This window comes from Chelonoidis abingdonii, chromosome 3 (assembly GCF_003597395.2).
Source record: "Chelonoidis abingdonii isolate Lonesome George chromosome 3, CheloAbing_2.0, whole genome shotgun sequence".
In the NCBI taxonomy this organism is placed as follows: Eukaryota; Metazoa; Chordata; order Testudines; family Testudinidae; genus Chelonoidis; species Chelonoidis abingdonii.
This window is the reverse complement of record NC_133771.1, coordinates 108,905,102-108,969,755: the sequence shown is the minus strand read 5'-3', so window position 1 is coordinate 108,969,755 and position 64,654 is coordinate 108,905,102. Positions and strand designations below refer to the sequence as shown.

The 64,654-nt window shown below is 44.7% G+C and overlaps 1 protein-coding gene and 1 long non-coding RNA gene across 3 annotated transcripts; both read left to right on the top strand.

The window, feature by feature from the left end:
• Window positions 1-6,486: 6,486 nt before the first annotated feature.
• Window positions 6,487-36,482, top strand: IL20RA (interleukin 20 receptor subunit alpha). 2 transcript variants are annotated; one of them, XM_032770048.2, is made up of 7 exons: window positions 6,487-6,694; window positions 23,489-23,615; window positions 25,994-26,172; window positions 26,965-27,140; window positions 30,010-30,154; window positions 32,246-32,385; window positions 34,857-36,482. In XM_032770048.2, the coding sequence occupies exons 1-7, from the start codon at window positions 6,610-6,612 to the stop codon at window positions 35,796-35,798; spliced, it is 1,794 nt and encodes a 597-aa protein (XP_032625939.1). In that variant the 5' UTR covers window positions 6,487-6,609; the 3' UTR covers window positions 35,799-36,482. The 2 variants fall into 2 exon arrangements, with proteins under 2 accessions (XP_032625939.1, XP_032625931.1); XM_032770040.2 differs by having other exon boundaries at window positions 23,486-23,615.
• A 25,133-nt stretch (window positions 36,483-61,615) lies between these two features.
• Window positions 61,616-62,904, top strand: LOC142046485 (uncharacterized). The gene is made up of 3 exons (XR_012655431.1): window positions 61,616-61,805; window positions 62,365-62,502; window positions 62,758-62,904. It is a non-coding gene; the product is annotated as an uncharacterized LOC142046485 (long non-coding RNA).
• The last annotated feature ends 1,750 nt before the right edge of the window (window positions 62,905-64,654 follow it).

Below are 64,654 nucleotides of genomic sequence, written 5' to 3'. Positions count from 1 at the left end.
TCTTTTCCAAGATGAAAAGTCCCAGTCTTATTAATCTCTTCTTATATGGAAGTGGTTCCATACCCCTAATCATTTTTGTTGCCTTTTTCTGAATGTTTTCAGGGTTTTTGAGATGAGGTGACTACATCTGCACACAATATTCAAGATGCGGATGTACAATGGATTTATACAGAGGCAATATGATATTTTCTGTCTTATTATCTATCCCTTTCTTTATGGTTCCCAACATTCTGACAGCTTTTTTGATTGTTGCTGCACACTGAGTGGATGTTTTTAGAGAACTAACCACAATGACTCTAGTATCTCTCTCTTGAGTGGTAACAGCTAATTTAGACCCCATCATTGATCCCTGACCCTCTTGGCTAATAGCCACTGATGAATGTATCCTCCATATAAAACAGCAGCAAACATAATGGAAGAAAAATGAAAGGAGTGTCAAATGCAATAGGGAAGTCTGCTTTAATATTCTAAAAAGCTACCTTAATTTCTTCTGCCTCCTGGGAGTAATTGCAAAACATATGTCTCAAGGGGCACTTCTAATAGGGAAGATTGTGTTTTCCCCCTTTCTCTAAGGCAGGGGTGGCAACCTACAGCCCATGGGCCAGATCCGGCTCGCTGCTTCATTTCATCCGGCCTGTGGCACGAGCGACAACTCATCTCACTGCAGCGGGAAGCTGGGGTTACCAGGCTATTAAAAGTCTGGTCAACTCCGGACAGTTCCGGAAGTGACCGGCATGTCCCTCCAGCCCCTAGGAGCAGGGGTGGTCAGGGAAGCGCCAAATGCTTCCCCCACCCCCAGTGACAGATCCGCAGCTCTCATTGCCCAGGAACCATGGCTAATGGGAGCTGTGGAGGCAGTGCCTGCAGGCGCAGGCAGTGTGCACCATGCAAAACTCCCTGGCCAGGGGCTGGATATGTTGGCCACTTCTGGGAGCAGCATGGAACCAGGGCAGGCAGAGAGCCTACCTTAGCTCCGCTGTGCAACCGACTGGGAGCTGCCTGAGGTAAGTACTGCCCAGCAGGAGCCCACACCCCAAACACCGTGCCCCAGGTCAGAACCCCCTCCCGCACTCTAACTCCCTCCCAGACACTGCACCTCACCTGTATCCCAACTACCTGCCCCAGCCCTGAGCCTCTTCCCACACTCCAAACCCCTTGCCCCCAGCCCGGAGCCCCCCCTGCACCCCAAAACCCTCATCCCCAGCCCAGAGCTCACACCCCCTCCCACAGCCAGAGCCCTCCCCGCCCTTCCACACCCCAACCCCCTGCCCCAGCCCAGTGCCCCTTGCCACACCTCAACTCCTCATTTCTGGTCCCAACCCAGAGCCTAGGGAAAGCCCCAAGCTCCACACCGCTCCCCCCTCCCCCCTCATGGGGATGTGTGTGGCCCATAACTGATTTTTTCTGTGCATCAGTGGCCCCAGATAGAAAAAAGGTTCCTCGCCCCAGCTCTAAGGCATGTGGCATTGACCATTGTCAGAAGCAGAGACCATTTTTCTGTGCTGGTAGGGCAGCTCCTATGTTCTTATGCTAAACTGGAAGTCGGAGTGCACAAAGTTTGACAGATCTCCATTTGATTGTGTGCATATGCACCACACTATATAGAAAGGAGAGAATAAATGAAAGAAAATTCACAAATGAAATTGCTTTTTATAGGTGTTTTCATCACAATTGTCCTCTCATTTGGGGCTGTGCAGTCATAAGTAATTTTACAGCAATGGAATTTTCAGCCTTTGAGAAGGGACACATAGTAAGAACACCCAGAGCAAGAGAGGAGACTATTTATTTTGCAGTCACACACATGACCAGCTGTGTGATTTGTATGCGCACCAAGATGCAGACTCCTGGATAGGGGATTCTCAAATGGCAGTGAGTTTCTTCACAGTCCAAATTTTCTGCTCGAGGCAAGATTACAGAGTTTGGCCCTTAAAAAGTGTGAGACCCCAGTGTGTGTGCTTGTGTCACTTATGTCCAAGGCAAGTTCCAGATTAACCTTATTCTAAGTGTAACCCTACTTCCCGTCTGAGTTGGCAGCAACAAGGGCCGGGTTCAGTATCTAGGGGTTCTGTTTCAATAATGCAATGCAAAACCGGCTCGAGCCCCCACCCAGTGACCCGGGACAATTACATATCACCCCTGGGCACCTCTAAGAGGCAATACTTCCCCTCTCACAAGCACAGAGTCTGAGTGTAGCAAAATTCTTTTAATAAGGGAGGGAAACAATGCACCATTATGTTGGGGAAATACCACCAACAGGATTCATAACACAAACCATGAACAAAAGACCCATCCCCAAGCAAGTTTGGCAGTATCCTTTTTCCCTCAGGGTCTTAAGTCCAACACCCCAAAAGATCACCCCAAAGTCGCAAAAGTCCAACAACCCAAAAAGTCTCTGTCCCTGGTCAGTGCAGCCCCAGAGTTCAAAAGTTTATCTGTAGAGTTTTACCACCCCCCACAGCTTGGGTGGAAATGCGGGGGGGAGGAGAAAGGGACATGGAGAGTGTTAAAGGATACCTTACGTGGTCTGAGGCCGACTGCCCCGTCTCTCCGTGGGGTTTTGCTGCAGCCTTCACAATGAGCTGCTCCACTCCACCAGCTACCCTGTGAGCCCCTCCAGCCAGGGCCAACTCCAGGCCCCAGCACGCCAAGCACATGCTTGGGGCGGCATGCGACAGGGGGCGCTCTGCCGGTTGCCGGGAGGGCAGCAGGAGGCTCCAGTGGACCTCCAGCAGGTGTCCCTGTGGAGGGTTTGCTGGTCCCGCGGCTCTGGTGGAGCATCCGCAGGCACCCCTGCGGGAGGTCCACTGGAGCTGCGGGACCAGAAAGCGGCAGAGCACCCCCCGCGGCGTGCCGCCATGCTTGGAGCGGCGAAATGGCTAGAGCCGGCCCCGCCTCCAGCCATCCCACGAACTGCTCCACTCTGCCCCACTTCACTCCACTCACCGTCCTGTGGGCCGCTTCAGCCATCCCACAAACTGCTCAGATCCACTCCGCTCACCATCCCGTGGGCTGTTACAACCATCCCACAAACTGCTCCGCTCTACCAGCCACATAGCAATGTATCTTCAGGCTCCCCCACTAGTTAATACAGCTCTTTAGTAATTTCTGCTTGTAGTAGGGGAGCCCCAGTGCTGGTGCACCATTGGCCTAAAGTGAATTCAGCACAGCAGCCTGTAACTAAACTCTTAATAGAATCAAAATTAGCTCTGCTATTCAACAGTGGAGAGAGGAGGCAGTACAATTTGTATTCTGTTCCTCAAAGGGGGCCCATACCATCAGGTACAAATACCTGCCCCCAACCTCTCTCCATTCACTGGGTTTTGGAACCAATGTCCCTTGTATAGCAAGTGCTACTTAGTTGATGGTGAGTCCCTCTGTCACAAAACAGTTCCACTGGCCTTGATTCACATAATCAGGGTAACAACACTTTATTCTTCCTGCCCCAATAACAGAGAAACTGGGGATCCCATAGCAGCCAAAGTGACCATCTGGGTGGCTGTCGGCTCATGCTAGGCAGCGTGGGTGTGCCTATGCAAAGAAGACCAGCCCCTGAAGTTCTTTTCCACAACTCACCACAATTCACAACCAGCTGTCAGGGTAGAGATCATCCTGACTCTGCTTACATAAGTAGCACAGCCTATTATTAAAGTTGCCTGACACTTCCAATTAAAAGATTCTGTTTTCAGTTCTTTACAACGTAGCCAAATATTAACTGTTTGGGTTGAAATTTTCCTTGCTGGGTGTCTGCCTGAGATGGAACCTTTTTTTGGATTTTAGCCAAAATGCTCGGGCATTCCCAAGAACAAAGCCAGCGGAAAATATTTTGGTTTAGCCATTTTTTAAAAAAATTCTAGCAATCTTTTCTTTGACTAGCTCTAGTGCAGGGGTTCTCAAACTGGGAGTCACGACCCCTCTGGGGGTCATGAGTTTATTACATGGGGGACCATGAGCTGTTAGCCTCCATCCCAAACCCCACTTTGCCTCCAGTATTTATAACGGTGTTAAATATATAAAAAAGTGTTTTCAATTTATAGGGGGGAGTCGCACTCAGAGTCTTGCTATGTGAAAGGGGTCATCAGTACAAAATTTGAGAACCACTGTTCTAGTGTCCTCCTGATTTGGAGAATGGACTTAAATTGTGGTAAGGGGGTATCCTTTTGCCATACATGTGAAAATCTGCTCAAATCTGGCCAAGTTCTAAGCCCTGAAAAGCTGCAGTTTGCACATGCTCAGTAAAGATTTCTTAGATTTTAACAACTAAATTCCCTGAAGACTCCGTCCACTCTGGCCATGCTCCAGCAAGGGCTCAGCGGGATTTTCCCTGCAATTGCAGCTCTGGGCTGCTGTGAGCCATGCCCACTCCAGGTCCAGGAATCTGAATTGTGAGCAGGAAGCATGTCTCCCATGCTTTCAATGACATTGCCCCCCCCCCCCCCCCACGTATATGCTGTGCCCAGAAATTGAGAGGTGGAAGCTGCCTGATTTAAATGCAAAGAAGACAAGAACCAGATTTGCAAGGGAGAGAAATACAGATTGAGACATGTGAAAGCCTGGGGGAGGAGGAGAAGGAACTGAGACTGAGAGTTGGGGTGGGAGTCTGGGACTGGCTGGGCAAGGAGACTAGAAAGAGACAGCAGCAGTGGAAGAATCAGATTCAACAGGAAGTTTAGGGAGAGAGATTGGGACTGAGAGCCCATGAGGAATGTGGGTGGGAGAGCAACGGGAGGTTCAGTTTGGGGAAAGAGGTAGATTGGTAGAGCCCTGTGCATCCAATCCACAAAAATTGTCTGTGGATATCCACATCCGTGGATGCTTGCATATATCCAAGGATTTGCAGGGCTCTACTACCATGGCTGGGCTGAGGCTCCCCCTGCCGGAGCTCAGGTCGGGGAGAGCCACGCAGGGAGCTGTGGGGAATCCAAACAGAGTCACAGACTCTCCACCTGCCCTCGGCCAGCAGGGAGCCTGGCGGCAGGGACATGGCCAGGGGCTGCTTTCAGCCACCACCCGGCCATGCACTGCAGGCAGGTGGAGGGACTCAGGCTCCCCACAGCTGCCAGCGTGGCTCTCCTTGACCTAACTCCGGATATCTGCGGATATAAAGCAGATACCCGCGGATTTGCAGAGCTCTATAGATTGGATGGCACACTGGCAGTGGGGAACTGGGTATGGCTGGGCCAGGAGACTGGGACTGGAAGTGGGGGGAGACTGGGATGGGGAGTCTAGCATTTGCCAAGAAAGGAGACTGGGACTGTGATGAAAAACCTAAGGAGTGGAGACTAGGACCGGCTAAGTGAGGAAAATGTGCCTGGAATGACTAGCAAGGGATGGGGAAGAGACAGGTTAGAGGGAATGGGCAAAAGAGTCTGTGCCCATTAGACCACACTCCTCTCCAGAACCTGGAATAGAACCAACATTCCTGGCTCTACAAAACCCACTGGCAACGTGTCCCGTCCCGCTCTAATGTTGGTACCAATAGAGGATGACAATATACTGCCTTCAGTTACTCCATTAGCTCAAGTGGCAATAGTCTGTACAGTGGATCTAATGCATCCAACCCTTCCGATGACCCATGTGATGGATCAATATGGTGCTATATGATGGAATTTTTGTTTTTTCAGATTGCTTTAAAAAAAAACTAGGAAATTACACACACACAAAAACTATGTTAAGAGACCATTATTAAGGTTACATAGTTGGTGGAACTGGGGGTGCTACCACACTCCCGGTCTTGAAGTGGATTCGATCTACAGGGTTTACAGTTTGGTTCAACGTCTCTGACCACCCCCACTATAAACATTGTTCCAGCACCCCATAAGGTTGTAAAGTCAAACACTCAAAAGTTAGGAAAGGCCAGAATTAAGGTTGCCTGTGGTCAAAAAATAAAAAATAGAGAATGGCTGTATAAATATAGGCTATTGTAATTGATAAATGTAGGCTATCATAATGGATATGCATAAGGGACTGACCTGAGGTTGCACAGGGTTAGTGTTTGATTTTACAACCTTACTAAGATTCTTTTAAAATAGTTGTTGTGTGTGTCACGAAAGTTTACCTTGTTTCCTCTTATTAAACAGCACCGATTATTGTGAGACCCCCTATTAAACCCCCCCATCAGGCCTCTGATGCATTTTACGGAACAGCCCCACGGGCTCTGAGTTGCGCTTTATGAAACAACCCCAGCATTGCACTTTATCCAGCAGCCCCACCTCACCAGCCTCATTCAAAGGTCCAAATTCCACCGTCTCTACGGGCTGCACGCGGTTGCCCCCCCACCCAGCTGCTGGCTGCCGGCCCGCGCTAGTCCCTCCTGCGCCCTGCTGGGGGCTGTCCAGCCCTTCCCTGCCAGCCCTTCTCCCGCGCGGGGGGGGCAGCGAGCCGGAGGGTGTCGCACAGCGCCTCGCCTGGCCCGCGGAGCACAGAGCGGCGGCTCCGCCCCAGTCACCGAGGGTTTACTCCTCTCTACCTGCACGCAGCAGCCGCAGCAGGAGCGCGGCCGGAGCGGGTGGGACCCAGTTGTTGTCGGGGGACCTGCAGCCTGCGCTCGCTGCTCAGGCGGACAGAGGCTCCCCGCGCAGCCCGGAGATGTGAGACCTTCCCGCCCGCCCCATGTGCGCCCCCAGGTCCTGGTGGCGGGCGGGAGCACCCTGGCTTCTCATGCTGCACCTGCTCCTGCCTTCTCCGGGGGCGCCAGGTAGGCTGGAGCCGCTCTTTCCCTCCGCTTTCTGCCCCAGCTCCCTAGGCACGTGCAGCCCGAGGCCTGGGTGTGCACCTCTCTCCGGCGGGTCTTGAACGTGCTCCCTCTAGGTTTAAGCTTTTGGAGGGTTTTGTCCCCTGGGTTCCAATTGCAGCTAAGCACGTTTTCGTGGAGTGGCTCTCCAGAACCATCTAATTTGTGGCCCCGCGAGACAGCCCATATTATTATATTAATTATTAGATGGGTGTCCTTATTGGAAATCCCCAGATCCAAGGGCTTGATCTTGCAAACACTTGGTGGTCTGAGTAGCTTTGCTCACGGGAAGCACTTGAGCCAAATGGGACAGCTCACAAAAGTGAACTTGCTTGCTAGGTGTTCACAGAAGTAGACCCTGTGGTCCCAATCCTGCAGCTAGAACTGTGCAGCAGCAGAGGTCTGTCCATCTGGAGTCAGCAGCAGCATCTGGACCTGTGTGTGCAAGTTGCAGCTTGCTTTCTGTAATGGACATCAGTGGGTCACTGAATCCAAAGACCCTGAACTTGAGGCTTGGGGATTCAACCCTGGGAGTCTGAGAGTGTTTGGAATGATGGTTTTGATGCTGCCCATTATACCTATGAACTTCCTGTTTGAAGTTCATATCCAGGCTTTTATTTCAAACTCTTGTTTGACAATAATAAAGGGGGGGGGGATGACTATGTAACAAAAGTGCAGATAGGTACTCACCTAAGCCTCTGTTATCTAAAAATAATCATTGGCATAAAGCATAATTTTTTTTTTTTAGTTTTACAAAAAATTGAGTGCCACTAAACCAACAAATAAAGGGACACTGACAATTTAAATATCATATGTAAACAAATTTCCATACTAGTGTTACTAATAACGCTGCAGACTAAATGTGAAGATTTTTAAAATATAACACTGAGCACTTCTCTGGGCTCTTTGTTTACCTTACCTTTAGCATACCTTTCTTATGAGACAATAAAATAATTTTCTCTTTTGTTAGTTTCACTTTCAGGTTCTTTAGCCTGCAGGATTTCAAATACTACAGGGGATAGTAGTATTTTAAAAGAACTGTTTTCACTGGATTTTTTTTTTAATTTATTGGTTTCAGATTTGATTAAAAGCGTATGTTTACCAAACGTAAATTTTGAGCCAAAGGTAAGTTCATGGAGCCCCTTTGAAATATTATTTAGATGGGGTGGTGCTGAAAATATTCCAAGTACTTGCCAATCACAGAAGAAGACAGTCCCAAAGAGCATTTACGCTGAAGCCCAAGAGAGAGATGAAGGGAAGGGAGACACCATATAGACAAACTGGTCAGGTCAGTGATCATTACACACCATATTAGTTCCCTGTTTTGCTTTAAATATAAACTATCCTCAACCCTTTCTTCCCCAAACCATTGTCGGTTCCTGACTTGGCTCTCCTCTACAAATCATTATTGTGTTGTTATAGAAAACAAACAAACAGTAAAACCCTGCCTAACCTATGCCAGAACTCTCCTGGATCCTCCCTCAACACAGCAACCCCAGCCTCTCACCCTGAACCGTTCCCATATCTCCCAGCTGAGAATCACCCTTCTTTTGCCCAAGTCAAAAGGAACCACAGTGAAGGAAGCAGTGAAAAACACTTTGATAGAAAATACCTACATGCAGAATTGTTTCTAAGAGTACTTGTGACTTTAGTTTTTCTATTTGCAAGTGATGTCACCTAAGGTATGCCTTGGAGGTGATTCCCAGCATGCACTGGCAGATTTGAGCTAGCATGCTAAAAATAGCAGTATGGAAGTCGCAGCTCTGATGACAGCTTGAGCTGGCCACCAGAGCCCAGACCAGCATGAGTCAGGCAGGCTTGGACTCAGGCAACTAGTCCGAGCCACCACCGGTGTAGCAATATCCACACTGCTATTTTTAGCATCCTAGTTCAATCAGAACTAATGCAAGTCTGTCTACTCGCAATGGGAATCACACCTCTCAGCTGCTTTGTAGACATACTCTTAATGCCAAGTCCTGTAGTGCATGCTCAGTCCTTATTCAGACTGAGGTCAGTGCCTGTGTAAGGATAGCAGGATTGGGCCCTTAGACTGCACAGTGCTGAGGATCTATGAGAGCCTGATCCTCATCTCGCATTGGTGTACATCAAGAGTAATTCCCGTGAAGTCAGTGAGCTAAATGCTGTGAAGAGGAGATTGGGTCTATGCTACTTAGCATCTTACAGGAATCTTTTTGCACCTATAAGATAAAATAGCTCAAAGCATTCTAGATATTAGGCCTGGAAGTGACACCTTGGAAACTTAGTTCATTTTGCTCGTTTCACTATTGCCAGTCTCCACAACACTAAGGCCCAGATGCTCCGAGGCATTTAGGCACCTAATTCCCATTGATTTCCTTGGAAGTTAAGCACCTTTGAGGATCTGGGTCTAAACCCGTAAGGGCTTGATTCTTCTACCATTTCAATCCATGACCAAACTCCTGTTGGTTCCAAGAGAAACAGAATTGCCCATAAGTGTGTTTATCCTGGATGCTTTTGAGTACCTGTAGTGATGGTGTCTGATGCCTCTTTTCACAACCTATTTTGTTATAGAATCATAGAACTGGAAGGGACTTCGCGAGGCCGTCTAGTCCAGTTCCCTGCATCTGTGGTTTTGAAATTCTTTTTAAATAGGAGTTCACAGTGTGCATTCTATTTGACATAGCCCATTTCCTTTTGGGCAATTAATTATCTGTACTTCATCAACTTTAATCCATTAACCCTGACATTTCAGTAAGTGGGATGCAGGTTCCTCACCAATTTAAATTCATCCAGAGATCTACTTGTCTTCTAGAGACAAGCAGAGAGAGCCCTTGTTGATTTGGCTCTTCTTAACTGTGGCTTTAATTACCATGCATTGTTTTGATGGGGTTATGGCAGCAGGGATAACTTCCAGTTATTCATGAGATTAGGGCAGTGATGCTGTCAATATGAATCAGAAATCCCCAGTATTCAGGAGAGTAGGGAATATTGCTTCTGGTCAAAAGCCGGCGCAAAGATCCTGGAATAATTCTTTTATAAAATTGGCATAGAATTGCTTTTTTGATTGATAGAAAATTGTTTTTGCTTTTTATTGTTTTGAGGAAGATTTAAAAAAAAAAGGTGAAAAGAGTTTTGTTGGTTTTGAGGAATGGCTCCTCGGTGTTCTCCTCCGTCAGAACAGGAGATGAGGACAGCCACTGGCTGAGAGCATGTTGCCCCAAAGTCTCATCCTCATTTGCTTTAGGCATGCCCTCAAATGTCCCATTTCCAGTCAACCACATGAAGGAATAACAGAGAAGCTATGCATTTAGCTGTGGGGGTAGAGCCATAGCCTCAGTCCTCCCTTACACTCTGGCAGCACAAGACAACTGGAAAGCTATTTTAATTGGTTTCTCTTGGCACTATGCTTCTGTAAAGGAATCCCCATGTGGTGCAGAGCTAGCTGAGCTACTCCATCCTCTCAGTAGAGGGATTGTGACCAGAGCACCTTTCTTGCTGCAGAGAGCCTCTGCTGCCAGACCTGAATAGATGGACATAATATAGTCCTAAAGCTACTTGAGTTGTCCTGAGGGCCTAGCCTGGAACTGGAACAGGCCAGGATTGTTGTTAGAGGCTTAGAATCATAGACTATTAAGGCTGGAAGAGACCTTAGGAGGTCATCTAGTCCAACCCCCTGCTCAAAGCAGGACCAATCCCCAGACACACTTTTGCCCCGGATCCCTAAATGGCCCCCTCAAGGATTGAGTTCACAACGCTGGGTTTAGCAGGCCACTCCTCAAACCACTGAGCTATCCCCCACAGGGTTCAAAGAAAACTTTGCAACCGAGTTACACAAACTCAGTTCTGGCATGGTCCAAGAGCTGTCCCATAATCCCTCTACTTTGGATTTTCTGTTGTTTGGCAACCTGTACAACAGTGGGGCAGCAGCATTCAACCTTAATCTCGATTTTTAACTTTCAAATTCACTGATCACCTAATGTTTTGGGGTTGTTGAGTTTTGTTTTGTTGTTGTTTGTTGGTTTGGTCTGGTTTTTAGTGCATGGTTCATACACTACTTGGATTGTGCTGTGGTATTTTAGACATCTCTGAAATGTTAGACATCCCAGTTCTGAAATCCCATTATCTGATATTCTGGGCATGATCTGACAATTATCGGGATGTGTGTTAAAGAGAGAAATCCCATATGGAATACATCTTAATGAAGGCATTTTGGTGGAAGGTTGGAAGAGATATTTGTAAATCAATCTTTAATCTCCTGTTAAAAATCTGTTCTCTGGAAAGAAAGGAGAAGTTAGGACCTTTTCTCCCACTCATTGATTTCACTGTTGAATCGGCAAAAAAGTCAGGTGAATTTAGTAAGTTCTTCTTGACTATGTGTGAGCACTCAGCTCTTTTTATGAACAGGTCTGTAAATGCTCCCTACCAACATCTTCCCCACCCTCCTCCACTCCAGAAAAACCCGCAATCCATAATCTCTTCATTATAGGAAACACAAATTAGAAGAGTTATATCTTCAAAGTGCAAGTGCTCTGTATATTTATTAGTGCTTAAATAGCACTGTAATTGTGGTTTGGGAATACCAGACGATACCTTCAGAGGTGCCTTCTCAAAATTCCTTCTAATGTTTTGTTTGTAATTAAGACTCCCAGAGGTCTATGGGCTGCCAAATCTGATTTTATTTTTTTTGTGGTTAATCTGCTGCTTTGTTGCTATCAGGACAGGTTTTCCATGCTTTGGAAAGTAACCAGAGTCCATTAGTGCCAAGAAGCAACCCTAGCCATCTCATTAAGTAAACTTGAGGATATGTATTCCTTTTACACTCACTGGAGCGTTGAAATACACAAAATAGCACTTTGTAATAAGGAGCTGTTGTCTGAGAAATAGAGAAGAGCAAGAGGTTGAAGGAGCAGAATATTTATTAGCTAACCTAATACAGTGTCAAACAGAGAATCTCCAATTTAAGGCATGCAACATTTATCTAAAAAACAAGCCATTATATAAACTTTTGGATATACACTGTTTGTCTTTGCAATCCATTGATAAAAATGGAGTTAACTTCAAAATAGGTGTAAATCACCTGGGGGCATGGATCAGTGGGTCTTAATGGGTCGAGAGAAAACATTGGCTACTGTAAATTGTGAAAGAATGGCTTGTTTGATTTAGATATATTACTCAAGGTGGAAATATTATGTTGATGACTTAATGTTATAAGTGAGATTTTTCGTGGGAAAACTCAGTACATTCTAGATTACAGCTTTACAGATTACAGTATCAGAAATGTGACCCCTTTCTGGACATGTAATATTGTGTATTACTCTTAAGTGTACATAGTGCATATATGCAGCAGGGTTGAATTATGGCTGCCATGGAAACATTCATACCCCCTGTATATCAGGGAAAGGAACTCTGAACCAGCTCTCGATCAGCCAATACACAGTGGAACCCTGGGGCGGGTCTGGCATGACTGTTTGGTCTGTAATTACATGGTATTCTCAGGCTTTGTGCAGTGGGTTGTGGAGGATGGTGAGTTTCATTCAGAAAGAAGAAGAAAAGAAGACCTGGGTTCAAGGAGTAAAGAGGTGTAGGCATAAAGGGAACTAAGAAAGAAATGATCTCTGAATACAATCAAGCTGTTCTTTGTTACCTTCTAATCTATATATTTCTCATATGAAACTGTTTCAGGTCATGGTGTGATTCATGCTTTTGACTCTGATTTCCAGAACTAGACACACAAACTACTCTGTTAATTTGAAATAGAAGTAGCTGAGCATAGAAGGCATAGAAACAAAAACTAGCAGTTGGATGTGAAATAAATAAGAAAGCTGGATTTGTTTTGCAGCTTCACATGTCAACATTCAATTTTAGTTGCTAACTTTATTCTCCCTGGAGTATTGCTGTCTAACGTGATTACTTTTCTTAATTCCAAGCCAAGCATGATCAGGTGGCATTCCTCAAGTATTTTTTTTTCTTTAGTGGTTTCAGTTGTGTTTGTTTTTATGATTGTGACTTGTGAGGAACTTCATTTTTATTGTTCCTCTGCAAGAGACTATTGAAAACTTACAAACTATGTCATTGCTATTGGAGATTTTGTTACTTCTGGGGAATATCTCCCAATAATATATGACCAATGATTCAGAGAGAGAAAAACACCTGTCTTAAGTAAACATGGGAGTCCAAAACAAAGCTCCAGATCCAGACCAAATTGAAGAAGCTCAGATTTGTATCTGGATTTTACACTTCGGTGTATACATGTCTAGATTTAAATAAGCCTTTGTTTAAAGATTCTTGGTTAGAAATATATAGGTCAGATTCTGTGTTGAACTAGATGCTCCAGCAATGTAAAGGGGCCTTATCCAATCTGCCTGGCCTGAACAAAGGACTTCCCAACTGCTAGAATAGCTCTACCGCAACCCTCCTCCCAGCCCTTAGAGTTGGGGGCATGGCCAGAGCACACTGGACTCCTGTTACTCTCTGCTACCCGCAGATCCTGAGGCTACTCTGACTGGGGCCACAGGCAAGCCCTTGGATGAGCTTTGACTATAAGAAGCACAGAGATGACATAAAGCCTATTTGCCCCCTCTGGCTGCCACCTCAGTTCCCAGACTGAGCACAGGAATGGCGTAAGAGAGATCAGACTGGTAGAGTGTTACTTTACTGGGTATATAGAACCTTGGATTCGCTTATGGAGATCTCTGCATTTGAGCCTGAGTACTCCGTAAAAATAGACATCAAGGAATGGATATCTGAGCATTTAGATGAAAGGAGATAATTTTTTCTATTAGATTCTCAGGGGATTCCAAGAACTGTCAGACACTGTGAAAGTAGTACGTGTTCTTGCCTGTGGTTTGCATAAGACTGAACTGTTCTTGTCTTTCGCTGTCTTTTCTGAAAGTACAGCAGTATCCTGTTTTTGTAGTGTATAACGTTTGAACTGATGATGTACAGGATGTAGATCAGAAACATTTAAAAGCAGCTAAGCTCTAGGAAGGCAGAGGCACGTGTTGTTGCTCATGGAGGTTTGGACATAAACAGGGGTGGCAAGTTATATGGGCCCGTGGTGCCCATGTTCCAGCAATATTCAGGGCATGGGGGCCTGGCTCCACCAGTGTTCGGGGCCGGGTCTCTCCCCTGGCCCCACCTATCAGCCCCACACACCTTCCCCAAGCGTCCCTGCCTGTGCCCTGGGCAGTGGGTGGCTGCCCCCTGCAGCTCTGTGCTATGCTATGCTCTGCTGGTTCCTGCCATCAACTGCCCCCACAGGGTCCTAGCGCCCCCCAACGACTAGTGCCAGAGCAGGCTGACCCTGACCCTGCCCTTCCACCTTGGATGGACAGACCCTTCTCTTTCTGGCGAGACCCTCCACCAGCACAGGGGTGGGGGCCCAGCCCGCAGTCCCCGGTCCTGTCCCACGCTGGGCAAGGGGCAGCCTCATCCCCAGTGAGGCTACAGTGAGGGGCAGCATCCGGGGAGGAGGCACACATGGGATGGCAGCCCCCCTGGCACCCACCACAGGGGAGGCGAGGGGGCTTCCTGGACCTGATAGGGGCCCTAGGAGCACATGTAGTGACAGTGGTGCGAGATGAGTGTGCTGCTGGGGGGAGAGAGGGGGTCCTTCTCTTGGAACTCACTGCTGCCGGTGGGGAAAGTCCTCCTCTCTGGCCCCAACCCCAGGGCAGCCTGCCTGCACCCCAAGCTCCTCATCCCCAACCCTGCCACACCCCAGAGCCCGCTCTCCCAGGCAGAACCCGCACACCCCAACCCTCTGCCCTAGCCCTGAGCCCTTCCTACACCCCTAACCCCTCATCACCAGCCCCACCCCAGAGTCCACACATTTTTACATTATTTTAAAAAATATATATTGGCTTACAAAGCAGGTGTTGAGGGGGCGGGACTTGGACCTGTTCTGTGCACCACCAAAAATTATACAAACCTGCCACCCTTGGACGTAAAAAGGTAGCAGACCAAAGTGGGGATGAAGCTATTCAACTGTCCAAATTTAATTAAACCTTGGATAGCTTTATAGACAAGACTTGGCAGTATTTCAGGTTTCACCATCCAAGAATCATAGCCTTTTACTGATCATAGCAAGTACAGTAGTTATAGGGTTCCCTCTAGAAAGTAATTGAAATATGTGTACCCTGCCCTCACACCACCCCTGGTCAGTGTAAAACATTATCTCTTTGGTCCTACTGTATATATTTTATTAAAGGTATTTTTTTGCTGCTCATTACTCTAGTATCTATTTGTAACAGAAGCAGATGGTTAGGCTAAATACCTCCCCATTTATGATTCCATGTCCAGCAACAGTCACTAAAAACTGTGGGCTAATTAAAAACAGCAGCAGATTATAAAAATAAAAATGATCGGTAGCTTTTCCAGAAGTAAAGCACTTTTAATATACAGGAAGACTGATAAAAACAATGCTTCAGCTGTAAATAGATGGATGGTTATTGCTATATAAAGCAGCAGGGACAGAAGCAAATAGTCTCAGATCACCCTGGTCTCCTCCCTGCCGCAGAATGAAATGAATGTTTGGACACCTCAACAATTATTTTTTTCCTGTGTGTTGTCAGAGAGCAGTTGCTCAACCTGAGACTCCAGTACTCCTTTCCTTGAGGCTTATGTAGCAACCCAGGTTCTTCTCACGCAATTACCTTTCACCACACCAGGGAGCAAGGCTAGTTCAGACACATTGAAAAACCTGAGGCACCAGAGAGGCCTTGGATTTGGGGGTGATGGGACCAAGTTTGCCAAATGTGATTGGGTCACATGCTTCTTGTGTCTGGAAGCTTGAATATTGGGCACAAGGAGCAGAAAGGAGTTGTGTGCATATCAAACAGCGAAAAGCACCCCAATGGCATGAACTTAAGGATAATGCTTTCAAGTCTACTGGGATACTTCCAGCTGGCCCCTAATTTCATGTGAGAGATCACAACATAGCATGGTTGTTGAGCTCATCATCTGGGAATAAACTGTAGTGCTCTTCTGAGATAGGCAGGGAGATAGTCCCAACACCTTCCTAATTCTCTGGAAATGACACAGGGTAGGGGTTCCTCTTGCACTACCTGCTATTTGGCTGCTGGAGTGGAGGGAATTGATGGATGTTCATCTCGTATATGATCCCTGCAGACACTGATTTGGGAGTGCTCTGCTCTGCTGGGCTGGATCAGAGGGACGGAGTTGCTGTCTCCCAGAATAGTATCCTGCCATTTGCAAGCCTAGCTATAGGTTGAAGATAGATGTTCAAGGAGATTGTTTTGCAGCCTTTCAAGCTGGCGTATCAGACTGATCTGATAGTTTTGCTGCCTGCAATAGGTCAGGAGATGGAGAAGCCTTAGTTAGGCTTATGGGCCATTTTTGTCTCACCTTTGGAATTCTAAACTAGAGAGGAGTATTGAACTGACACCTTGGAAGTACAATGAGCCCTGGAGAAAATAGGAGTGGGGCAAGGTTTCACACACCATCCAGAAGCTTGATCCTAGTTCTAGGAAATGGTGGAGACTCAGGCGTAGGAACGTAACTCGATAAATTAACTCTAATTTCACAGGAGCAAAAACTCTAGTCCAGACAAAGCTTTGTTAATAGGTCAAGTAATATCAGAAACACCCTTCAGGTAATAAATACAAAGTTATCAATTTTAACTGGACCATTGTTGCTTAATGGATAATAGCCCTCTGTCGTGTGAGCATCATAACCATTCTTTGCTGAGGACATGTGCAAAAAGAGGCTTATTCTAATGCCCCAGGTGTATAATTTAGGAGCTGGTCCAGCACATCTATGTTCAAAAATCAGATTATAGCTTTCATGACTCCTCTTCTAACTCTGTGCTCACTAAAAGTGCAAAACACAGGCTAATTCCTGAAACACACCTTAGTTCAAGCCTTGAGAATTTTGAAAAATATTCCGAGCTCAGATAGGTTTTATATGAGGCTTTCTATTTCCTGGCTAAATCTGTTTTGGTAGCAGATTGCGGTGTCCTATCCTGAGGCACTGGAAGCTCGTGTTTGTGGATGTTGTTAGTAGTGATAAAGCAGCAATGCTAAGTGTAGTTGAGAGAGGTGTGAAAAATATTCATTAAGGGTTAGTTGGGGTTATTTTTTCACATTTTGTTATAAATTTAAACCTATTTCTGAAAAACTGCTGGTATATAAGATTTTTTAAAGGAATGGGCCATTTTTATTTATCTTTAGGCAAAAATGGTTTTGCTTTTAAAACATACAGAAATTCAGTTTTAGCTGTTTCCATTGCAAAAAGTCATTTTTGTCAACATTCGATGTGAAACGGCTCAAATCTGAAAAGAGAGTTGTATTCAATACCATACAAACACACTTTACATTTCACAACAACTAGTCTGAGGCCAGTACTGACTTTCCATCACTTGAATTCAAAATAAAGCAATAGAGACTGACCATAACAACTTTCCCCTTAATTATCAAGTGTGCCTCAAGCAAATGACTTTGCAAGCAGCCTAGGGTTTGGTTGAACCAGCCCTGCCAGTGAGTTGGAGCAAACATGACAAGTGCAGTGACAAACACTCAGCTTGTTTCACCCTGTTAGCAAAGTTAGCCAAAAAGAATAGTCATGCCTGGGTTCCAAGATGTCTGCCTCCACCACCGCCGCCTCAGGAGCCTCCCAGCAACCCTTCCAGGGGGCTGGGTGCATTGACTTCTTCTCTCCTCTGGCCTGTGAATGATCCCACACTGCCCTGGAGTCTCTCAGCGGCCCCTCAACTAATGCTCCTTTTTCCCAGCGTGTGTCTCCATATCTTCTAGTTGTGCTAGAAGTACAAAAGGGGTGTGTGTGGAAGTAGAGCAAGAACTGACAGGGATTTGAAGGGGATTTCAATGCAAACAGTCTCTTCTGTGAGCAAGAGTCAGGCTAGTTGTTACCCTAATAACGCAAGACTTGTAGAAGCGAGGATTGTGTGAGGCGAATGGGAAAGATCTGTGTGAGAAGTTGTTGCAACCTTGCGTTAGATATGGAATGTAGACTGTAGTCTAAATAGAAGTGAGAAAAATAAGATATCAAGATGACCTATGTATAAACAAAATGCAGCTGTTGCTTATTATTGTATGTAACAAAAGGTATAAATGCTTGCTGTAATTGCTTACCTGGAGAGAGACCTGTTTAGCTCTCTTCCTCGATGCAATTGCTAGAGATAATAAAGTATCTGATTTGCTCCACCCAACCAGAGAGTGAGAACTCTGTTTTTCTCCGACATAGGGGCGTAAGGGGACGAGAGCTGAGGAAGCATTGTTCTAAGGGGCCACAAGGACTCCTCGTTTTTGCTGATACAGACTCACAGGGCTACCACTCTGAAACCTGTCACCAGAAATATAATGGAGCAAATAATTAAGCAATCAGTTTGTAAACACCTAGAAGATAATAAGGTGATAAATAACAGCATGGATTTGTCAAGAACAAATTGTGTCGAACCAACCTAATAGCTTTCTTTCACAGGGTAACAAGCCTTGTGGACAGAGGGGGAGCAAAAGATGTGGAATATCTTGAGTTTACTAAGGCTTTAGATGCTGTCTCACATGACCTTCTCATAAACAAACTAGGGAAATGTAACTTAGATGGACCTACTATAAGGCATGTGCATAACTGTTTGGAAAACCTTTCCCAGAGAGTAGTTATCATTGGTTCACAGTCAAGCTGGAAGGGCATATAGAGAGGGGTCCTGCAAGGATCAGTTGTGGGTCCAGTTCTGTTCAATATCTTCATCACTAATTTAGATAATGGCATACAGAGTATACTCATAAAGTTTGCAGATGATACCAAACTGGGAGGGGTTGCAAGTGCTTTGGAGAAAAGGATTAAAATTCAGACTGATCTTGGACAAACTGGAGAAATGGTCTGAAGCAAATAGGAAGAAACTCAATAAGGACAAATGCAAAGTACTCCACTTAGGAAGGAACAATCAGTTGCACACATACAAAATGAGAAATGACTGCCTAGAAAGGAGTACTGCGAAAAGAGATCTAGGGGTCATAGTGGACCACAAGCTAAATATGAGTCAACAGTGAAACACTTGCCAAAAAAAAACCCACCATCATTCTGGGATGTATTAGTTAGCAGGAGTGTTGTAAGCAACACACAAGTAATTCTTCCGCTCTACTCTGTGCTGATTAGGCCTCAACTGAAGTATTGTGTCTAGTGCAGGGCGCCACATTTCAGGTTGGATGGCTCACACATCAGCAATAATAAATCTGTAATAGGAACTTTATCAATCCTCTTGATGAGGCAAATGCCCAGATAAAATCCCATAGTCTCTCATAACTGTCTTGGCTTTGCAGCACTAACAGGAACAAAAGGCACTAAACGCTTGCTATTTTTCACTAAAATAAAAAGGCATGACTCTAACTAGGCGCAAGGATCTAATCCAGGGGTCGGCAACCTTTCAGAAGTGGTGTGCCGAGTCTTCATTTATTCACTCTAATTTAAGGTTTTGCGTGCCGGTAATACATTTTAACATTTTTAGAAGATCTCTCTCTATAAGTCTATAAACTATGTTGTATTTAAAGTAAACAAGTTTTTTTCAATTTTTAAGAAGATTCATTTAAAATTAAATTAAAATGCAGATTTTATCAGTTTAGTGCAGTTGTTCTTAACCTGGGGTGCACGCACCCCCTGGGGCAGGGCCAGTGCAAGGAAATTTTGCACCCTAGGTGAAACTTCCACCTTGCCCCTCCCCCTCCCTGCACATCGGCTCATTGAGGGGCAAATCCCAATGAGCCTTTATAGACTCCAGGGGCTGCTCCTCAGACCAGGTTCCCCCCTCCCTGCCCCCTGAACTCTCCTGGAGGGTGCACAGCTCCCCCCGTGCAAGTCCTCCCCACCCTGGTGGCCCCCGTCCCAAGTCCACTCACTGGCTTGGGCCGCTGCAGCAGCTTGGCAGGGAGGAGCTGCCTTCCGGAGGCACTGGAGAGCCAGAGCATCCCGCTTGCAGCAGCAGCGAGCCCCAGCCATGGAGGAGCCAGCATGGTGCAGAGGGGCAGCAGTGATGAACCTCCAAAAAGTTCAGAAAGGCAAATGAAATTCCGATGCTTGACTTCCATAGGTTTTGGTATCACCTGTATCTGCAGCAAGAACTGATTCCCTCTATCTGGTGCAATTCAATGAGACTTTATTGGCATGACAAGTATACAAGTGTTGGCAAAATATGCTATTTAAAAGACTAGCTGACCCCTTGGGATATGTCAAACTTGTTTACAACCCACCTAGGATAGGTCTTAACACCATGTTTGGAGTTTGATCCCCGGTGTCTGTCTGTCAGTGGCATCCATTCATGATCCGGTGGCAGGTTGATTCACAGTCTGATGCCTTATGTCTACAGTCTTTCTTCTGGAGTCAGGCACAGTTTTTCTTCATAGCTTTTTAGTGAGAAATCTCTTCTGACTCCTGACTCCGGGTTATTTGAGAAAATCCCTTTCTTGTGCTTCCTCATATTTTGAGCATTGGAGTGAAAAGTGCCTCTGTCTCTCAATCTGACCTTTGTTACATAGGTTGCACAATCGCTCTTTTGTAAGGTTGCTTCCCAATTTTCAGCTCTAGTTTGTGGTCACTTGTTCTGTTTTTGCTGAGAGTTTGCCTTAGCTTTATACATGTCACCACAGTGAGGTAGTCTGCTTGTGTGATGGTCTTTAGCAGGCTAGTTTATTGCTGGTTTTGGGTTTTTTTCTTTGCAGTGATATGTATATTGGCGTTTTAGACAAGGCTGATGAGAATAGGGGGAAGCCAGTACAAATTACCGGGGCCCGGAAGTCCAGAGAGGGGCCCAGGGCCCGGCTTTTCCAGCCCTGTTTAGCTGGTCCACGCTTGCTGGTCCGCCCGCAAATTTTTTTCACTGGGGCCCGAACCCGCTCTTGGCAGCCCTGGTTTTAGATGCAGATCCCACATATTAATCATTCTTTCCAGTCTTCTGTCACTTGCTGCTCTTCCCCGTTCCTCTTCCTCATAGCTGGATCCTCTCTATCTCCCTCTCCCCACCCTGCTGGGCTCCCTCTGCTCCAGAGCTGCAGCCTGATGCAAAGCCCACCTGCCTGCCCACGAGATGCAGGTAGAAGGCAGCTCCAGCTGAGCATGGGCTGGTGCAGGTTGATGACTTGGTGCCTCCCACCCTCAGTAACCAGACATTAGGTGTCCAGTCAGTACATCTAACCACATGCCTCCAGGTCCCCTGTTCGACTGGACTTTCTGGTGAAAAACTAGGCACCTGGCAACACTAATGTGGCCCTGAGAGGGAGCAGAGAGGCTTCTTGGGCACAGAAATTACTAGGGAGGCAGACTTGGAAAGAGAGAGCTAGGAACTAGGAAACTGCCTGCTGTTGGTTTGTTTCTACTGCATTAAGGGTACCTGGCTTTTGTGTACATTTTTTGTAAATATACAAGATTGCACCAAAGAAATACATAATTCATATCATTAATTTCTCCACCTAACTGCAACAATCTTGTAAGGCCCCAAATATTGGCTTACCGCTCAGGCCAAAGGGGGCAACATTGATCAAAAAGTTTATGGAGGATATTTATAAGGTGAAGTTAAGCATACAGGCACATACCAGTGTTTTGACTGTATATTACCTTTCAAAAATGATTATATATATTTTGAAGACTGGAAAATTCAGAGTTAAGATTATATTTCCACCCTAAATCAGAAAGTCTCTTTCAAATAAAAGCAGTAACCTTAACTCTCCCCAGTAGAATTGCAACAATATTATATTCTCAGATTTATTTTTAGAAAGTATTTCCTACTTTTGTTTTTACAGTTTGGCCTTAGGAAATCCTAAGGTGAGAGAAGTCAATTAAGGGAGCAGTGGTGACATTGATTTGATTTATAAACCAGTGCCACAAGTGTAATTAAGTGTTACACATCTGGAGAATAAATATTTAAATGATACTGAAATAAACTTCAAATAATTCTTTAAGGCCATTTAAGGCAGTAACAAGGTCAGGTTTCACCACAAGGACTAACCCTTCTGTTAGGTTCCTGTTGTTCATTACATTATAATGTTTTACTTCCTCATTCCTCTGGTTCTTTGTTCAGCTAAAGAGGAACTACATCTCTAAAGGATGGGTTTAGGGGGCCTTGAAAAGTCCAGAGTGGCCACAGATTCCCTTTTTTAATTCCCTTTTGTGCTCTCATAGCCTCATACTTACGATAAGAAATAATGCAAAGAAGACAGTTGGGCTGTTGTCCAACTTCAGAAAAATCAGTCCTGATCCTAAGTGTTGCTGAGTGCCTTCAGCTTCCAGTGATGTCAAACAATGCTCCTGGCAGGAGGCACATGGGACTGAGTTGTAAGTAAAGGGTGCACGGTTTGACCCTGGTTATGGTATCCTCATTAAGGCCCCAATTCAGCAAGGAATGTAAGCATGTGAGATTTCCCATTGACATGGAAATATGCTATGTTAGGCACTTACTTCAGTATTTTGCTGAACTGAGGCCCATATTAGACCAAAACTAAATTCCTTGTTTAATCCTTTATTTCAAGAACTGTCTCAATGAATAGTAATTTAGCTGAGTAACACTCCCGTAGCTAACATAGGGTTGGATTCTGATCCCATTTATGTCTGGGTGAATACAGTGACGTCAATGAAGATATACAGATTTACACCTGTGTAAGTAAGATCAGAATCTCAGGCTGTGTCTACACTACGCAGCTTTTAGCGACATGGCTGTGTAGCTGCTGTTTGAGCTCTTCTGCCGACAAAAATATTCCACCCTGATGAGCGAGCAGCAGCAACTTTATCAGCTGGGCAACCCCAGGGCAAAACTTTTGTTGGGTGGGGGCGGGGGAGGTAAAACACCTGAAGTTTTGCGGATGAAGTTCCAGTGTAAACAAAGTGTCAGCGAGTAATGTTAAAGGTAATAACGTGACAAAATGATTACTTACAGCAACTGTACACTAGAAGCCTACTATTCTGGTTCATGCTTGTCTCAGTAGTAGTAGTGGTAATAATAAGAGACCATAGTCTGCAGCAATATTATAATAAGGGTATGCAGCAGCGTCACTCAAAACAATGTTCTTTAACCAAGAAAAGCTGTTATTACATAGGAGCTCTCCACACAGGCTTCACGTAGAATAGTTTTGTTTCACAAAAGCAAACAATTAGAGAGGGAAGGTGGGTGAGATAATGTCTTTTATTGGACCAGCCTCTGTTGACAAGAGAGACGAGCTTTTGAGTTACACAGAGCTCTTAAAAACACTTACTGAGTTGTAAGTAAAGGGTGCACGGTTTGGCCCTGGTTATTTTGGGAAATAGCTGACTGCAAATAAAAAAAAAAACTCTCTAACCTGTATTTTTCAGTGAGCCAGAATGAGTTGTAACCCATATTTTTAAAAAGGCTCCAGGGGGGTTAAAATGGCTCCAGAGGATTACAGAAGAGTAAGCCTTCCTGACAAATAGGTGGAAATTATTGCTTCGGGGTTTAAGCCATCTCCTAACTATTAGAGATTAGAGTGAGACCTAATAGGAGGGACAGGTTATCCCACATGTGCATACTCTGTGGTTCTTACACTTTCCTTTGAATGTCTGGTGCTGTCCACTATCAGAGACAGGATACTGGACTAGGTGGACCTCTTGTGTGATCCAGTAGGGCAATTCCTATGAGACAACTCAGAAAATAATCCAGATTTCATGACCAATACAGCTCTGCTTTTTGGCAGGAAAAAAAAAATGTTGCACATTTTAGGGTTACTAAATAAATTTGCTTTGAAGCAAATGTCTTCTGTGATTCTTAGTGTGTTGTACCTTTTTAATATTCTTTTCCAGCAGAACTGTACTGTTCTTTGCCCAGTCCTAGAAATGTCCATTTTGAATCTAAAAACCTGAAGAATATCCTGCATTGGTCACCACCAGAAGAACTGGGAGAGGGAGTACTCTATAAGGTGAAGTATTTGATGTAAGTTTGCCCACTGTCTCTTTTCCCATTCTAGTAGCTTATATAAAGGCACCTTTATGCAAAGGCAAGGATGGAAAACTAATTTTGAGAATGAATCAGGGCTTGGAGATGTAAATAAAAGTAAATAGTTGAAACTATTTATTTTGTTATTACTTAGTATAGGCTCAGTTGAAGGAAGTGTGAGGACAGAATATGTGAAGGTATAAAATAAGAGCTTATGGGAGCATTGCAGAGATATGAGACGAAGAGATGAAGGGACATTGTGCCACAGAGAGGCTGGATCCAAATCATAGAGAAACTGTGTAAATTGTTAACACTTGTGCATGGGATATGGTAGTTGATGGAAGGTAGAATGTGCCCGTTCTTTGGAATTTTCTAAGAGTCCAAATTTGATCTCATATACACTTGGAAATTAGGAGGTAACTCTATTGAAATTAATGGAATTATGCTAGGGTAAAATCAATATATGTGAGAGCAGAATCAGGCCTTTATCTGTGAAGGATAATATCTGACTCAGAATGACTAAGAATGTGGCTTAGAGCCACAGTCTGGTTACGCTTACCCACATTAAGAAGCACCATTACCACTTGTGTAGTAAGATACTATTCAATGTGAATGATGGTGGAAGAATTTGGCCCTTGAATAGTATTGATGATGGACAATGATTCTGTCTTACCCCCCTGCTGCTAGGTGACTTTACCCCTTCCTTACTGTAATAACTTTGTCATAACATGAAGCCAAATTCAGACCACCTACAAGTTGCTGTACTTGAGCCTTTTGCTAAAGTCCTCCAGGAGTTGTTCTAGCAACCAGGCATAGGAGAATCCATGCCATGCCCCTTTTCCTTTGGCCTGGCTTTCTGTGCTAGCTGGAGGGATAGCATAGGCTTCTTGTCCTAGAGTCACTAAGGTGTTGTGATGCTCACCAGGCTACAGCCATTCTCTCTCTCTCTTCTCCCCCTCCCCCAGCCCAATGGCTCTTTAAATATGATTCCAAAGTGGAAGAGCGTCAACAGGAGAGACTGACAGAGATCCCTATCAGAATATGCCAGAGCTTAGTGGTTAGAGAGATGGGAGACCCATGTTCAATCCTTTCTCCCCCTCTACTTGAGGCCTGGAATTGAACCTGGGAAATAGGCGCAGAGTTTATAATCTGCTGGGGGGTGCTCCCCTGGCTCTGCCTCCCCTCCACCCCTTCCTCCGATGCCCTGCTCCCTCCCTACTTCTTTCCACCCCTGCTCCGCCCCCACCTCACCTCTTCCTACCTCTTCTCTGCCCAGTTCCGCCCCCTCCCCCGAGCATTCTTCACCCTCGCTTCTCCCCTCTCCCTTCCCAGCACCTGCTGACACCACAAAACAGCTGATCTGTGGTAGACGCTGGGAGGGAGGAGTAGGCGCTGAGAGGGAGGGGGCGGCACAGATCAACAGGGTCTGCCGGTGAGCAGGAGGTGCTGGGGGGGACGGAGAGGCATTTATAGGGTGGCTGCCAGTGGGTCCTAAGCACCCACCTTTTTTTTCCTGTGGGTGCTCTAGCTCTAAAGCACCCACAAAGTCAGCGCCTATGAACTTGGGTCTCCCACATTCCAGCTGGGTGTACTAACCACTGTGCTAAAAGTTGCAAGGCAGGGCACCATAAGCTCCTCCAGCAGCCAGATTTTTGAATGGGACCCGATCCAAATGGGCATCTGGATGCCTGGAGGAATGTGGCAGTGTGTGTGTGCTCAAAGGCAGAAACGTAGGCACCCAGGGAACTTTTACCCTGAAAATTGAGGCACTGAGTCAGTTTAGGCACCTACCGGGTTTGGTGGGAGTTTTGTGAATCTCAGCCTAAAACAGACTTTGGCACTTAAATCTGCCATTTAGATATCTAAGTACCTTTTTGAGTCTGGGCCTTCATAGTGTCAGCATTCCCTCAGTGTGGTGAGAGCCTCAAGTGGTTGGCTGAGCCAGGTTTCAGGAACAAAATGGCCCAATCAGACTGACAAACAGGACCCAAGGAGCAGAACTTTGTAGTCATATAAACAGATTTCTTTTATGTGTTTTGCATCCAAATGATAACCCCTTAAAATAGGTATTTTGTCAGGGGAGCAATAACACACCCTTAATTACATCTCCGGAGTATAGCTCGTTAAGCTAGTGTGTATGTTCACTACTGCCCTCTGGTGGATGGCAGGTAAGTTAATTGTATTGCTCTAATTTATAAAGAAGATGTAAACCCTTAGTAATTACAACCCGCTACTGGGAAATCTCCATCAATACAAATGGTAGCTGCCTGAGATTTGGGAGCCCAAAGTTCTGTTCTTCATATGTGCAGTTTACTAGGTGACTACTATGTTTCTGCCCATGGTTCTTGTTCAGCTCTCTCTTCTCTCTCATGCAGATACGGCATAGGTAAATGGATTAAAAAGTCAGAATGCAAGAACATCAGTAGAACATGGTGTGACCTCTCCAATGAAACATATAACCACGAGGACCAATACTATGCAAGTGTAAAAGCCTTTTTCAGTGGCAGCTGCTCCAGATGGACAGAAACTGCACGGTTCAATCCTCTCACTGATAGTAAGGAAAGACAATAAAGTTAAGGATTCATAGCTATGATTACATCATGAAATATTTATTAACATTGCATGCTCACCCTCAAGTGCAAAGGAAGAAACTTTTATTTCCTAGCATGTCAAAACTGTTTTTGCTATTGGCAAAACTAGTTGGAGTGTATCTGATAATTTGAGTTTCTATGCCAATTGCATATTAAGTATGTTTGGAAATGTCTCTACTGTGTGCTGAATAATAGGTGGCCAGTGTTTGAAGGTATGGTAATACTTCACTCTACTTGAAAAGCTGGCAACAGTCCATGTATGGTTTGGAGAACACATTAAGAAGAAAAAGTGTTCTGCAGTCCATAATAATACTTTTCCATTATAGCTCCTACTAACCAGGCAGTGCCCATAACAATAATATATAGTGTCGTGTCTCTCATCTGCACCAGACAGACAGAGTGCTCTCCAGAAATTCCCAGTAACTTAGCTCATTTTAGTAAGCTAAAATCTTATGCACATTGACATAAGTCAAGTCGTAAATTTCAAGGCTTTTTAGTCTGCTAGACACAAGGATTCCTAACCCAAACTCCCAATCCAGTAGTATCTACACTGTTGATATTAAGGCTTAGTTGCTTATCCAGATAATGCATTTCTAACAATATAAAAGGAATTATTCTAAGTTACAGTTAAGTCCCAAAAATCTATAATGAAACTTAATATCATCCACAGTTCAGGAAATTTTAATATCATAGTAGTCATATCAAATTTACCTTTGCTGTCTGAAATGACTTTATGTATAAACTTATCTTTCCAGCTAAAATTGATCCACCAGCAGTTACTGTGTCTTCCACTGAAAAATCTGTATCAATAGTTCTGACTGCTCCTGAGAAATGGAAAAGAACCCCGGAAGAGGAATCTATATCTTTGTATCAAGTCTACTCTGGCCTGCAATATAATGTGTCTGTACTCAACAAAAAAACAAAGAAAAGAGTAAGTTTGAAAAGACCATAGAACAGTACATATTAAATCTTTTCACATGTTTATGGAACTTGCACTGTAAGTAATGGGATGGCCAGTTTAATTCATTTGGTTAGAAGGCTTTTCTTTCACCCTCTCCCCTGGTTCTAGTCGCGCAGACCAAAAGCGGAAGACCAGAAGTCCGAAGTGCAGGCAATGAGACGTTTATGGAGTTAGTTCCAAGCAAACATATCCATAGCTCTACACACCGGCAGAGTCCGTTTCCCAGTGTTCCGTTCCAGCTCTGACGCCGCAGAATCTTGCCTATGTCCCAGTTCCCCATTCCCACCTCTTCCTTCTTAGGAGGCCCCCACTATACCTGCAAAGCATGCCCACAGTCACACCCCTTTCATACTCCATGGGAGGGGTAAGGAGTGAGGTTGTGCTAAGGTCAGGACAGGCATTTCTTTGACCTTTCAGTGTTTTATACCTTCCCCCCCAATCCCCGCTTGCCCCTCCCGACTGGTTGCTTGATCTTGCCTTGAGAGAAGAGCCAGGCAGCCTTCCAGCATATGCTCATGTATTACACTCCCACCATACCCTGTAATGCTTTAACTGCTCTATCCCTTATTTCTTCTCATTGTACCAAAAGCCCTATCTGGTTTTGGGAAATGCAATACACAGTGTCTTTGTTCTTCACGCAAAGTAGTATAAGAATATCAAAAAGTCAAACCCAAAATTCTGTCTCAGGCTGACAAACAGGCTTATATGCTAAGACATTTATTGAAATATAATTCTGTACATGCCTGTAAAGGCATGGCACCCACCTCTCGCTGACGCACCTTTCTGGCCAGGTGCATCTTCTTTTTTTCAAACCAGTCCTGGTATCAGGCCATACCCCCAGGTCTTCCTCCTCAGAGACCATTGTTTCCTCCTCAGAGACCTCTTAATCTGTTCTGGTCCTAGCTCTCCACCTGGGCCTCCTGACAGTTTACTTCCTTCTGGGGGCTTACTGCTGTCCAGATGTAGGCCTTTTGGCCACCCACTACTCCAGGTCCCAGCCCAGAGACCCTAAGAATAGCAGCTGTGCACTACCATGTCCCCTTACCAAAACTGCCTTCAGTTCCTTGGGCCACTTCCCTGCAGCCCCACCCTTCACTGATGCCTTACCCTGAGATCAGGGCTCTTCTAAGCTCAGGCCTAGCGGCCAGCCAGGAGCTCTCCAGTCCATACTACCACTAAGCTGTCTGTTGTCCTGCAGTTTCCTTTAACCAGCCAGGAGCACCATCTGCACTCCTCTAACTCCAGCAGGGAACTGTCTGTCTCTGCTGCTACAGCGCCTCTTATAGGGCCCTCCTGGGCCCTGATTGGCTGCTTTCTCTGCAACCACTCTAGCCTGCTTGGAGGACCTCTCCACTGCTCTTTTCCTGGGACAAGTGTGGCGGGACCCTGAAGCCTCCCTTTGGGTCTAGTCCACCCAGTCACAATGCCACACATCTGGTTGTAAAACTTGTGTGATAAACAACATCCTGTGACCACCACATCTGAACACTGCCCACCAATCCTTCTCACCCGATTCAATCTAATATTCTAAATCATGGAGCAGCTTCAAGCAGGCACATAAGAAAAACAGTGACTTGCTATAAAAATATTTCTACCACCACCCTTACACACACACACACACACACACACACACACACACACACACACACACACACACACACACACACACACACACACACACACACTCTTCCAAATTACAATGCTGTGAAGTGCAGGATAAGCAAATTTAGGCACTGGCCAGGTCCAATTTCTCACAGTTTTGCAGGGCTCAAAACAGGTGCATTATATCATTGGAGAGGGGAGATGCCCAACTTTCAAAAGGGACATCACTAGGTGCAAGCCCTGCAAAGTGCCAAAATATTGGCCAATGACGCTATAACAATTTTATATATAGGAAAGTTATTTTTAGATCTCTTTTGCGGCTGTTTTAAATGTAATTGCTATTTTTAATTTGCCTCCAAGATCAGGCACCTAGTTTAACAAGCAGAGTTTAACAAACTCTTATCCTAATTTTAAAAAAGTATTGTAAAACTTGAATACGTGTCTTAAGCAGTCTTCCTGTAACGTGGCACGTAGAGAATAAAAGGTGTAGTGTGAATGTTCTATTAATACTCATTTGAGCTGTCCTGCATAATTCACTTGTGGATTCACCATTCATGACTACGGTTACCAATCTACACCCATGACACTTTATACTACCCTATCAGCTGCTCCATATTAATATCATGCTGTTTCTTTAAAATGCCTAAAAGCTGCAATTGTTCCACAGATGAACTATGAAGAGACATTGTTAGCAGCCTTTTTTCCTCTGATGTCACAGTTTGCTTTTTGAACAAAGTGGGACTCCACCAGTGCTGTTCAATAATGGTCCAGCTTTCCAAACCCATAGAGAAGTGAGAGGGCTTAATTCTGTTCCTATTTAAGGCAAAGTTAAAACTCTTATTAACTCTGGTTGGCCTAAAATGAAAACTAAATGTAGCTTTACTGGACCTTGTTAGGATGTCCTACAGAAAGACCAGAGGGATGTTTCTTGTATATCACAATATCCATCTGAGTATATGCTAGTAGTTTTCTCTCCTTTCTGTAAAGGGGGAATTGGTCAGTAACGTTACAGAATATTACATTAAATAGAAGGTAATGCCCAGATGAGGTAATGTAATAACTAATTCTGTTTTCATTAGTGTTCAGAAACATGGAAATAATTTAGGCTTCATGGTCTAGCCCACGATAATGGTTAGAATGTTGCTCTTTCCAAGTTGTTTTTGTTTGTTTTAATAAAATCCATCATCTGTGTTTTAGGGTAGGCTCTAAATAAAAGTTACCATCTTCTTTTTTCTAGTGGGTCTTCTCTATTAAAAACAATACATTGGTTGTGCCCCGGTTGGAATCCAATACAGTTTACTGTGTCAATGTACAGACATACGTTACAACACCACTTTTGCTCAGTGGATTTTCCAAAGAACATTGTATTGCTACTCTGAAAGGTATGTACAAATCTGCAACATGTGAAGAGAATGAAACTTAGATCAGAGTTTGAGATTATCACAGTTATATGTCTTGTTAAAACAGGGGAAATTCTAGAATAGGTACAGGTAAGAACTGCCTAGGGTGCCAAATGAAAGGGGCAGTTCTGATTTTGGAAAGTTTCCCCTTCTCTCTTCCCCCACCAGCTTTTGATCCATTATACTGATGAAGAATATCCCAAAATGTTTTTCCCTGGCTGCGGAACACACAGGGTCCTACTGACTGCTCTGTAAGGGTCCGGTGCTGGGGCTCATCCCTCTCAGGCGCAGTGGGGAGCCAGGGCGCCTCCCTACAGGCAGCAGTCCGTGCTGGGTCCAGACCCTCCAGCCAGGCTGAGCAAACGGATAGTCTCTAAGCAATTCCGAGTCCTAGCCCTTCAGCAGGGGCTAAGCTAACACAGGGTCTATAAGCCCGGCCCTGGAGCAGGGGCAGGGCAACAAGCAGTTCGGGCTCAGGGCCCTTCAGCAAGGCTGAGCAACACAGTACATAAGCCCAGCCCTTGGGTGGGGCAGGGCAGTAGGCAGCTTACAGCTCAGGCCTTCCTGCAGGGCTGAGCGAATACAAAGTCTATAGCCCAGGCCCTTGCATAGGGCGGGGCAACAAGTAGTTAGGCTCAGGCCTTTCAGCAGGGGCTGAGCAACAAGTTAACAGTCTATAAGCCCAGGCCCTTGGGCAGGGTGGGGCAGCACACAGTTCAAGCTCAGGCCTTTCAGCAGGGCTGAGCAACAGGTGAACAGTAGCAGTCTGCAAAGCCCAAATCCTGGCTCAGGGCAGGGCAGCAAACACTGGTAAGGGTCAGACCCTCAAGCAGGGACTGAACAGCTAGTTAAACAGCACAAGAGGCCTCTTCAGGCCAGGGGGAGGGGGTGTCTGCCACCCTTGGACGGGTGGCAGGGGGAACGCAGGCCCTCCCACTCCACTGCATCCCAGCCTGGGGCCCTAGCAGCAGCAAGGGTTCGCTGCAGTCAGTGGGGAATCCTGGCCGTAACACACTGACATTGGTTCAGGGTCCCCTGGAGCCAGACTGGGGTTAACTTCCGCCGGGTCACTTCCAATCTCCCCCACTCTAGGTACCTGTCCTTGGCCGGTGTTGTCCGGTGGGTCCCAGCCCATGGGTTCCTCAGGATACCAGGCCTGGGGAAGCTCGGGCAGCTCCTCTGGATACTGGGCACAGGGAAGCTCAGGCCAGCGTTCCTCCAGGTACCGGGCATGAGGCAGGTCAGGTCAGCATTCCTCCAGGTAGTGAGCACGGGGCAGGCTGGGCCCAACGGGAGCTCGGGCACCAGCGTCTGTCCTCTCCAGCAGTCTGCAGCCAACTGAGCGCTGAGGCCAGGCTTTTATACTTCCTGTCCCGCCCCTTGACTTCCAGGGGGCAGAGACAGGCGGCCGTGGCTCCGCTCACTGAGGCACCTGTTCTGGCTCATCCCTCTCAGGCGTGGTGGGGAGCCAGGGCGCCTCCCTACAGGCTCACATGACATAACTTCATCTGTGAGCAGGCTGTTCCTCAGGGCATAAAGCTCATCACCTTCTATTCTCTTTCTCCCAGTAGCCCTATGGTCTTTGTTGCAGTTTAATGGATTCCGGAATCCGTTTGTATGTGTGCACGCTCTTTCTCTTTCTCTCTCCCTCCTTACCCACCCAGTCTTCAAATCCAGAGAATACAGGAGTATGCCTACACCAATACCAGCAGGAAACACAGCAGACTGTTCAGTTCTGCTGCATGGAGCTGGGGTCTTTGGGTAAAACAATCCTTTCTTGGAAGAAAATGGGTTCTGTATCCAAGAGAAATCAGGATTAAAACTGTTCTTTCAGTAGGCATTTTTCTCACAGTAAGGGTGAGTTAGGTTGATTAGTTCCACCAGCAAAGACAAGTGGAATTATCAAAATTTGGTCTCTGGATCAAATGTCACCATCTTCATCCAGATGCCAAAAATCCCTGAATGCAGCACACTCACATCCTCCATCTAGACAGCAGTGTGACAGGTGCCTGGGACAACTCATAGTATTAAGAAGTAAACTAAATAATGCAATAACTTCTGTTTTATTAACAGATCCAATCGTAGAGCAGACTGTAACAATCGTATTTGGATGTATTCTGCCCATCATTTTAACAGGCCTCATTATCTCTATGGCAGGCTATTATGTGTACAGGTATATTCATGTCAGCAAGCAAAAGCATCCGGCTAACCTGGTAAGTGCTCCTCATTACTCGCTAAGGCCCCAGTCCTGCCATTTACATTGCACCTATGTGGAGCCCCATTGAATTCACTAAACCTCCATGTGGGCGTTACAGCCTGCCTGCGTGCCATATATTGCAGGATCAGTGCCATAATTCCCACTCATATCAAGAAAAGAGCATCACATGCTGGTTGTTAATTTTACTCATTCTTCTGTATTTCTTATATTAACAGCTGTGCCTGTGTTAGGCATGACTGCCTGGCAGTCTTTCCTAAAAAGATGCCCAAAGTTACTGAACATCAAAATGGAACTATTCTCTTAGTCTTGGAAAGGGTCATTGCTATAAGCAAGGACTAAGGTGCACTGAGGCAAATGCCATTAGTAAGCTGGCAAGATTTCTATATTTACCCAGGGAGATCTATGGAGAGGATTCAGTGAGCAAAAATGATTAATTAGATTAATTCATCACCAAATAGAGGAGAGAATTAAAAATGCAAAAAGTCAAGACCAAATTGAATAGTGATGCTGACTTGGACTATTACTAGATATTATTCCAGTTCACTGTTTAATTATGTTTCTGGAGGATTTAGCATGTCTGCACTGGGCACATTACTTAACTTTCAATTTTAGTATATTTTCAAATACAGTACAATCTGAGTTAGCTCTGCTTTTGTATATTATTCTACTAGCATCCAACTGTACTACTAATTAGATAGCCCAAAGATGTTTGTAAAAACATTTATAAGTTTTTCTCTTTCATTTTATTATGTTAACAATTTTTTTAAGAAAATATCTTTAAAAGAATAGGGTGGGGTGTGGGAGATTTCATTTCTAATCCCTAAAAGAACTTTATCTCCTAGATATTACACAGCAAGTTGCACAAACACTGATGCACCATCATAAAAAATACCTTACTCAGAGTATGTCTACACTAGAAATGCTGTGGCAGCACAGCTGCAGTTGTACTGTAGTGTAGACATGTACTACAGCGACAGGGGGGTTCTTGCATTGCTGTAGTAAACCCACCTGTTCGAGAGATGGTAACTAGGTCAACAGAAGAATTCTTCCGTCAACTAGCGGTGTCTTCACAGGGTTTAGGTTGTCTTTACATCTCACAGGGTGGGAAATTTTTCACAGCCCTAAGCCACATAGTTAAACCAACCTACCTTTGTTAACTCACTCCCCGTGACAGAGCGTGGAGGGTTTGAAGGAGGTAGAGAGAATGATGGGATTAAGCCTACAGCACCATGGCAGGGTTGGTGCTGTAGGTGCAGCATCTTACAAGAGTTCTTGCAGGGATTGTGCCTCAAGAGGATACAATACTTTCAAAAACCATGGGACAGTGCAACCATTGTGCTGTTTTTGGACCACCACTGGGCCACTCCCTCCCTCTTATATGGAGCCAGCTTCATCTGGGAAGACCAGAACTGGCATTGTCACTAGCATAGGGCAGCCTTTGCACTCAGGGGAGTTCAGAGTTGCTGCTGTGGCCAGACCTCATGAAGGTACATCTTCTCCAAGTTCCACCTCTTGACGTTAAAATCATCAATTAAGTAACAAGTGAAAATTAGTCCATATCCCAACCACCATTTTGCCACATCTGCAAACTCCTCCCCTGATTGGGAGTCTCCAGCCATGGGGAGGTGGAATAACCAAGATGTTTCAAGTCAGAACTGAAGAGCATTCGGAGAACTTTCTGGAACAGCTTTTGTGCTACACTACACCTTTCTCAGATTAGTGGTATTAGTCTCTCATTTTACTGAGCATTAAAGTGCTACACTTTTACAATAAAAAAGGCAGCTTCATGGTTTCTGGTTTTTGGGGTCCCCCCGGGTGTATTTTATTTACAGTGGCTGCACTTGCTGCATTTGAAAGAGTCTGCTGATTGGAGAGAGGTTCTTTATACTTAAAATGAGAATTGCTGGTAGACACCAGTAATGTCTCTCAAACTGGAAGAAACCTAAGTACAGCTATTATTTAACTAGTACTTTGTAATCCTGTAATATTTTCCATCGGAAGATCTTGGATCACCTTGCAAATGCTGACAAGCAAGTTATGACACACACAACTTCTGTGAGGAGTGGGTAACTAGTGATATCCCCATTTTACAAATGGAGGTGCATAGAGGGTGAAATAACTTGCTCCAGGGTCACAAATGCACTCTGTGGCATCACCGAAAGTAGAACACAAATCTCTGGACTCTCAGTCCTGTGTTTAAACCCACAACTTCCAATGTGAAGGTAAACCTGATTACTGAATGCACTGTGAACTTTGCCTTAGGGTGGAAGCTTTCTGAATGACCCTACTAAGATCCTCTTGTCACTGCTTAAAGAGAGTGGGCCATTTTGCACTTCTCCCTTCCTCTCCTCCTGAACCCTGACCAGATGGGACCTAATTGTACATTTTAAAAGTAGATGCCAAATAAGTTGCAGTTAGATGGTATCACTTGTATTTTTTTTAAATCACGATGTCTTTCTATTTCAGGTATTGCACTACACCGATAAATGTGATGAAAGGGTTTTTATCCCTTCTGAAAAAGTAGTGGTTAACTTCATCACTATTAATATGATGGGTGAGTACAAGACTTCCCAGGAAACCATTAATTTAATCGGCAGGGCCAGCCACAGTTGCAGCTCCATTCATGATGAAAACAGAGTTGATGATAAGCCTTTGAAAAGAGCATTGGAGGTGAAACACGTGATTGATACCTCTGAAGATGTGAAAATTTTACCTGACTCTGAGCAATATGGGATTTGCCAACATGGATTCCACTCTGTTGTGGGTCGAAGAAATGAAGGGGTTGTAGAGTATGAACTTGATGTGAGGCCTGCAGACCTTTCTCCTGTGCAAAAGCTAAAAGAATGTGATTTGACAGAGAAGTCTTCTGCACCAAGAGAACTGCTAGATGAGCCACAGCTCACTTTGAGGGATTTCACTGACGATAAAATGGGACAGTCATACTGTCCCCAGCTTGATGTCTGTAACCTGCACATGTGTTCGGCGCAGAAACTAAAAGAACTCAGTTGGAAGGAGGAGGCTGCTGCACCAGAGGAACTACTAGATGATACACAGATTGATTTGGGTACTGAAAAAATAGGACAGTCTTACTGTCCCCAGTTAAGAACAATAACACAGAGCCTCCAAGATCAAACTGGGACAATGGAGGTAGAAGAGGGGGATGAACAGACCATATTAGTAGATTGGGATCCTCATACTGGAAGACTTTATATACCTACTTTGTCCAGTTTTGGGAGCAATGAACATGAAGAAGTATTTGAGCACGAAGTGTGTGATCAGCCTGCTAAAGAGGGGCTTTTGTCCAAACTCTGTAAGAGGCAGGCATCTAATGAGCCATCAGAAGACCAAGAACCGTATCTCCTGCAATTCAAGGAGCAGTGGGAATTGCACATAAAAATGGGAGACTGAACAGGCTTCCTTCAAGATTTTAAATGTTAAATGTAAATTGTTGCTTATACCTTGAAGAGGTATTTATTTCATCCAAATCATGGCTCAATTTGGCCTAGAGGCTGGATTTGTACTGAAATTATCATAACCTCTGCTATGTTGTCATATTTTTGAAGACTTGTACAGTAAAGATGATGCTCTATAAGGATTATTCTGGTGTCTTCCTCGTGCTATACACATTAAAACAAATTATCTGTGCTTGAAAACAATTATTTGTAGAGAATGTTAGGAAGCTTTTCTCACTATGCACTGAATAAATCATTAAAAAATAGGAAGGAAGCAGAGAAAGAATCTGAGGCATCTTCTGCCACAAAGATTCTAAGGGCCATGACAGATTTTCATGGGAAAGTTCTTTCACATATTTTGGTAAAAATAAGTAGACTTATTTAAAGGCCCAGTCTAGCCCCCATTGAAGTCACTTGAGAGACTGTTGTAAGCTTCCTTGGGAATTGGATCAAGCTTTAATAAACTCTTGACTACCTCTACTGCAAAATCTTTACTGAGAGGTGGGGAGAAAAGACCAATTTTTTGTGGGAATTAACAACTTCTACTATGTATCGTTTTTGCAGAAACATTATCTATGGTGGTCATTAATATTATAGAAGCTCTTAGAGGCCCCAAATGAGATTTGAGCCCCATTGTATTAGTGTTAGTAAAAGATAGTCCCTACACCAAAATGTTTACTATCTAAACAAAGGTGGAAAAATAGGAATACTGTTATTGCTTGACCAGCCACGCCACAGTCGCTATACCAATCTCTATCAGTGCAGTAGCAGTAAATTATTGGTGACACTTTTAACATCCTCAGGGAAAGTGCATATATTACCCATAAACATTCTAATTACCCTAAATTGATCTTATTAAAATAGGCTAGGTGCTTTTGTCAAGCCAAAGTAATCAGCAACAAAATACAGACTTTCACATGAAAGCATAGTTGCAGTGACGGGGTCACTGGAGTTAACTAACTGAATCGGAGCACCTTGTGCAATGTTGTAGATAAAAAAAATCAATGCATTCCTCTGACAGCTAAACGGGGAATATTAAATAGGAGTAAGCAGGTGCTGTTGCTTCTGCATTCAGCATTGATGAAACCATTTATGGGAATAGTGTCCAGTTCTGGCATCAACATTTCAAAATTGATATTGAGAAATTAGAAAGGGTTTAAAAAGAGGTACAAGAATGATTTTAAGGTCTGGAAAACACACCTTACAATAAAAGACCAAATCCCCTATCTGGGAATGAATATGCTTAAATTCATCCCTATTCAGGACAGCACTAAAGCACATGCTGAAGTTGTACTGAATTCAAGGTAAATCTTAAAAGTTAAGACTCTGCTTATGTATTGTATTGAATAGGGATGTCCTGAGTAAGGCCGTGGACCTTATTGAAGAGAAGGCTAAAGAGTGACTTGATCCTGGTCCGTTAAGTACCAACGAGACCCAGGGCATGTCTCCACTACTTGAATGGCACAGATATGGTACTACAGTTATGCCACTGTAGTGACGTAGTGTAGACACTTCCTACATTGACCAGAGGGGTTTTTCCATTGCTGTAGGTAATCCACATCTCCGAGCACCTGTAGCTAAATTGACAAAAGAATTCTGCCATTGGCCTAGCTGTGTCTACACTGGGGGTTAGCTCAGCTGAACTACAACTCTCAGGGCTGTGAATTTTTCACATTCCTGAGTGACCTAGCTAGGTTGATCTAAATTTTAAGTATGGACCAGGGTCCAGTGGCTGGAAGTTGAAGCTAGCAATATTAAAACTTGAATCAGAGTACAATTTTTTTTAACAGCAAGTGTAATTAACAATTGGAACTGCTTACCAATGGCTGTGTAAGATCTTCCTTCACTCAAAAGACTAGAAGTTCTGTTGGCATAAATCTGACTCTGGGCAGGCTGTTAATTATTCCCTCCTGAAAGTTACAGCCACTTATTCATCAAGGTCAAAGATACTACTGATCCTGCGGTCCAATGGCAGCTTGAGAAAGACATAGTTCTCCAGCATGACTCCCGCAGTGCCGTGCACAGTGCCAGAATCAATTCTCATTTATGTTAGTGATTTGTGCAGGTGCCGGCCTTATCAACGGCAGCACCTAACATAAACAGGCATTATCAGGATTGATTTACAATAAATGCGTCAAATGGCATTAAGAAATGTTGTGTGGCAGTTGACCAAAAGCAGGTCAGCATGGTGGCAATAGCCTGGCATAATAGCAATGCTGAAAATTACTTGTGGTTTCTTATTTCCCGTTGCAAATCATGGGCCATCTCATGCCATTTTTTAAAAGCAGAATTCGCCACGGAAATAGTTCTGAATAAATATCAACACACATCAGGAAACTTAATCTTTATTAATTCTATCAGTTTAATACATTGTGGTTATTCTGAATGTTGATCCTTGTTAAATGCAGCATTTGTATATTTGATTATGGATTTTAGTGCTTTCTCCTTCTACAACATGGGTGGGAAAATTATGGGACGCAGGCCAGGCCCACCAGCTGTTTTAAGCCAGCCCTCAAGCTCCCACTGGGGAGAAGGGTCTGGAGCTTGCACAGCTCTGGAGCTCCAGCCACGGAGCTGGGTCAGGAGCTGCTCCACGCGGCTCCCAGGAACAGCAGCAGGGCCCCACTCCGACACTCCAGCCAGGGAGCAGGGTCAGGAGCCATTCCACACAGCTCCCGGTAGCAGTGGCATGACCCCCCTCTGGCTCCTATGCATAGGGACAGCCAGGGGGCTCAGATCTGGATGTTGCCCCTACCTCAAGTGCTGCCCCCACAGCTCCTATTTGCCAGGAACCACAGCCAATGAGAGCTGCAGGGGCGGTGCCTCTGGAGGGGGCAGCGTGCAGAGCCACCTGGCCATGCCTCCACGTAGGACCCAGAAAAGGGACATGCCGCTGCTTCTGGGCACCCCGAGCATCTCTCCACGCCCCAACTCCCTGCCCCAGCCCTGATCCACCTCCCACCCTCTGAACTCCTTGATCCCAGCCCGGAGCACCCTCCTGCACCCCAAATTCCTCATCCCCTGCCACCCCCCTGAGCCCTCACCTCCAGCTGGAACCCTCCCCACTCCCCTGCCCCAGAGCCCCATCCTGAACCCTGGACTCCTCATTTCTGGCCCCACCCTGAGCCCGCACCCCCAACCAGAGCCCACACCCCAGCCCCAATTTTGCGAGCATTCATGGCCCGCCATACAATTTCTATTCCCAGACGTGGCCCTTGGGCCAAAAAGTTTGTCAACCCCTGTTCTGTAGTATCTTCCATCCAAGCATCCCTAAACACCTTACAAACATTAAACAAAGTATTATCGTGACCCCACTCTAAATAAGGTGTTATTACTCCACTATTACAGACAGGAAAGTGGAGGGCAGGGGAAGGTTGACTGCAGACACATAGCACGTATGATAAGCTGCGGAGCCAGAAATCAACCCCAGATAATCTGATTTTCAGACCACTGTTATCTTTCCCTTCGCCATTACATTTAATATGGTTTTAAGATTATTTCTAACATACAGAAGGTAATGTTTCTGTTTAGTGTATGATAAACTGTGGAATCACTTCTCTTGCTAACAGTAGTTTATTTACCTTTAAATTGCAAACACAGTAACCTGAACTTACATTTGTAATCTTACATATATCTATATATAAAATGTATGTCCCTAAAGCAGTTTTTTTGTAATTAAAAGTGAAATTAAAAGCAACATGTTGCAGGCTGACGCTATTCACTGGCAAGCTGTTCCAGCCCAAACAGCAGAGGGAAATCCCAGCTACTTTTCATATTTAAACTGTTGGAGCTTTACCTGTTATAGCCTGGTTTTTCATTTCCATTATTTTTTTAGAGGCTGATCCAGATTTCTCTCACACCCTTAGCTGGTGGGTGGGGGGTGGGGTTTTTGGATCCAGGCTTTTGACTGAAGCCCATTTCTGTTGGAAAAAATCCTCACTTTTTAAAATGAGGGCCATACCACCGGAGTAAAAGCCCAATCTTGGTCTCTAAGACCCCAATCCTGCAAAGGGCGATACGGCCAATTCTTCAAATGCTGTTACTTTCTTATTGCAACAGATGCTTTAACCCTGTTGGTTAAGGCATCACCCCAAGTCCAGCTATGTGGTTAAGCACTGAATAGTAAAGTTCGCTTCCTTTTGTTACTGTTTAATTTCAAGGGAGATCTTGGCAAGATCTTTCCCTTCCTGCCTCAGACCCAATGTATAGTCTTCATGGCCTGTCAGGGAACAGCGGAGTAGAACATTCCTCACCCTGAACTTTCACCAAAAAAGAGTCAACTTCTGTAGCCTCCCTTCGCAGGAGAGTGTGAAAAGTGGTCAGAAGCAAAGACCACATCTGCCTCCCCCTGATTTGTGGGGATGACCATTACAGCACTAGTGCTAGGCAGATGGGTGGGGTATTCTGTGTAGCACAAAGATCTACCTCAAAACATAATGAAGGAAATGGGGACTCAGAAAATTTAAAGAATATGAACAGAATAGTTTCCAAGGGCTTCTATGAGGCCTCATAATGAAATATCAGCTGGGATGTTCCTTAGCGATATCCTCCAATACCTGCTACCCCTTCCAATTGCATATGTGAGAAAAGGTTATCCTACCTACCAGGCACGGATTGAGAGGTGATGGGGCAATGTTACTACTAGCTACTTTAGAAGATTGGCATCTTAAGTGCTGAAGATGATGTTAAAATGCCCATCTTCCTGGGGAGTGGACAATGAAGGCTCTTTTCTGATGTGACAGCGACATTTCTGTTCAAAAGCCAAATATTCCAGTAAATGGAAAACCACCATAATCTCAATCAATTAACTGAATGGTATAGTGTTTTTACTTGCTTTTTACTGCTTATGGTTTTCATCAATAAGATGACAGACCTGTTTCTCAGTTAACATTTATCTCCAGGCTTTCTGCTTCAGCATTGACCTCAGTGACACTTGTTTTGTAAATGTAGTGTATTCTCTCGCTTCTGATCCCAGAGATACACAGCAGATGGCTCTGTTTCATCCAATTGGATTTGATTACTACTTATTTCTGCATGCTTTTCAGTGGAGTACGTGAAAACCTGCAGCGAGGTAGGAGACAGCTGAACTGTAGCCTAGCCTGACCATAGACTCACCAATACATACCAAGCATCTCTTTCATTGACTGGTGCTACAGTAAAATCAAAAGCCACTGAGACTGGGCTAAGCTGCTTTTATATGGAAAGTGAGATCAGTTCAACAGCACCTAAATAGGCAAGACAAATGAAGGGTGGAAAGATTTGACAGAGAGACGTGATCTGACTTGCCTAAAGTCAGAAAGCAGATCAGTGGGAGAATCCAGGTCTCCTGACTCCCAAATGAGGGCCCTGTGTAATAGAAAAAACTGTTTCAATTATTTTAATAGGAAGGTGGAGGGATAACCACTTGAAGATTGAAAATATGCTAGAGGCCAGTGACAACATAAAGAATTTTGACAGATGGGGGATCTTTCCACATAGGGAAAATGGATACCTAAGAAAATGTCACATTTGAAGACAGGCTGTTGACCCTATTCTTGCATTTGTGGTTGTATCTATAGACTTACATGGTTGCACCATAGGCTTTTGATGTTCTTAATGGTTGGGAGAAAGAGTGAGTTGAAAACTATGGAAGCAAGTGAAGCCAGGTGTTAATGAGAAGAGAGAAATCTTTTTTGTCCAAGCTTGCCACCTTCCCCTTTCCTTCATGACTTTCTGGAGCTTGGCATTGCACCTAGTGACTTTATTTGGGTCATTAATGAAAAATCGAATGGGCCCTTCAATACTTTTGCTGAATCAGCTGGAGAAAATTGTCCTTATTTCGGTAGCCTTCCACAGCACTGCCCCTACTGAGTAGCAAAAACCCCTGTGGTTACATCCTGCCAACATTAATTATCAGATTAAACGCAAGTACTGTTTAAAATCTTTTTAGAATCCTTTTTTCTTTACCAGGGAAAGTGTTAGGGCTTATTTCAGACACAATATATGTCTCTACCCCTGTCCCAAACTACTTTCACCTTAGGAAGTATTTATATTTAATGATCTGTGGATTGTTGGCAGACCCAAGAGTGATTGATGGCTGTAACTATTACATCACATTAGTATTTCAGCTATGAATACACAGATGAACTGGGCAAGTTATATGGCCCTTTTTCACTGTTCAAGCCAGATTACTGCCTGCCTGCGGTTCAAGTCCTTTACGATTAGATACTGACTGTAAAGCTGAGCTGTTAACATCAGGCAAGGTCTATCTTTGCTTTTGCATCCTGCATTGGACTGCTGCTTTAACTCCCGGTTTGCCCATTGAAAAAACACCTATTAGGCTTCTCGTTATATCAGGTACATGCTAACATTGCAGCCCTTTCGTTGTAATGTCAGTGCAGTGTAGCAGTCCAGCAGGGGCTGTAGTGCACTAGCAGCAAAGCCAGTATTAAAGCCAGGGAGACAATGGAGGTTTCTGCTGCCAAGATATAGGGTGACGTCTTCCAAATAACAGAAGCAACCATGGGGACTCCCTTTAATTAATTCTCTGAGCCAAGCCACGGTGGTTCGGCTGCAGGGAGGTGGTCTGCCAAGGACGGCAGAGTTAAACAAGAGTTGGCAGAGTATAAGAATATACAAGTTTGTTGCAGAAGCTCAGTGGATGGGTGTGTTGGGGAAATGGGACTGGTCCTCACCCTTTTCAATCCCTTGAAAGGAGTTTGGTTACTATGTAGCTACAGCCTCCATTGCTACATTGTCTGTTTGGGGCCTGATTCTCTGTCTCACACTTTGCAAGGGATCACAAAGGATCCTTGGTGCCAAGCAGTCGCTTTCCAATACATGAAAGGATGGATGGTCTGCTGATGGAAACCACAGAAGGCTGACAGTTCTCACGGACACCCTATAGATGCTACTGAAACCCACACAGCACAACAAATGATTTTAGTTGTATCTAACGCACCTCTTTGGAAAGTTAGTGCTATTACTCAAGGAGGCAGGAGCAGGTTAAGAGGCGGCTGGCCCAGGCTGGAGATCCGATTGTGGGAAATGTATGGCATTCATAAATTCTAAGACCAGAAGGAATCATTGTCACAATCTGCTCTTGCATAGCACGGGCAATAGAATTTAATCCAGTCATTCCTACATCAAATCCAGTCTCTAAGGGCCAGAGGACTAACTGCTTCCAAAGCTCATAGAAATTCCCAGGCCTTCTCGACAAAATCTAGGCTTTGACAATAGTGATATGCTGGAAAACTCCGGCTCAGCCTTGAGAGAGGGGCCATGGTTACTCTCATACCTGGGACTGTGAACTTTGTTCTTACAGACAAATATGTCTCCTTGAACCAGTGGAATCCATTATTATTTGTGTTGGTTTTATACCATGTTAGATGCTTCACAAACATTTAAAGTCCCTGCTCCAGCAAAGAAGTGACCAAGAATAACAGGGAAACAGGCAAGGATGCGGTACGGTAATAACTTGCTCATGTGATGAATTACTGCTTCACTTCAACTGGTTCACACTCCTCCTGCATAACTTAGCTTCCTACATGCAGCAAGGGGGAGATGTGCACTTAAATCCCATTGTCACCAGAAGCTTAGGGGAAGATTTTCAAAGGCACAGCTGGTCACTAGGCCCCCAAACGCCCACCGACTTTCAAAATCATCTTTATTCAGCATCCAGTGCTCCCTCTGTTATGAAGCCTGGAAAGGAGCAAACAGGAGAAAATGTCTGGGCAGCCTTGTCCTTTTTTGTTACAGCCCACGATTCAGCCTCCATTGCTACATTGTCGGTTTGGGGCCAGATTCTCTCTCACACACTTTGCCAGGCACATGGTGCTTCAGTTGTCAAGTCCCCACTCTTCTGAGCACACCAAAGAACATACTTACAGGATGGGGGACTCTATCCTGAGAAGCTGTGACTCTGAAAAAGATTTGGGGATATTGGTGGATAATCAGCTGAACACGAGTTCCCAATGTGACACAGAGGCCAAAAGAGCTATTGTGATTCTGGGATGCATGAACAGAGGAATATAAAATAGGAGTAGAGAAATTATTTTACCTCTGTTCTTGGCACTGGTGCAGCCATTGCTGGAATACTGTGTCCAGTTATGGCGTCCACAATTTCAAAAGGGTGTTGCTAAATTGGAGAGGGTTCAGAGAAGAGCCATGAGAATAATTAAAGGATTAGAAAACATGCCTTGTAGTGATCGTCTCAAAGAGCTCAATCTATTTAGCTTAATTAAGGGTATGTCTACATTATGAAATTAGGTCGATATTATAGAAGTCGATTTTTAGAAATCGATTTTATAGAGTCAATTGTGTATGTCCACACTAAGTGCATTAAGTCGGCGGTGTGCGTCCTCACTACCATGGCTAGCATTGACTTATGGAGCAGTGCGCTGTGGGTAGCTATCCCACAGTTCCAGCAGTCTCTGCCACCCATGGGAATTCTGGGTTAAGCTCCCAATGCCTGATGGGGCAAAAACATTGTTGTGGGTAGTTTTGGGTACATGTCATCAGTCGCCCCTCCCTCTGTGAAAGCAACAGCAGACAATCGTTTCACGCTAGACACCAGGGCGATTAGAAGAGCACAGCAAGGTGCGCTGCGCATCAGAGAGGCTTTGAGAACCAGTTTCATAACTGGCCAGGCTTCAGTGTGACAGTTGTGTGTGTTTCTCCTTGATGCAAAACCACCCCTTTTGTTGATTTTAATTCCCTGTAAGCCAACCACCCTCCCTCCTTCGAAATAAAGTAACTATTGTTTTGAAACCATGCATTCTTTCTTTATTAATTAAAAAAAAAATGAGATAATGGACAACGTAGCGGTGGAGGAGGAGGGAAGGACAAGGCCACATTGCTTATTGTAGCCACACTAAAAATCAAACTGTTTGAATGACAGCCTTCTGTTGCTTGGGCCATCTTCTGCAGTGGAGTGGCTGGGTGCCTGGCACCTCCCCCCCCCACACACATTCCTGGGCATTTGAGTGAGGAGGCTCTGGAACATGGGGAGGAGGATAGGTGGTTATACAGTGGATGCAGCAAGGGTCTGTGCTCTTGTTGGCTTTCCTGAAGCTCCAAAAGATGCTTGATCATGTCCGTTTGCTCCCCCATTAGCCTCAGCATCGCGTTCTGCCTCCGCTCTTCATGCTCACTTAATTCTTTCCTGACCTGTGCCACTGAATGCCTCCATGCATTCAGCTGTGCCCTATCAGTGCAGGAGGACTGCATGAGCTCAGAAATCATGTCATTGCAAGTGGGTGTTTTTCCACCTTCTAATCTGAGATGAGATGATAGGGGGAGCATAGAAACATTCTACACTCTACGATTCTGAGGGGACTGCATGGTCACCTGTGCTGCTGAGTTTGCCATTCTGACCAAACAGGAAATGAAATTCGAAAGTTCCCAGGGCTTTTCGTGTACCTGGCTAGTGCATCGGAGTTCAAAGCGCTGTCCAGAGCAGTCATAATGGAGCACTCTGGGATAGCTCCCGGAGGTCAATGCTGTCAATCTGCAGCCACTGCAGTAATTACTGTGCTAGTGCAGAGGCTCCTGGGCTCCCAGAGGGCTGCCCCCCACTTCTGCTGTCCGTTCCTCGCAGAAAGCAGAAGCTGTCCAGGGCTTCCTGCCCCTCCTGTTTCCTGCTGGGAGTGGAGGGAAGTAGCCTGGGGCTTCTCAGCCCCTCACGCCCCACCAGGAGCTGGGGGAAGCTGCCTGGGACTTCTCACCACCAGGGAGCAGGGTCCAGCTGCTCTGGCTTCTAGGACCCCCATTGCCACTCCCTGCCCGGAGCTAAGCAACTTTGTCAATTAAGGGTCAAACCATGAAATTGAGAAGGCTGCCCGGCTCCCGACAGGGAGTGGGCAGGGGCTGCTGTGGTTTCTCACTTTGGCTCTGAGCTGGGAGCAGGGTCTGAGACTGCCCAGGCTTCAACTCCCAGCTGGGAGCAGAGTCCGAAGACCACCTGGGAGGTGAGGAAAGGTCATGGGGCTTTCAGTAGAAAACACCTGCCTAGAGATTACTCCTACCCATGTTAGGACTCTTTACTCTATTTCCCGCTTGGGTTTTGGGCTTGTCAGTTTTCCAGTTTGTTTTTTAACAAGGTGGACTGTTAGAATGTATCTGAGTGCTTAAAGAGAGGGGACATCACTCAGGATGAATTCTACCTAGTCTTTTCACTATATTAAGAAAATAATCCTTACCATGGATCTAGCCCTTCTGTAGAGTACAGAAGAATATGTGAGAATAATAGGAGACTACACCTAAGTAGTTTCTGTTAAGAAATACATCTGGTTCATTTAATTGAAGGTGTTGCAGCTACCTGAAGCATTGTTGGCATAGCTGCCAAGAATGACTCAAAACCAGAGAGCAAATTAACACATGCTACCAATGTGTGCACTCAGTCATTTTGACCATTATTGAAATAATAACATATACCTTTCAACAGAGAACATCATAGCTCCTTGCAAAGGTTAATTAGTCTCACAAACCCCAGTGCAGTGGGCAAGAATCTTACTTACCTCTGATCTTAAGTTTTCCATTAAACCTACAGAACTGTGTATAAACCTATGTCTGATCTCAAATTATAATTGCTGTCTCTTAGCTAAGTAATTTCTTTGATATTATTTATTCAACTAGCTGTTTACTTTGGCTGTGAGCTATTCACCACTGCTAGTTACCCTGGCGTCACTGCCCAATTAACTCAACTGAGGGAAGCCTTTGAGAACATGGAGGATGAGAATCTCTAAGAGCAGCTGAATTGACATTAAAATGTGGCAGCATAGAAAGAAAGACGAAAGAGCTGAAGCTGGTATTCAGAAGGGAATGAGGTTGGGGAATGATGTAATGGCACAATGGTAATTTAGCTATAATGCTTATTCACACAGTCACACCTGGGCTATAAAGAATGGGCGCCCTGGATACACTTGCACCTGCATAGCAAGGGCATGTAACCAGGACTGAGAGAGGGTAGATAGCCAGGGAGCTGGAGACGAGACAAAGATTTTTTCTCAGACGTTTTACATTTCAAGACGCTGTAACCCAAACTTAGTGTCAGATTAGAGATGCTTTCTCTAGTGTTTTGTCTCAGGTGTGTTTGTTTCTGGGCATCTCTTATTTTATTATTTTCTTTTTAACTCTGTACCGTTGTCCATAAAATATTTCTCTTATCTTATTAAAGAAACCCTGACTTGAGGCTCAGGACTGTTGGGATTGTTAGTTGGAGCAGTCTCCGAAGCCTTGTCTTCACTGCAGACTTAACTTGGGTTCAACCACAGGTTTTCCCCTTAACACGCTCTGCGTTCACACATCCATGTGCATTTATCTGTGCTGCATGGAGAGGTCTCCACTATGCCCCAAGGTTAGTCTGCCCAGCATGTTTCTAACCTAAGGTAGGTGTAGTGAAAATGAGCAGCAATAGCCAGTCACCTGAATTAACATGATGGTCCACCAGTCCTTTCCCACAAGCCCCTTTGCACCCATTCCTGTGTACTACCTTGCCATCTATCTGTGCTCTGACCCTTCAATGGAAGTCACCCACCGTCACATGCCTTTGCTTAGTGTCCTTAGTTTCACACTGCTTGTGGTTTCTCTTGCTTCAGCTAACTCCAGTGTTTGCTACAGCAGAAGAATACATAGTAATAAGCCCATTTATCAGAGTGCAACCACCAGCTGAAGGATCACACCAGAATCTTGATGAAGGTTTGGGCCAAAGTGAACAAAACCCATTACTTTAATTCCTCAAAGAGGAATCTCTAACAATATGATGGTGCATCTCAGCAGCTACTGGCCGACCATGGGATCAAGCGGACCAGGCAGTGGTACAGGGAGAAGATAAAGGGGCTCAAAGTGACGTACCAAAAGGCCAAAGATAACCATAAGAAATCTGTTGCTGGCCTGGCTACTTGTCTGTTTTATGATGAAATAGAGTGTTTTTTGAGCAGTGCTCCAAACACAGAGCCCCGTTCTAGCATGGACTCACCTTCGGAGCCAGAACAGGTGTAAATTCAGAACTTGGATGTCTGTGAAGACACCCACACACACCAGCCAGACAGCTCAGGTGTGGGGGAAGACACCATCCTCAGAAAGGATGCTAATAAAGTTTGCGGATGACACAAAGCTGGGAGGTATTGCTAACACAGAGAAGGACCGGGATATCATACAGGAAGATCTGGATGACCTTGTAAACTGGAGTAATAGTAATAGGATGAAATTTAATAGTGAAAAGTGCTAAGGTCTGTATTTAGGGATTAATTACAAGAATTTTAGTTAAAATTGGGGACACATCAGTTGGAAGTAACAGAGGAGGAGAAGGACTCGGATATGTGTTGATCACAGGATGACTATGAGCACCAAATGTGATAGGCCATTAAAAAGCTAATGCGGTTTTAGGATGCATCAGGCGAGGTATTTCCAGTAGAGATAAGGAGGTTTAGTACCGTTATACAAAGGCACTGGTGAGACCTCATCTGGAATACTGTGTGCAGTTCTGGTCTCCCATGTTTAAGAAGGATGAATTCAAACTCGAACAGGTTCAGAGACGGGCTACTAGGATGATCTGAGGAATGGAAAACCTGCCTTATGGAAGGAGACTCAAAGAGCTTTGGCTTGTTTGCCTAACCAAAAGAAGCTGAGGGGAGATATGATTGCTCTTTATAAATATATTAGAGGGATAATATTAGGGAGGGAGAGGAATTATTTAAGCTTAGTCAATGTGGACACAAGAACAAATGGATATAAACTGGACACTAGGAAGTTTAGACTTGAAATTAGACGAAGGTTTCTAACCAGAAGTGAAGTTCTGGACAGCCTTCCAAGGGAGTAGTGGGGCAAAAGACATGTCTGCTTCAAGACTAAGCTTGATAAGTTTATGGAGGGGATAGTATGATGGGTAGCCTAATTTTGGCAATTAATTTGGCAATTGATCTTTGATTATCAGCAGGTAAGTATGCCCAGTGGTCTGGGATGGGATGTTAGATGGGATGGGATCTGAGTTACTACAGAGAATTCTTTCCTGGTGCTAGCTGGTGAGTCTTGCCCATACGCTCGAGGGTTAGCTGATTGCCATATTTGGGCTTGGGAAGGAATTTCCTCCAGGGCAGATTGGCAGGGCCCTGGAGGTTTTCACCTTCCTCTGCAGCATGGGGCACAGGCACTTGCAGGAGGATTCTCTGCAGCTTGAGGTCTTCAACCACGATTTGCGGCCTTCAATAACTCAGACATAGGTTAGGGGTTTGTTACAGGAGTGGGTGGGTGAGATTCTGTGGCCTGCATTGTGCAGGAGGTCAGACTAGATGATCATAATAGTCCCTTCTGACCTTAAAGTCTATGAGTCTAGGACATCATCTCCTAGTCATGTCAGGAACTCTTCTTTAATCTGGAACAGGGAGAACCCAGTGAGATTGAGGGGCCCCAAACAGAAGCATTGGAGGAGGACACAGCATCTCAGCCAGGTAATACGGGCACAGCCATCTTTGATATTATTATGAAGGATACCGTGACATATTTGGATGGGTTTTACATTATAATTCTCGCTGGCACTTAACTTGAGGGCAGATGCTGTGCCATTACACCAATCCAACTCCCCCTCCCCCAATTCCCCTACCCTGACCATGCTGTTTTAAATGGCAGACAAGCAGAGGAAAAGACCCTGCAAACTGGCTGCTTACCGTGGCTGGATGCAGTAAAAAAATTTAAAATGGAAAAGCATTAATCCAAAAGTAAAAACTTCTTTGGCCATAGCCCAGGCAAAATGTAACTTGCCATAGCACAGTCTTTAGAGGACCAAATACCCCTGCTAAGGCCCCTCCCACTAGTGCAAAAGGCAGTTTATTGCTGAGCTTATTTGGGGCCATTCCTGGAGACTAAGAAGATATAGAGTTTTCACTCAGTGAACGTTCCAGGCGGTCTCTCTGAGAGTCCTTGGTAAGGGAAGTCTCGCTCTGTCACTGTTGTAACTTACAGTCCCTCTTCAGTCGCTTATCAGTCCCCCTGCCACAAGACATGGTACGATTTGTATACATGGAAAAGCTCCTTCGGAGGCCTGGAATTTGACTATGTAATATGGTTACAACCACCTGGGCTGGATTCAACATAATCACAGTTGCAGCTGTCTCTCCCAGGGCTTGCCCCTACCCCATGCCCACACGCCTTTCCCAAACAGACATTTTTTGGAGACCTGAAAATTAAAAGCATCTCACCATTTCTTTTCCTCAGAAAATCCCTTTACAAAGGTTCACCACAGGCCAAAGTTTGCTCAGCAAGAGAGTCAGCCAAGAGAATGGCATTCTTACAAGATAGTTGCTACTTACTTAGTTGCAGCTGCCAGCAATGAGTATGAAATTATAGGAAGTCATAGGCATTCACCAATGTCTTTTCCCTCTATCTGTCAGGACCAAGCGAGACTCTGTTAGACTGCTCCAGGGATGGGAGGCCAACTAGGAGAGCACTCAATATCATTGGAAGGTCTCCGAATTTGAGGTCAGAATGACAGAGGATAGCAAATGACTTAATCATTGAGGTGCCTATGGACTACTCCATCAGGCCAGGAAAGCACACAGAGTGTGAGGAGAAGCAAAGGAAGGAGGAGAAAGAATGTGAGGAGAAGCTGCTGGCAGAGTATCTATGCCATGATCATGAGATAAGGGTGTGATAAACTGAGTTTCACAGGCATATTTTTGAGAAACTTATTCAGGCTCCAGAACCAGAGGGACAAATCCAGGGGGCACATCTGTGCAAACTTTGCAATAATTTTGGGAATATTTCCAATTTTTACAAGAGTGGGGGTATCATAAGCCTTTCTCCCAAATCTGGACCTTAGCGTCCAAAATCTGGGTGCTTAGCATGAACCTCCAAGCTTAATTACCAGCTTGGATCTTATCTCGCACAGGAATACAGTGCCTGCCTCACTCTGGTCTCCCAACTTTCCCTGGAGGGACCCAAAGACTAGAAGCTCTGAGTCTTACCGGCAAGGAAATACTCCACTTCCCTTCCCCCTCCCTAGGGAATTCTCTGTTGTTAGATTACGGAGGATAAGCTCTGCAGCACCAGGGAATTGGTGGAGGGGAAAGAGAGATAGAATCATTTCCTGTTTGCCTTGTATTTGGGTTTGTCTCTTTGTGAATAGAGGAATATGCTCCTTGGTATGTGATGTAAAGAGATTGCATCAATACTCTCAGGTTAGCCCAGAGAGGAAAGTCTGGGTGGGAGAGGGAGGGGGAAGGGAAGTGGAGTATTTCCCTTGCCGGTAAGACTCAGAGCTTCTGGGTCTTGGGGTCCCTCCAGGGAAAGTTGAGGGACCAGAGCGAGGCAGGCACTGTAATTCCTGTCTGGTGGCAGCGAGATAAGATCCAAGCTGGTAATTAAGCTTGGAGGTTCATGCTAAGCACCCAGGTTTTGGACGCTAAGGTCCAGATTTGGGAGAAAGGCTTATGATAGGGGGCCTGCACAGCATTAATTGCCTTGCAAACTTCTATGACCACTGTGCCAACCATGGATTTTCCTACCCTGAATTGATTACCAACAGATTCATAAAAGTCTGTCATTGCCAACTTCCATATGGCAATAGCAATGAGCTTCTGAACCATTACTGCACCTCATCTGAGTGTTCTGTGCTCAAGGGCGATGGTGAGCTCCTTATACAGCTCCAGGAATGTGGCTTTTCTCATTTAAAAGTTCCAGGCCTACTGCTAGTCACTCAATTTCCATCATGACATGATCCCACCACTCTGTGCTTGTGGTCCTGGCCCAGAAGCAGCCGTCTGGGTGAGGTCTGCAATGAAAAACAGTGTTAGTTCTGTTATTCTGTTGTTAGGCTTCTGCTTGTAAGCTCCTGTCTGTCTTCTATGGGCCAAAAGCAGCCTCTGAAACACCCACCACTATCTCTTGGTAGCTGCTTCTGCAGAGGTGTGAAGAAGAAACATTGTCTCCATAAAAAGCAGCAGTTGTCGGTATTGGATATTAGGGCAAGTGGGGATCCAAACCTTTGGCACAGACCACCATACCACAACCCCCACTTTGAGTCCTGCCAAAAAATGAATTTCCCAGGCGTAGGCCACATCCACAATCCAGCCACAATCCCCACCATGGCTATGAGTCACCTTGGTACCACCTGCCTCCAACACAAGGGAGTCTAACCGCGTGCTAGTTCCCGAACACAACCAGTCTGTCAGCCACTCAAGGTTTCTCCTCAGGGTTACTATAGCAGCCCTGGCCTTCCCTTGCAGGTTGACAACAGAGGCACCCAGCCCTGAGACCCTTGAACATGTCCCACTGTGGTATCCAGCCCCAGATCACTGGATACCCCAGAAATCCAAGATCCTATGTTCCCCAAGGAACAGCATACCACAGTTAATCAGTTTTACCTTAGTCCACTGCCCCTGTATCACACACAGCACTTGAATTCAGGTATAAAAGGAAATTAATTTAAGGAACAATAGAGATGCACGTAAAAACTGATGTGAGAGATGGACACAAATGGTCACAAATACACCACTACCACAATATGCATTCAAAGCCTAAATTTAACTAACCAGTTATCCTCCTGTCTGGAGACCTTTATCTGTCCCGAAGTTCTCTCCAGTGTTTTCAGCCAAGCCTGACTGAGATCTCTTTTTCACAGATTTAGCTGACTTCCTAGGAAGGATGTCACACCCTAAATATACCAGAACAGCCCTTTGTTGTTTACCTCAAGATAAGTTTCCTCCCCCACAGCTTACCACTTCCTGTTACTTTCCTTCTCAAGTCCAGTTCTTCATTAGCATTTGATGTAGAATGTCAATAGACTCCTATTGTATGACATACAATACAGAATTGGCCACCCTGGAGCTAAGGGTCTCCCATCTTGCTGCTCGGAGGAGTTTGTCTCAAGATACACTATCTTTGAATGACTTGCCTTTAACCACCACTAGCCCTAGAGAACAATTTTTTTTAGTATATATACATAAGTTCTCACATATTCACCATACATACTGGTTATGACCAGTGTGACAGAGACTTTCAGTAGAGACCTTACATTACATTTTTTTTGGTGAACCCAGGGCACTCCTGTACCACTATATACCCCATGCCTTCTTTCTATGTGCATCCAGAGGTTCTGGGTCATATTGGGCAGAAAAGCTGCTTCAGAACGCCCTATGAATATGAGCACAGAGTGACGCAGGGAGCTGTAGAATGAATCTCAGGATATGCGCCCAGTTAGCTGTAGTACTTGTAAGGGCCAGATAAGGAGCCAGAGCATGGCTGACTTTCTGCTTACTCCAGCATGATTACTTCGACAATATGGAGGTTGGGCTGTCACACATTGACAAACTTGCAACTGCATAACTTGTGATTAGCATGCAGTGGACACATGCCCCACAGGCTCATTGGGAAGAGCCTAATGTCTGACTTCAAGGAAGGCAGCATCAAGGCTATTAAGTAATAGCTTGAGTGCAAAGCATAGGACATGCAAGAGGCTGCCATTCGCCTCCCTACATGGGATGCTGATTGCTGAAGAAGAGTTGCCAAGGTGATGGGACACTAGTTGGGGAGGGCCCTGAGTTACTACAGAGAATTCTTTCCCAGGTGTCTGGATGGTGGGTCTTGCCCACATGCTCAGGGTCTAACTGATCACCATATTTGAGACTGGGAAGGAATTTTCCCTCAGATAAGATTGGCAAAGCTCCTGGGTGGGGTGTGGGGGGAGGGTTCCCTTCCTCTGCAGCACAGGGCATGGCTCACTTGTTGGTTTGAATTAGTGTACATGACAGATTCTCTGTAATTAGAAGTCTTTAAATCATAATTTGAGGACTTCAGGAACTCAGCCGGAAGTTATGGATCTATTACAGGAGTGAGCCGGCAAGATTCTTTGGCCTGCAACGTGCAGGAGCTCAGACTAGAGGATCATGATGATGCCATCTGACCTTAACGTCTTTGGTCACAGGCAGAAGTGAGGTCCAAGTGTTCTGAAAAGTGCCAGGCTTGGTTATGGCCATTACTAGCAGTTTGATACTAAGTGACCATATCAGCCTGTCAAGACTGGCTTTGGAACCTTGACTTCTTTCTTCTTTGTTGTTGCACTCTGTGGAAGAGGCTACCTCCTGGATTTGCTGTCCCCTTCCCTCAGCACTCGAGAGACATTTTAAAATCAATGTAACTGGCAAATGTATTGTTCAGATAGCGTAGTTGTCTGCCTGAGGCCCATAAACAAATGATTTTCCCTTTAAGAGCATTAGCCATTCCCTTGCAAGGAAGAAGGCTGCAAAAATGGGAAGAGCAGGTATGTGTGATAATTGTTCTTCCATTGCAGTATTATGTGTATATTATTTATTACAGGGCCTATCCACTGAGCTTCCAACAGTCCTAAAACTGTGTGTGTGCTCCTTCCTCTCATTCGTACTCATTTCTGTCCTGATACACATGTTCAGCGCTCACAGCTGCAATGCTCATACTGCATTGTAACCTCTTCCTTTTGCAGCATTCCCCTAGGTGAAAGAAAAACTTCTCTGGAGTTTGGAGAGTCAGTTTTAAAACAATAGTCTAATCCCACCGTTTCAATATAATTGCTTGATAAACATTTGAAGAAATGTTATCACTGGTGAGCTTGAGTGTGTCAGTTTTTAGAAGCCCAGTGTTAAGACTCCATAAAGGGGTTCGATTTTCAGAAAGTGCTGAGCACCTGCCCTCATATGATCAGACTCCTTTAAATTGTCTCTCGTTGGGCATCCAAAAAGTGAGACACCATCTCTGGCTTTGCATTCTGGCACACATCAATTGGGGAAGGGGAGGGCTCTCAGGCAGCAGTGCTAGAAACCCTGCAGGTTTAAAGAATGCTACCTCCCCTATCGCTAGCCAAGGAACATGTAGCACAGGCAGGGATTGCAGTGTGCCACTGGGAGCTGCTGTAGGTGTGTAAACCCTCCTTACACACCCACCAGTGTGGAGTAGGGTGACCAGATGTCCCAGTTTTATAGAAACAGTCCCGATTTTTGGATCTTTTTCTTATATAGGCTCCTATTACCCCCCACCCCCGTCCCAATTTTTCACATGTGCTGTCTGGTCACCCTAGCATGGAGAGCGGCTTAAAGGCACAATCTCACGCTCTGCGAGTTCACATGCTAATTTTTATCATGTGCTTTTTGGCAGCTTTAAGGAGATACTTCCCTTTATATCCAATTTCTTTTACTCAAGCACAACCACAGCTGTTGATGGTGCGTGCGACAGCCCAGGGGAGTAATCATGTGCAAGTGAGCCTTTCCTCTCTAGGTGACTTGTTCAAGACCAACACACATCAGCAATGATTGAAAATTCTTTCCAGCAATGATTTAATGTTAACAAAAAGGGAACTCGTGATTCTTCTCACTTCCCTTTTAATTCTTCTGGTCAGTGCTTTTTGCTGTGTAAAACCTGCAGACACAAGTAGAAGTGTCTTCAGGAGCTGTGGCTGTGCTGCTAGGGAGATGGGAGGGAGCAGGAGTGAGGAAAAAGGCCCATGACTCTGAGCCTTTGGTCAGTTCCAGAGTTCCAGTCTTCAAAAAATCCAGGGGGGAGTCCACCGATTATAAGGCCAGAAAGAACCATTGTGGCCATCTAGTCCTGATGGCACAGCCACGGAAACTCACCCAGTAACTCTTGCAACAAGTTCCCATTCTTGCAACTGAACTAGAGAATTTTGGGTGCTGGCCCGCATGTTTGTTCCTCAAGGAAGCAAACCTGACTCTCACAATGGAAGAATACAGACAACATGCAATGGGGACGGGGGCTGCTACCTTATTTTTCTCCCTAACTTTTTGGCATTCCCGTGGAAGAGGGGGGCTGATCTGAGCCAGAGAAGGAAGAAACCCTTCTTGCTCCAGGATCTGACTTAATCATGTGGAGGGCTCTCCTACCTCCCATGCTCCCTAAGCAGGTGAATACCAAGCTTTCCTCCTTTTCTGCATTGTTGAAGAAAAATATTTGACTCATGTACAGTCAGAGACAAAAAACGTGACATCCACTACTATTCAGAAGACAAGAAGTCTGATTCTCCACCTGCTGTACAAAGTGAGATGTAACATGCCATCATTCCATCATCAGGGTAACATTTCATGCTCATTTTATGAGCAGTGAAGCCAGGCTGTAGGGGTACAAAATCTATGCCGAGGACTTTCTGCAGTCAAGAAGACGATGCTGCCCCCTTGTGGATGTAGCTACTGTGGCGAAGGAAGAATCTAAATGAACGGAGAAGGTAAACAGGAGGGAAGCTTCAGAGCAGATATCTCATGACATGTGCTTAGGGATATTATGCTTATACAAAGAAATAATTTTGTAATGGTAGCACTTTAATCATGGAGTGAATTGATTGAAGTCAGCCAAGGGATCTCGACGTTATGACAGCCTAAAAGAGGAGGTATTCTGCGGCCTTTAGATAGCCTAACTCTTTTGATAACCAATAGCCAAAACCAGAAAGAAGCAGGAGATAACCACCCATTGGACTCCTCTCGCTGAGTTTTTATCACTTAGGCCCAAATTTTACTTGATTAGAAACAAATCCAAAAAGTTTTATCATTTCTGTTTGTGACACAGCTATGGATTGTAGGTTTGGGGAGCTTAATATATAACAGGGGTAGGCAACCTATGGCATGCATGCCGAAGGCGGCACGTGAGCTGAATTTCAGTGGCACTCACACTGCCTGGGTCCTGACCACCAGTCCAGGGGGCTTTGCATTTTAATTTAATTTTAAATGAAGCTTCTTAAACATTTTTAAAAACCTTATTTACTTTACATACAACAATAGTTTAGTTATATATTATAGACTTATAGAAAGAGACCTTCTAAAAACGTTAAAATGTATTACTGGCACGCGAAACCTTAAATCAGAGTTAATAAATGAAGACTCGGCACACCACTTCTGAAAGGTTGCCGACCCCTGATATATAACATCAAATAACAGCTGCAGACAGAAACTTCCATTTCAAAAAAGAAAATCAGAAGCTCTGTTTCTTATGATATAAATCTCACATCTAAACTGACCACTAGTGAGGTCTCTCATTAGGAAAAGGAGAATATTGCCATCTAGCCTGCAGGTAATCATACAGGCTCTTTGTAATTCCTGATACATTGAAAGTGTTGGGCACCACCACTAGAAACATCATCAAAAGCTTTTATTCCAATCCGGACCCTATCTTGAGACCCAGTGGTGAAAGATGATGACAAACATTTAATGTATTAAACTGACTTACTCCCACTAGCCCCAGCAGTCCATCCTGCACATCTCCTAGGGTCTGCCCTGTGAAAGGTCTGAGGGGTGCAGGGTAGGTGTGTTGAGGGGGCAGTTTGGAGACAACACTGATCTTGGGACTGGCCTGGGAAAGGGGGAATGGAGGGTTCCAGTAGGAGAGAGGGGAGGAAAGGGGGTAGGAAAGGGGTGGAGCTTGAGGAAGGTGACTGTAAAGAGCATTAGAAAAGGACATATTTCTCCACTTCCTAGACACATTCTGAGACTCATTATCTTCCCACCTCCTGTGTACAGTAATAGACTCATGACAGGCCAAACCCACCACAACCCTTACTATGCTTGTTGGGAGCTTACCTCCGCATCTGCACCCCTCCTCCCCCCACACAGACACCCTACTCAATTTCTCCCCTCCCTGGTGCGTAGCCCTTCAGAGTCTTGTTGGAGTGCATTAAAACCATTTCCTATGCTCTTGGGAACCTTATTGGCCTTGGCAGAGGCCAAGGGGCCTCAATGAGGAGGGCAAAAGTAGGCACCTTGGCTACATTAACTGGGAATGTCCATAGGGTTACAATTTTGGTTTCTTGTACCTTTATTCTTCATTCCCTGGATTGCTTCTGTTTATTTATTGTGTGTGTTTTAATGGTAACATTCCTGAAAGATAATATACTCCCAGATCACTCACTAAGATGTACCTGCAGCCTTGGGGGGTGGGTGGGGGGGTGGGTGTGTGTGGGTGGGTGGATGTGTACACACACGAGAGACAGCAACGATACATTTCTATGGTACTGTCCATTCAACCATCACAAATTGCTTTGCAGTCATTAAAGCTTCCAAGGGCTCATTTTACATGCCACTGAAATGCAGCCACCTTGGAGATGAAATACTATTAGCACACAGTAGGTCAGCGAAGGGGGAAGAAGACTGTATCTAATTGAAACTACAAAGGAATTTAAGCAGGCAGATTCTCAGAATCATCTGATGTGGGACTGAGTGAGGACACCAAGAGTAACACTCCTACCCTTGCCAAAAGAAGTCTGTAAAGACCATGATCCATTAGGACTTAAGTTTTACATTTTATTCCAAAAAACCCAACACATCCAGCCACACCTACTGCCCCTCTCCAATTGCTTCACTGTTGACTTAGGGGGAGGAATGTGATCTGCTCAACTGAGCACGCAGAAAGATGTGAGATAGCTCTGCTGTGTGTCACCCAAGTGAAATATAAGTTTTGCTACAGCTGGCAACTATTCCAGTAGCTATAGCAAATGGACTTGGGTTGAAATTGCTTCCTGTAATGATTTTTGCTCCTTCGTTCCTCTTGGTGAGGATTCAGGCTACACCATTGTCTGTGGTAAACAGGCCAGCTCCAGGAACCAGCCCAGCAAGCAGGTTCTTGGGGTGGCCACAGGGAAGGGGCGGCACATCTCGCTCTTCGGCGGCAATTCGGTGGCGGGTCCCTCAGTCCCTCTCGGAGCAAAGGACCAGCTGCCGAATTGCCGCCAAAGACAGAAGCGGCAGCAGTAGAGCTGATCGTGATCGCTGCTTTTTCCTTCTCTTTTTTTGCTGCTTGGGGCGGCAAAAACCCTGGAGCCGGCCCTGGTGGTAAAGGCCCTCACATCATTTGCTATGAAAGCAGGGAGTAGAAACTGATTAAATTTCATCCATTTAATGATCACTGCCCCCACCCTAGCTCACAAACACCAATTACCAGTGGTGTGGCCAGTGGAGCAGCTGGGAGGCAGAAGCTGCACGTGGGGATAGCTTTGTCTGCATAGACCTGAGAGTGCCTTTCGCTAGATCCCTGCCCCCAGCCCACGACCCTCTCCAACTTCTTCCCTTTTGAGAGAACAGTCCTCCGGCCTCCTCCCTTCTGATTCTCCATGGTTGGGAGGTGGGGTTGCGGGGGATTTGGCCCATGACTCTTAACCTGACCATGATCATTCAAAATACAGCTTAAGTGACTGACTCTAGATCAGTGTTTCTCAATGGCAAGTCCTTGGACCATTGCTGGTCCCTAAGATCTCCCTGACATAGTTTAGGAAGGCAGCAAGCTTGTCCCTGGTATAAAAAAGGTTGAGAAACACTGCTATAGCCTAGCAAAGCCTGTGTCTAATTTTTTTGAATATTTCTGTTGAGATTCTCAACCATAAAACACCCTCATTTATTTCATCTCATCAGCTGAAGATGTGACTTTTTATTTTCACAGCAGAAAACAAATGGCAAGGAAGCAGAAGCAGTAGGAGGCATTTGTTCTGTGGTAAACGGAATAATAAAGGTGCAGTTGCTGCCTAAAAAAAAATATCACTAGGGAGGTTATAGGACAGCAGGATCCTTGTGATCTATATGAGACTGGCCCCTTAAAGATCCAGATACAGTAGATGTAGGCTATAGACCCATGGGCTGGAATGGATACAGTTAACTAGAAAGTTATAGATATATATATGTGTGTGTGTATTTATAGATATATAACACACACACTATATAATTACAGAACATTAAGGAGAAGAAAAATAGGTAAATCTGTTCGCTATGGTGATGGAACTTCATGGTCCCAGCTCAGACTACTCAGCTAATAGTTTTCACACAAGCATTTTGTTAGCTCATTATTTTCTTCATGATCAGAGTTTAGTTCCTGCAGGGCCCCATGGGCTGGCACATCAAATTGCCATTACATGGGAGAATGTACAGGTCCCCACTGCCTGTCCTTATGGCTCTCCAGCAGAAGGACACAGGATCCAGTAACAAATCTGTCAAGCTGACGGCATAGGGGCTGGGCAATGAAGTAACATGATGATAAATGCAACCTGCCCTTTTGTGCAAGTGCAAAGGGTTCCTCTACTGCACCAAATATCTGTCATGTCTGCTACTGCTGAGCCATGAAAAAACACACCCAAGAACTCAAGGGAAAGAAGAGGCAGGAGCATTCACAACGCACTAGCATTGACACTTAGCAGTAAGCCAGTCCTCATGGTAATTTTGCCAATGGACCACATAAACCAATCTATGGTGTTTGCACCTGTCAGTATTCAATGGGAATAATAGAAAAGGAAGGTTCTGATGGCTAGAAGGACCAGCTACAGACAAAGTCGTTCAAGATAATGTACGTTTTTTCAGCTTCACTGGGAACATTTCATGAAGCTCTAAGGAGCCTGCTCTTACCCACTTCTAGTTTAATCAACAGCCCTAGCATCATGTCCTTTTATGTGGTGTAAATACCATATTAGGGCTCAGGCTATGAATGTATCTAGATGGCACCCTTGGGAAGATAAGAATACAAGCTATGGTCATTTTACTTGGTTGTATTATGGTAATGTTACTAAATGGATTGCATGTGGTTAAGCCTGTAGAAACCCTATTTTAAATGCCTGTCTGAGCACCATTTCCTTAACCACCACCCAATATCCAGCATATGGCACTGACTGCTGGCCTGGTCATCAGACACTCTGACCACACATAATCCTACTGAAACCAATGGGAGCAGCGAAGCCTCAGCACTTTTCGAATCAGGCCATGGGTTTCCAGGGGTAGGGCCACCATACCAGTGCCATAGAACTACAGAAAGGCAGAGTTGGAAGGGACTTTCAGGGGTCATCTAGTCCAACCCCCCCATTCTGAGGCAGGATTAAATAGACCAGGGATCGGCTGCCTTTCAGAAGTGGTGTGCAGAGTCTTCATTTATTCACTCTAATTTAAGGTTTTGCGAGCCAGTAATACATTTTAACGTTTTTAGAAGGTCTCTTTCTCTATAAGTCTATAATATATAACTAAACTATTGTTGTATGTAAAGCAAATAAGAGTTTTACAATGTTTAAGAAGCTTCATTTAAAATTAAATTAAAATGCAGAGCCCCCCAGACCAGTGGCCAGGACCCGGGCAGTGTGAGTGTCACTGAAAATCAGCTTGTGTGCCGCCTTCGGCACGCATGCCATAGGTTGCCTACCCCTGAAATAGACTATGGCTTCACCCAAACCCATTACGCTCAGAAGCAATGTTAAGGGACACATAGGCCATAGGGATGGGGTGTCTTTACTGACCTGCAGGCACCCTCCAGTTGCAGAGGAACCCAGTTGTTCAGGATATAGCCCAGAACTTCTCTAGCTATTATTTCTCTTATTAAAAGTCCTAGTGTGCTTTTATGTCCGTGCATGTAGCTTCAGCCTAGCAGAGGCAGCAATTTGAACTAAAAACAACCAGCTGCCTTCCAAAGGAGCTGGAAATCAACTTCAATCATATGCAGCTAATGCAATGCGAAGAGCATAGTCTCGAGAGAATAATTGCACATGGAAGGGACCATAAATCAAAAGTGCGTCACCACTTACAATTACCTTTATTCAAAGGGAAGAAATGCTTTGGTAAAATAAAGAATAATGCTGCTCTAGATATGCCATATTGCTGTACCGTAAGCAGCATTCAAGTCGGAACTGTGTTGTCAGCTTTATAATTTGCATTAGTGCTCAGAAAGAAGCTAGAGTTTTAGACAATTTGCCTACTGATCACTCTTTCAAGTATAACATCAAAATGTAATCAGTGCATCAGTCCCTTATATTCTTTTTTTAATCTAAAGTAATGTAATTTTATTTTTAGACCACCGTGCCTCTTGATTCACCGGGAGCTATTATTTCTGGCATAGCCACGTTGTTCCAGAAGGTAGAAGAACTCTATGGGCTCCCATAAACACCAAATACATTTCAGGCAGAAGCAGAATGTGAAACAGCCAAGGCTATAGAAAAGCAAAGACTTGCAGCACACTGCTGTGTACCTGCCACAATGAAATACATTACAGCAAGTGTCAGGTACACTGAAAAAACAACTGGCTGTATTACATTTTTCTGAGGCTTTGCTATGCTCATGGCTTTGGAGTGGGAGGGGTGGTTTCACTATAACAAGACAGTGATGAAATGATGAGTGTAGGTGGCTGGAAAGGAATTTGCTTTCTCAGTTTATTCATTAAGGTATATGACAGTCCCATTCTGCTGCTGAAACTCTGAGATCAATGAGGTGAAACATCTCCTTCCCTTCATTAAACATGGGTCCTACCCAAAACCATGTATTTGAGGTTTGTTATTACTGCTTCAAGCCAGGGGTCCGGCAGCACCCACCGTCACTCCTAGTTCCAGCACCACTGTGTGAGCAGCCTCAAACAGAAGGCCAGTTGAGCTGAATATGGAGGAGATAGGCTTCTTCTCCATTCTACAGCCACCACTTTATATCTTCTAATGTCACATTCAGTCAGAGCAAATGTAGACTATAGTGTATGCAGCTCAAATCTGTTTTAACTTACTTTCTGTGCACTGCATCTCTGAATGGAGAGACATCCCTTTTCATGCTGCAAAGGCCATTTTGTGTTTTCAGATGCAACCTGTGACAGAAGACACACACACTGTGCTCTCTCATGGAGATCAAGCTAAAGTGCTTACATGGCTCCCTTTACTATAGTATCTGAGTATCTCATGACCTTTCATGTGTTTGTCCACACAACAAGCCTATGAGGTAAGGCAGTGCTGTTATCTTCATTTCACCGATGGGGTAGTGAGGCCCAAAGAGATTAAGTGACTTACCCAAGGTCACACAGGAAGCCCAGCTCTCCCAGAACCCAGCCTAGTGCCGGAACCACTGGACCTTCCTCCTTCTCTTTTATTGTTTATTCTATCTTGTTTCTTAACAATAGAAGTCCTACAGATTGAAAGTATATGGAAGTTAGCACAGATTACTGTAACACACATTGTTTTGTGTTTATTGGCACAGAGCAAAAAGATCCACATGACAAGCTGGAGACCAGGAACAGCATGACAGTCCTTCAATCCAAATTAGCACTGTAACCCAGTGATGGCAATCTTCTTGACTAACACTGTGTAAAGGCACAGGTGCCAGGATGTATCGAGAACAAAAGAAAACAGGAGTAAAATAAAACTTGCAAACCGCAAAAACAAGTCCTCCCATAATCATTTCCAATGATGGTTTTCAATAAGTTCAAAGTCTCAAATCAATACAACAAATACTGAAAGGGGAAGACAATTAGTCCTTTCACTGGGAGCATATTGACTAATATAGCGTTGGCTCCTACCTGCTTGGTAATTCACCTTGCAATACCTTCTTCCAGACTCTTCTTACACACATATTTTACCACCACCAATAGCAAAACTCTGCTCATTCCCTTGTTCTTGCCAGTAGTAGATTTGGGGCCTGACCCTTCCCCCACTTACATGGGTGTAAATCAGGAATAACTCAGTTGAAACCAATAATGGCATTGGTGTAAGTAGGAAAAAGAATCAGACCCTAAAAACATGGGCAGGTATTTCTCATTAGATGTATGCAATACATGCAAGTCAACTTCCAACTTTTTAGTCAGTACTAATTAATGACTGGGCTACCACTGTTTCTTAAACAAATGCTCAGTTAATATACACTAGTTTACAATGAAAGTACCCAGACAGGAAATCTATGTTATACCAAATTGTTAAAATGTCCTCTTTCTACATTACATTACAACTGAAATGTCAGCCATAACGTCAAAGACAAAAGGACTCAGGCAGGAGTTGAAGATCAAATTTGCAGACATATCCAGACACTTTTCAGAAAAATGCTATCCGGGGCTAAGATCATGCATGTGAAATTATCCATTGATTGTTTTGGTCAGGCAAAGTTGTGCAGGGATGAAAGTCGAGCTTAACTATGTTACAGACTAATATTTCCCAATGATAATTTGTACTATGCACACCTTATATTATAACACAAATAAGCTCCCCACTTTTGTCTGTTACAAAAGCAAAAGCGGTGAGTATTGGTCTACCTCTGCTTCCATGGGAGCTAACTGTAAAATTCTCATTGACTTCAATAGAAGCACTTAGGCCAATGCTGATTATTTTTGAAAAATCTCTTCCCAACCCCTACTTTAGAAGAGAAAAGAAAGAGCAGGTGTGACCGTGGTGCACATCATGCCCAGCCCGATATGAGCCAGGCTTGCAACAAGAAACCACTGAAAAATTGTAATTTAATGTTTTTCTCCTGACTGCAAAGTCACTTAAGGGCACATGATTTTTTCCAAGGGAAGAGTGTTGTTGAAGTTAATAAGATGGTTTTCCCTCAGACATAAATCTATTTGGCCTGTGGTTTGTGGTTCCCAAGTGATTCCTAGTGTGAGTATTCCACTGAAACCAATGGAAAACAGACTTGAAGAGCATTTGCTTAAAGATTTAAAGACCTTCTGAGCAGTGATATTTTGAGGGATGTTTCCATAGCTTCTTTATCTCCTTTCTACAGCTGTTAACTTCTGCCATTAGCTCACCTCTTTATCATCAGATATAAAATTGTTAATTTAATGAATGTTGCATAATATATTCAATGAGAGAGACATTAGTAATACTCAATACAACCACATATTAGATGAAGCAATGCAATCTTGTTACAGGTTTCTGTACTTCAATTATTTTTATTATGTAATTGGCTTCAGTTTTATTTTCTAATAGCATTTACAACCTCTCTCATCTCCGTGCCAGAACTAAAGTAATATTGGCAACAATAATTGAACTCCAGTACACAGATGATTGTGTTATAGTTGCACACTCAAAGGAGGAGGTACAAATAGCCTTTAATTGCTTCTCTGAAGCTTACAAAAGCCTAGGGCTAACGCTGAACATTGGCA

Coding starts and splice junctions, on each gene's coding strand:
- IL20RA (XM_032770040.2), top strand. CDS start 6,610: ATGTGCGCCCCCAGGTCCTGGTGGCGGGCGGGAGCACCCTGGCTTCTC. Junction 30,155..32,245: donor TTGTATTGCTACTCTGAAAG/GTATGTACAAAT, acceptor TTTTATTAACAG/ATCCAATCGTAGAGCAGACT. Junction 32,386..34,856: donor AAAAGCATCCGGCTAACCTG/GTAAGTGCTCCT, acceptor TTTCTATTTCAG/GTATTGCACTACACCGATAA.